Raw genomic sequence first — 67,622 nt, 5'->3', positions numbered from 1 at the left:
AAATGGCGTGAGGAGGTAGGGAAATAAATAGGCCATAGTAGTGACGTAATTACAGTTTAGCAAATTAACACTGGAGTGATAGATGAGCAAATGATGATGTGCAAGTAGAAATACTGGTGTGCAAAAGAGCAGAAAAGTACATCTTAAATTGTATGCCAAATCAATGTTTGCATTTTTTGTGCAACAGTTCTACATTTTAAAGTAGTTACAAGGCACAACAGTCATTTATTTATACGTCTCTAATTTAACAACAAATTGGCCCCTTCCAATCATTTTCTATTTTGGTTTTGTTGAGATATGTACTAATGCTCACTTTGTTAAAGGCTAACCTTGGGTTAATGGCCAATTGTAGACTATCTCCACCTGCTGGACCCTGTTCACTGTTACCTTTTTTATTTTGGTCGGCAGTCTGCATCAGCCAGAATGTCACATTAGCCACTGTACAGTCGTGGCCAAAAGTTTTGAGAATGACACAAATATTAAATCTCACAAAGTCTGCTGCTTCAGTTTGTATGATGGCAATTTGCATATACTCAAGAATGTTATGAAGAGTGATCAGATGAATTGCAATAAATTGCAAGTACCTATTTGCCATGCCAACGAACTGACTCCCCCAAAAAACATTTCCACTGCATTTCAGCCCTGCCACAAAAGGACCAGCTTTACATCATGTCAGTGATTCTCTCGTTAACACAGGTGTGAGTGTTGACGAGGACATGGCTGGAGATCACTCTGTCATGCTGATTGAGTTCGAATAACAGACTGGAAGCTTCAAAAGGAGGGTGGTGCTTGGAATCATTGTTCTTCCTCTGTCAACCATGGTTACCTGCAAGGAAACACGTGCCGTCATCATTGCTTTGGACAAAAAGGGCTTCACAGGCAAGGATATTGCTGCCAGTAAGATTGCACCTAAATCAACCATTTATCGGATCATCAAGAACTTCAAGGAGAGTGGTTCAATTGTTGTGAAGAAGCCCTCAGGGCACCCAAGAAAGACCAGCAAGCGCCAGGACCGTCTCCTAAAGTTGATTCAGATGCGGGATCGGAGTACCACCAGTACAAAACTTGCTCAGGAATGGCAGCAGGCAGGTGTGAGTGCATCTGCACGCACAGTGAGGCGAAGACTTTTGGAGGATGGCCTGGTGTCAAGAAGGGCAGCAAAGAAGCCACTTCTCTCCAGGAAAAACATCAGGGACAGACTGATATTCTGCAAAAGGTAAAGGGATTGAACTGCTGAAGACGGGGGTAAAGTCATTTTCTCTGGTGAATCCCCTTTCCGATTGCTTGGGGCATCCGGAAAAAAGCTTGTCCGGAGAAGACAAGGTGAGCGCTACCGTCAGTTCTGTGTCATGCCAACAGTAAAGCATCCGGAGACCATTCATGTGTGGGGTTGCTTCTCAGCCAAGGGAAGGGGCTCACTCACAATTTTGCCTAAGAACACAGCCATGAATAAAGAATGGTACCAACACATCCTTCGAGAGCAACTTCTCCCAACCATCCAGGAACATTTTGGTGACGAACAATGCCTTTTCCAGCATGATGGAGCACCTTGCCATAAGGCAAAAGTGATAACTAACTAAGTGATACCCCCCAGACCTTAATCCCATTGAGAACTTGTGGTCAATCCTCAAGAGGCGGGTGGACAAACAAAACCCCACAAATTCTGACAAACTCCAAGCATTGATTATGCAAGAATGGGCTGCCATCAGTCAGGATGTGGTCCAGAATTTAATTGACAGCATGCCAGGGCAGATTGCAGAGGTCTTGAAAAAGAAGGGTCAACACTGCAAATATTGACTCTTTGCATCAACTTCATGTAATTGTCAATAAAATCCTTTGACACTTATGAAATGCTTGTAATTATACTTCAGTATTCCATAGTAACATCTGACAAAAACATCTAAAGACACTGAAGCAGCAAACTTTTTGGAAATTAATATTTGTGTCATTCTCAAAACTTTTGGCCACGACTGTACAGTATGGTCATTGGTCACTATCTCAGTCACAGGTATAGGGGGTTTGTTTTTCTGCCTTCTCCAGGCAAGTTGAAGCTGTAATATAAGACCCTTTTATTTTGATTCGGGATCTTGCATACAACCCGACCAGTGGCATCCAAATATTATGTAACAGGTTTTCTGAACCGCAAGTAGTGAACAGCAATTCCTATGTCTGTCTTGGTGTACAAATGAAGTACAAAAGGATCGACTTTCAGGTGCTGTAAATAACCTGGACAAAAGTTATAGGTCTTTTCACATTCATTAATAATCTTTTGTGCAAGCACTATTTCTAATATTACATCATCGTCTAAGCGTGTGCTGCGGTGAACCTCTGAACTGATCACTTTTAAAGAGACTTTTGAGAGACTCCTTGTGATGTTCCCTGCTAGCAACTCATTCACAGGGGTGTTTCTGAGTTTTGAGTAGTACTCATTACTCACTTTTTTGCAGGGCATTAGCAATTTTTCCTCTCTTCAGGTAGGTGACAGGGCGTGATTTGACCTCACTTTTATGTGTGACATTACTAATATGTGTTACATGCAGATTTACCTCATCACATCATTTTGATGTTTTTTTCTTTTTTTTGAAGTGGTAAAAAGCTTTGCAGGCCTTGAAGGAACAGACTGCCTTGACAAATAAATGTGGGCACCGTTTCCTTCGGCTAGGCCTCACCTTCATGTACTGATATCTGAATACCTAAGTGCAACATGGATTTATCTTCCTGAATTGTCTGTAGAATATGTTTGTCCATGGCTTTTTCAGCTGGTGGATTTTCTCCCATATTTTTTTTGTTTGAATGGTGAAGGTTTAAGGTCCCAGTTTTAGAATTTAGTATTTGGGCCTTTTTATTTTTAACATCACGCTCTTCAATTTCTTCTATCTCTTCCTCATTTCCTTCTGTACTGTCCTGAATGTCCTCTCACTCTCTCATCATTGCCTTCTGTACTGTCCCGAGTGTCTTTTCTATCTTTCTCATTTCCTTCTGTCCTGAATGTCCTCTCCACTCTGTCTTCCTGATTTCCTTCTGTGCTGTCCTGAATGTCCTTTCTCTCTTTCTCATTTCCTTCTGTACTGTCCTGAACGTTCTCTCTCCCATCCTCATTTCCTTCTGTACTGTCCTGAACGTCCTCTCTCTCATCCTCATTTCCTTCTGCACTGTCCTGAACGTTCTCTCTCCCATCCTCATTTCCTTCTGTACTGTCCTGAACGTTCTCTCTCCCATCCTCATTTCCTTCTGTACTGTCCTGAACGTTCTCTCTCCCATCCTCATTTCCTTCTGTACTGTCCTGAACGTTCTCTCTCCCATCCTCATTTCCTTCTGTACTGTCCTGAATGTCCTCTCTCCCATCCTCATTTCCTTCTGTACTGTCCTGAATGTCCTCTCTCTCAACCCAGACAGGAAGATCACGTCAGTAACTCAACCCACTCAAGTGACGCACCCCTCCTAGGGACGGCATGAAAGAGCACCAGTAAGCCAGTGACTCAGCCCCTGTAATAGGGTTAGAGGCAGAGAATCCCAATGGAGAGAGGGGAACCGGCCTGGCAGAGACAGCAAGGGCGGTTCGTTGCTCCAGAGCCTTTCCGTTCACCTTCACACTCCTGGGCCAGAGTACACTCAATCATATGACCTACTGAAGAGATAAGTCTTCAGTAAAGACTTAAAGGTTGAGACCTAGTCTGCGTCTCTCACATGGGTAGGCAGACTGTTCCATAAAAATTGAGATCTATAGGAGAAAGCCCTGCCTCCCGCTGTTTGCTTAGAAATTCTAGGGACAATTAGGAGGCCTGCGTCTTGTGACCGTAGCGTACGTATTGGTATGTACGGCAGGACCAACTCGGAAAGATAGGTAGGAGCAAGCCCATGTAACGCTTTATAGGTTAACAGTAAAACCTTGAAATCAGCCCTTGCCTTAACAGGAAGCCAGTGTAGGGAAGCTAGCACTGGAGTAATATGATCAAATTTCTTGGTTCTAGTCAGGATTCTAGCAGCCGTATTTAGCACTAACTGAAGTTTATTTAGTGCTTTATCCGGGTAGCCGGAAAGTAGAGCATTGCAGTAGTCTAACCTAGAAGTAACAAATGCATGGATTAATTTTTCTGCATCATTTTTGGACAGAAAATTTCTGATTTTTGCAATGTTACGTAGATGGAAAAAACTGTCCTTGAAACAGTCTTGATATGTTCGTCAAAAGAGAGATCAGGGTCAAGAGTAACGCCGAGGTCCTTCACAGTTTTATTTGAGACGACTTTACAACCATCAAGATGAATTGTCAGATTTAACAGAAGATCTCTTTGTTTCTTTTGACCTAGAACAAGCATCTCTGTTTTGTCCGAGTTTAAAAGTAGAACGTTTTCAGCCATCCACTTCCTTATGTCTGAAACACAGGCTTCTAGCGAGGGCAATTTTGGGACATCCCCAAGAGGTAAAATATATAGTGAAAACAATAGTGGTCCTAAAACGGAACCTTGAGGAACACCGAAATGTTCAGTTGATTTGTCAGAGAACAGACCATTCACAGAGACAAACTGATATCTTTCCGACAGGTAAGATCTAAACCAGGCCAGAACTTGTAGTCATTGTTTTCCCTCTTTTGTACTACTAGGTCATGATACTGATTTCTTTCATTTCCCCCTTCATTATCCTGAATGTCTTCTATCTCTTCCTCATTTCTCCATACATTATCCTGTATGTCTTCGCTTTCCAACTTATTTTTCCCTTCGTTATCATAAATGTCTGTTCGATGTTCCTCATTTCATTCTCCGTTATCCTGTATTTCTTCTTTGTCTTGCTCAATTCTGCCTACCGTATCCCGAATGTTTTCTCTCTCTTTGTCATTTGCCCTTACATCATGATGAATGTCTTCTCTATCTACCTCATTTCCTTCTCCATTGTCCTGTATTTCTTCTTTGTCTTGCTATTTTCTGCCTACATTATCCTGAATGTTTTCTCTCTCTTTCTCATGTCCTCTGTTGTTCTGTATTTCTTCTCTCTCTTCCTCAAATCCCCCTATACTATCCTGAATATTTTCTCTCTCTTCCTCAAATCCCCCTATACTATCCTGAATATTTTCTCTCTCTTCCTCAAATCCCCCTATACTATCCTGAATATTTTCTCTCTTCCTCAAATCCCCCTATACTATCCTGAATATTTTCTCTCTCTTCCTCAAATCCCCCTATACTATCCTGAATATTTTCTCTCTCTTCCTCAAATCCCCCTATACTATCCTGAATATTTTCTCTCTCTTCCTCAAATCCCCCTATACTATCCTGAATATTTTCTCTCTCTTCCTCAAATCCCCCTATACTATCCTGAATATTTTCTCTCTCTTCCTCAAATCCCCCTATACTATCCTGAATATTTTCTCTCTCTGTGTATAAACGGGTAATCAATAAATGCTTTGTATGGACAGTTCTAACTTAGAGTTGTAAAAAGTACTAAGGAAAAGTACCGTGCTGGGTTCACATGTTTTGGGAAGTTCCTACTTAAGACCTATATCACCTGGTAAAGGGAGTTCATAACTAACCATTGACTTGAATTAATTATGTCATTGATCATTGGTTAGTTATGAACTCCTTTACCCGGTCATTTTTGTCTCAATTAGAAACTTCCCTAAATTTCTGAACACAGCCTAGCCCAGCTGAGTACTTTTACTTTGTACTTTTTACAATTCTACTTAGATCAGGCCTTAAAAAGCTTTAATAATCATTTGTAGTTTTTTATGGTATGCATAGGCTTTACTACCGATGAAGCCCTGAAAAAGCTCAACTTACCACATTCTTTCCTATCATGAATTTCTTCACTCCCCTCTTTTCCTTCTCTACTGTCCTGAATTTATTCTCTGTCTTCCACACATCCTGTTCCTACCTGTGTTACTACTCCTTTTTGGTTGTAACGCTAAACAGTATACAAACAATGCCTGTAAGATTTTTGGTCACTGCCAAAAATGTTTACTGATAATATGGACCAAATCTCAAAATTCCAACTAGCATTTTGTCCTAATTAGTTAAATTCTGAGCAACACATTGTTTTCTTAATACCTCTACTCCTCCAGATGTTCCCCAAAGATCGTCTTTCTGCTTTACACGACCCATTGGAGCCAAAAGTTTACATCGAAAACACCTAGTCAACCTTGTTGTAAGCTACTGTAAGTATGAGAATTTCCCTATTTTTTTCTGTATTTCCTGTTAGCCTAATGCAGAATAAAAATAACACCTCCTTCTAGTGGCCAAGACATAAAAACAGCAAAGTTCCATGAGATCACCATGTGCGATTTTGAAATATATGTAACATTAATTACAATAACTACAGTAGGTACATCAAACCTACATCAAAGTACATTAAACCTCCCAAAATGAATTTTCCAATATCAGTCTTTCCCTTTCAAGATTTTTTCCTGAGGTAATAGATTAAACTGTTCAACACTTACAGCACATTCTGGAAAGTCTATAGAAACAGTGATCAGTGGTCACTTTATTAGGTACAACCCCCTTTGCATCTGGAACAGCGTGAATTCAAAACTGTTGATGAAACTGGGAAAGGAGATAGATTGTTCAAGTTTTTAAGTCCAGTTGGAGTTTATTACAGTCAGTACAAGCTGAGTGTTGGAATTATTAAAAAACAATTTTGGAACTTTTCTGAGTTACAAAAGACCATCACAGACTGTGCTGTCATTTTGCACACTCTAAAGATCAAACAAACAGTAACAGCATACCAGAGTACTTCTCTGCATGCTTTAGTGTCTAGCAAGCCAAGACCAAGGGACTTGGGGTATGTAGGAGCAATTTATTTTAGTGAACAGTGTGGTGAACCTAATAAAGTGGCAACTGAGTGTAGATATCACAAACAACTCCTTTTGAGAGGTGTCTGTCTGTTATACTTTTGATCAATGGGTATAATGGTAAATCTGATCCCCAAAGTCCTCATAGGCTCACTTAGATATATAGAGTTGGAGGTAAAGAAACAAATATGAAACTAGGACATTAAAACACTGGCAGAATTCTTACATCCACATCCATTCACATAAAATATGTATTTTAAAGTATAAATACCCTTCTAAGACCACTGTCTTTCTCAAATCATATCAAGTTTGATCTGCCACATACACATGGTTAGCAGATGTTAATGCTTGTGCCTCTAGTTCCGACAGTGCAGTAATATCTCACAAGTAATCTAACAATTCCCCAACGACTACCTAATACACACATATCTAAAGTGGTGAATGAGAATATGTACATGTAATTATATGGATGGGCGATGGCTGAGTGGCATAGGAAAGGTGCAATAGATGGTATAAAACACAGTATATACATGTGATATGAGTAATGTAAGATATGTAAACATGATTAAAGTGGCATTATTTAGAGTGGCATTGTATAAAGTGACTAGTGATCCATTTATTAAAGTGGCCAGTGATAGCGTCTCAATGTAGGCAGCAGCCTCTCAGAGTTAGTGATGGCTGTTTAACAGTCTGATGGCCTTGAGATTGAAGCTGTTCTTCAGTCTCTCGGTCCCAGCTTTGATGCACCTGTACTGACCTCGCCTTCTGGATGATAGCGGTGTGAACAGGCAGTGGCTCGGGTGGTTGATGTCCTTGATGATCTTTTTGGCCTTCCTGTGACATCGGGTGCTGTAGGTGTCATGGAGAGCAGGTAGTTTGTCCCCGGTGATGCGTTGTGCAGACCACGCCACCCTCTGAAGAGCCCAACGGTTGAGGGCGGTCCAGTAGCCGTACCAGGCTGTGATACAGGCCGACAGGATCCTCTCGATTGTGCATCTTTTAAAATTTGTCAGGGTTTTGGGTGACAAGCCAAATTTCTTCAGCCTCCTGATGTTGAAGAGGTGCTGTTGCGCCTTCTTCACTACACTGTCTGTGTAGAACTTAAAACTTTCCACCTTCTCCACTACTGTCCCTTCGATGTGGATAGGGGGGGGTGCTCCCTCTGCTGTTTCCTGAAGTCCATGATCATCTCCTTTGTTTTGTTGACGTTGAGTGAGAGGTTGTTTTCCTGACACCACACTCCGAGGGCCCTCACCTCCTCCCTGTAGGCTGTCTCGTCGTTGTTGGTAATCAAGCCCATTACTGTAGTGTCGTCTGCAAACTTGATGATTTAGTTGGAGGCGTGCATGGCCACGCAGTCATGGGTGAACAGGGAGTACAGGAGGGGGCTGAGCACACACCCTTGTGGGGCCCCAGTGTTGAGGGTCAGCGAAGTGGAGATGTTGTTTCCTACCTTCACCACCTGGGGACGGCCCGTCAGAAAGACCAGGACCCAATTTCACATTAGGGATGAGACCCAGGGCCTCCAGCTTGATGGTGAGCTTGGAGGGTACTATGGTGTTGAATGCTGAGCTGTAGTAAATGAACAGCATTCTTACATAGGTATTCCTTTTGTCCAGATGGAATAGGGCAGTGTGCAGTGTGATGTCGATTGCGTAGTGTGTAGACATGTTGGGGCAATATGCAAACTGAAGTGGGTCTAGGGTGGCCGGTAAGGTGGAGGTGATTTGATCCTTGACTAGTCTCTCAAAGCACTTCATGATGACAGAAGTGAGTGCTACGGCGCGGTAGTAATTTAGTTCAGTTATCCTTACCTTCTTTGGTACAGGAACAATGGTAGCCATCTTGAAGCATGTGGGAACCACAAACTGGGATAGGGAGCGATTCAATATATCCATAAACACACCAGCCAGCTGGTCTGCACATGCTCTGAGGACACGGATAGGGATGCCGTCTGGGCCAGCAGCCTTTACTCACGTCAGCCACAGAGAAGGAAAGAGGGGGGGGGGGGGGGGATCGCACAGTCCTTGTTAGCGGGCCGCGACGATGACACTGTATTATCCTCAAAGCGGACAAAGAAGGTGTTTAGTTTGTCTGGAAGCGTGACGTCGGTGTCTGTGACGTGGCTGGTTTTATTTTTGTAGTCCGTAATTTCCTGTAGACCCTGCCACATACGTCTTGTGTCTGAGCCGTTGAATTGTGACTCCACCTTGTCCCTGTACTGGCATTTTGATTGTTTGATTGCCTTGCGGAGTGAATAACTACACTGTTTACATTCAGTCATATTCCCAGACCTCTTCCATGGTTAAATGCGGTGGATCGCGCTTTCAGTTTTGCGCGAATGCCGCCATCCATCCACGGTTTCTTGTTAGGGTTGGTTTTAATAGTCACAGTGGGTACAACATCTCCAATGCACTTCTTTATAAACACACTCACTGAGTCAGCGTATAGGTTGATGTTGTTCTCTGAGGCTGACTGGAACATATTGCAGTCCGCGTGATCAAAACAATTTTAAAGCTTGGCTTTCGATTGGTCGGACCAGTGTTGAATGGTTCTTGTCACTGGTACATCCTGTTTGAGTTTCTGCCTATAAGACGGTACGAGCAAAATGGCATCGTGGTCGGATTTGCGGAAGGGAGGGCGGGGGAGGGGAGCTTTGTATGCATTGCGGAAGTTAGCGTAGCAGTGGCCGAGGGTATTGCCCATGCGCGTAGCACACTCAATATGCTGGTAGAATATAGGTAGCCTTGTTCTCAAATTTGCTTTGTTAAAATCCCCAGCTACAATAAATGCATCTTCAGGATATATGGTTTGCAGTTTGCATGTGGCCGTCTTGGTGTCTGCTTGAGGGGGAATGTACACAGCTGTGACTATAACTGACAAGAATTCTCTTGGTAGGTTAAATGGCCGGCATTTGATTGTAAGGAACTCTAGGTCGGGTGAGCAGAAGGACTTGAGTTCCTGTTTATTGTTATGATTACATCACGAGTCGTTAATCATGAAGCATATACCCCCGCCCGTCCTCTTCCCAGACAGGTGTTTATCTCTGTCGGCGCAATGCACGGAGAAGCCCCGTGGCTGAACCGATTCCGACAACATATCCCGAGAGAGCCATGTTTCCGTGATACAGAGAATGAATGAATGAATGAAATCCAAGATGGCGTAGCAGTCAGATGTCCATTGTCCTCGTCTTGTCCCGTGTATATATATTTTTCTTCGCATATCTTTTTTATATATATATTATTTTCTTCTTAAAAACTCAACTTCAAAACACTCTCCTGCAACCCACCTCACCAAATGTGGTGCGGATCTGTTTTTTTTCTTCCTCAAAATTATTATTCACCTCGTATCCGAAATCTACAACAGAAGCTAACAAGCTAACCAGAAGTTAGCCAGCTCACAAGCTAACGTTAGTAGCTAACGTTAATAGTTCAGCTAACCACAGCTAGCGCTCATCAGCTATTATTTAGCTCTGAAAACTATTGCCAGTTTTGTACAACGCGACTCAGACCAGAGCATACCAGACCTATTTTTCTCTCCATATCCCCGGATTTTTACCTCAAGCTCTGGACATTTACACCTGGATCTTGCAGCTAACTAGCTGCTATCCGAGTGACTATCGGCTAACACCAATTCCGGAGCAAACACCAATTATCCCGGAGCTAGCCAGCTGAAGAGTGCCGTCAGCCACTCCTGGGCTACAATCACCTATCCCGACCCGTTTTACTGCCGATGCGGAGCCCCACCGGGCCTTCACGACTGGGATACCGACGTTATCTGCCCGAGGGAGTATTTCAACCGGCCCCTCCATCGCGACGTAACCTGAACGTCCATATACTAACTGCGGCCCGCTAATCGTTAGCTGTCTTGAGCATATCGGCTGCTATCTGAACAGGTCTATCGAACAATCTTCTTAGGCCACTATAACTATTTTGACAACTGGATTGGTCCCCTCTACCACACGGAACCCCACTAATCTACCGACGGAATTGCACGGCGTGGCTGAAAACAGACCTCCATCTTCTGCTAGCTTGCTACCCATGACTAGCTGTCTGAATCACGAAGCTAGCACCAGTTAGCAAACACAATTCTACAACTCACAACCTCTCTTTCGCCACCGCCATCCGGCTTGGATTCTCTGTCGACACGACCACGTCTGGTCTGCAGACAAATACCCCATCCGCTGTGCCCTCAACCGGCCTCCGTCTGAGCAGACCCCCTCCGTCTGAGCAGACCACCCCCCCGGGCTACTAACTTTAAACGCCGCGGGCTAGCTTAGTGGAGGCCTCACTACTTCATCTACGGCTGGCCCCTGGACACTATGATCACTTGGCTACATAGCTTATGCCTGCTTGACTGTCCATTAATTCACGGTACTCCATTCTGTTTATTTGTGTTTTATCTGTTGGCTCTGTGCCTTAACTCAGGATCTGTGTGTAGTTAATCCGACCCTCTCTGCCCAGTCGTCGCCATTTTTACCTTCTGTTGCTGTGTTAGCCGACTAGCTGCTGTTATCTGACCTGCTGTTTTAGCTAGCTCTCCCAATCATGACCTGCAATCACTTTATGCCTTATTGTATGTCTCTCTCAAATATCAAAATGCCTTGCAGACTGTTGTTCAGGCTAGTTATCATTGTTTTGGTTTGCAATGGACCCCGTAGTTCCACTCTCCGTACCTCTGATACCTCCTTTGTCCCACCCCCCACACATGCGGTGACCTCACCCATTGAGACCAGCATGTCCAGAGATACAACCTCTCTTATCATCACCCAGTGCCTGGGCTTGCCTCCACTGTACCCGTGCCCCACCATACCCTGGTCTGCACATTATGCCCAGAATCTATTCTACCACGCCCATAAATCTGCTCCTTTTATTCCTTGTCCCCAACGCTCTAGGCGACCAGTTTTGATAGCCTTTAGCCGCACCCTCATCCTACTGCTCCTCTGTTTCTCGGGTGATGTGGAGGTAAACCCAGGCCCTGCATGTCCCCAGTCACCCTCATTTGTTGACTTCTGTGATCGAAAAAGCCTTGGCCTCATGCATGTCAACATCAGAAGCCTCCTGCCTAAGTTTGCCTTACTCACCGCTTTAGCACACTCTGCCAACCCTGATGTCCTTGCCGTGTCTGAATCCTGGCTTAGGAAGACCACCAAAAACTCGGAGATTTCCATACCCAACTATAACACTTTCCGTCAAGATAGAACTGCCAAAGGGGGAGGAGTTGCAATCTACTGCAGAGATAGCCTGCAAAGTTCTGTCATACTTTCCAAGTCTATGCCCAAACAGTTTGAACTTCTAATTTTAAAAATTAATCTCTCCAGAAATAAGTCTCTCACTGTTGCCGCCTGTTACCGACCCCCCTCAGCTCCCAGCTGTGCCCTGGACACCATCTGTGAATTGATCGCTCCCCATCTAGCTTCAGAGTTTGTTCTGTTAGGTGACCTAAACTGGGATATGCTTAACACCCCGGCAGTCCTACAATCTAAGCTTGATGCCCTCAATCTCACACAAATCATCAAGGAACCCACCAGGTACAACCCCAAATCCGTAAACATGGGCACCCTAATAGACATTATCCTGACCAACTTGCCCTCCAAATACACCTCTGCTGTCTTCAATCAAGATCTCAGCGATCACTGCCTCATTGCCTGTATCCGCCACGGGTCCACGGTCAAACGACCACCCCTCATCACTGTCAAACGCTCCCTGAAACACTTCTGCGAGCACGCCTTTCTAATCGACCTGGCCCGGGTACCCTGGAAGGATATTGACCTCATCCCGTCAGTTGAGGATGCCTGGTCATTCTTTAAAAGTTACTTCCTCACCATATTAGACAAGCATGCTCCGTTCAAAAAATGCAGAACCAAGAACAGATATAGCCCTTGGTTCACTCCAGACCTGACTGCCCTCGACCAGCACAAAAACATCCTGTGGCGAACTGCGATAGCATCGAAGAGCCCCCGTGATATGCAACTGTTCAGGGAAGTCAGGAACCAATACACGCAGTCAGTCAGGAAAGCAAAGGCCAGCTTTTTCAAGCAGAAATTTGCATCCTGTAGCTCTAACTCCAAAAAGTTCTGGGATACTGTAAAGTCCATGGAAAACAAGAGCACCTCCTCCCAGCTGCCCACTGCACTGAGGCTAGATAACACGGTCACCACTGATAAGTCCGCGATAATCGAAAACTTCAACAAACATTTCTCAATGGCTGGCCATGCCTTCCACCTGGCGCCTCCAACCTTGGCCAGCAGCCCCGTCCGGCCCGCTGCTACTCGCCCAAGCGTCCCCAGCTTCTCCTTTACCCATATCCAGATAGCAGATGTTCTGAAAGAGCTGGAAAACCTGGACCCATACAAATCAGCTGGGCTTGACAATCTGGACCCCCTATTTCTGAAACTGTCCGCCGCCATTGTCGCACCCCCTATTACCAGCCTGTTCAACCTCTCCTTCGTATCATCTGAGATCCCCAAGGATTGGAAAGCTACCGCTGTCATTCCCCTCTTCAAAGGGGGAGACACCCTGGACCCAAACTGTTACAGACCTATATCCATCCTGCCCTGCCCAGCTAAGGTCTTCGAAAGCCAAGTCAACAAACAGATCACTGACCATCTCGAATCCCACCGTACCTTCTCCGCTGTGCAATCCGGTTTCCGAGCCGGTCACGGGTGCACCCCAGCCACGCTCAAGGTACTAAACGATATCATAACCGCCATCGATAAAAGACATTACTGTGCAGCCGTCTTCATCGACCTGGCCAAGGCTTTCGACTCTGTCAATCACCATATTCTTATCGGCAGACTCAATAGCCTCGGTTTTTCTAATGACTGCCTTGTCTGGTTCACCAACTACTTTGCAGACAGAGTTCAGTGTGTCAAATCGGAGGGCATGTTGTCCGGTCCTCTGGCAGTCTCTATGGGGGTACCACAGGGTTCAATTCTCGGGCCGACTCTTTTCTCACACTGCTATGCTTTATCTTGGCCAGGTCGCAGTTGCAAATGAGAACTTGTTCTCAACTAGCCTACCTGGTTAAATAAAGGTGAAATAAATAAAAATAAAATAAAAATGTTACAATCTCTGATGTTTCTTTGGAAGGCAACCCTTGCTCGAATTTCATCTTCCTTGTTGTCAAGTGACTGAACATTGACTAGTAGTATACTCGGGAGCGGTGGACGATGTGCACGTCTACGGAACCTGACCAGTTGGCCGCTTCGTCTGCCCCTTCTGCGGCGCTGTTGTTTTGGGTCGACTACTGGAATTAGATCCATTGTCCTGGGTGGTGGTCCGAACAGAGGATCCACTTCGGGAAAGTCGTATTCCTGGTCGTAATGTTGGTAAATTGACATGCTCTCATATCTAATAGTGCTTCCCGGCTGTATGTAATAAGACTTAAGATTTCCTGGGGTAACAATGTAAGAAATCATACATAAAATAAAATACTGCATTGTTTTCTAAGAACTCGAAGCGAGGCGACCATCTCCGTCGGCGCCATCACGTTTTAAAAGGTTTGCAAATAGTTATTTCTGCAAGGAATGTGAATTGAAAAGGATATGGTAATACCAATGTCGGTGAGGTAGTTTCTCCACTGGTATAATGGGTATAATGTTTTGCACACCTCCCTGCTGAATTATGTAGAGCTGATTTGGGCAAGTTTATATTTTTTTCAAGATCTTTTGTGAACAAACACATTTTCACATAGGCTTTGGCTACCAATTTAAGGGCACGGTGATGATAGTTTGTAGAGTGATTTCCCTCATGGTTCATTGAGGTACTTAACACTGTGTTATAGTCTCTACCATAATGATTTCATCAGTTTTTGCCTGTAAATTCAGTAAATTGGTATAAATATTTTTGAAGAAATCTGGAACATCCTGATTTGGACCATATAGATTAATGAGCCAAATCCCCTTTTCATCCACTTTCATATTCAAAAAGTTCCACCTTCCTTGCGAATTATTCCTGACTTTTTGCACATTCAGATCAACATTTTTGTTAATATCATCACACCCTTTGAGTTCCTTTGTCCATGACAGAAAAGTATTTCACCACCTCATTCCTTTTTCCACGTAACTTCATCTAAGGATGTAGAGTGAGTTTCCTGTAAACAGTATATGTCATATTCCTTTTCTTTTAATAGTGTAAAGACTAATCTTCTTTTTTTATAATCTGCTTGTCACGATCGTCTTGAGGACAATGAGTGGACCAAGGTGCAGCGTGTGAAAAATACATCTTCTTTTATTTGGAAGACGAAAACGAACGAAAACAAAACAACAAACGTGAAGCAATAAAAGACTAAGTGCTAACATGCAACATAGACATAGACAATTACCCACAAAAGCCTACTGCCTATGGCTGCCTTAAATATGGCTCCCAATCAGAGACAATGAATGACAGCTGTCTCTGATTGAGAACCATTCAGGCAACCATAGACATACCTAGACACCTACACTCAAACACAAACCCAACTACTCTACCTAAACCCCCTATACCATACAACCACCCAAGACGAGACAAAAACACACAAACATCCCCCCTGTCACACCCTGACCTAACCAAACTATTACAGAAAACAAAGATAACAAAGGCCATGGCGTGACACTGCTAAACTGTTACAATTATAACTGGCTCTACTTATTTCACCCCTTACTATCATTAGATACTAATCTCAGTATAAATTGGCCATAATTAGTGCTTGTAAAGGTACTGCCATTAGAGGTATTATGACGGTCACAATTAAAGATTTCAAATGTCTGATATTTAGAATTCAAGAAACAGGTCCTAGCAATATTTGTTTTATTCCCTTGCCTGTTCGCCTGTGAGACAATGCCACAGATGTTAGATTATTGAGTCAAGATATGTGTGTAGTAAATCGGAATAGGTTGATGTGTATGATATTAGATGTGATTTAGTGAGAGTATGTATGATGTAAGACTATAATGTGTGATGTCCAAATAAATAATAACCCAGCCAATTTGCATGGTTGAGTGTCTGTGTGTAACATGAAGTGAGTATAGCCTCAATATTCAGGATGATAATTGTAATACATATCGTATCACCATTATAGTGTAACGACGGGTGAGTGAAATGAATGAGGAGTCAACTGCAGAGAGCGAAATGTACGGGAAAACGCTTTAATGTCCTTCGAAAACGTAACAGGTCCAAACATGGGTGAATGCCCAAAACACTGGCGCTACACAAACCCCAAACCTTGTTACAAACACTGGACAGCGAAAAACCCAAAAACAGACACGCAACATCACCACACGTAACAACTAATAAGCCCGCACAAACACTAGCGGGCAAAACGAACCTAAATAGTACCCATCCCAAAAGCCCAGCAAGGAACAGGTGAAAACAATTAGACAGACATAAACGAAAAGGAAAAAGGGATCGGAGGCAGCTAGTAGACCGGCGACGACGACCGCAGAGCGCCACCCGAACAGGAAGGGGAGCCACCTTCGGTAGTATTCGTGACATATAGTTTCATCATAATTACTTTTAACATCATTTTCATCGAAAAACACATCCCAGAATTTCCATTGTCATTTCACATGATTATGAAAGAGACCTTGCATTACTATAGAGACATTTTCACTACAGTACAAATGTATCCCGTACAATTTCTTATTGTTCCCCAATGTCCCTGTCCTGATATATTCTCATTGTGTCACGCCCTGGCCTTAGTATTATTGGTTTTCTTTATTATTTTAGTTAGGTCAGGGTGTGACATGGGGAATGTTTTTGTTTTGTTGGTTTTGGGTGTTGTTTATGGTAAAGGGGTTGTGTATAGTATATGGGTTTGTGTGGAGTACAGGTTTCTAGTATTGTCTATGTATGTTTAGTTGTCTAGGAGAGTCTATGGTTACCTGAATGAGTTCCCAATTAGAGACAGCTGATTTCGGTTGTCTCTGATTGGGAGCCTTATTTAGGGTAGCCATAGGCTCTCATTGGTTGTGGGTAATTGTCTATGTAAGAACGTTAGTAGCCTGTATGTTTGTGCACAACGTTTGTAGCTTCACGGTCGTTTTTGTTATTTTGTTGTTTTGTTAAAGTGTTTTTGTGTCGTGTTCATCTTCGTGTTAAAATAAAAGAAGATGGCATATTTTCCAACTGCTGCATTTTGGTCCGTTAATCCGCCACACGATCGTGATAGAATTACCCACCATAGGACCAAGCGGCATGACCAGCGGCAACAGGAGCAATACAAGGATTTATGGACATGGGAGGAAATTTTAGACCGGGAGGTACCAGGAGAATATAACCGCCCCAAAGCTGAGCTGGAGGCAGCGAAAGCAGAGAGGCGGCGATATGAGGAGCTAGCTCGGAGGCAGGAAAAGGAACCTACAAAGGATCTGGGTTACACTACGTGGGAGGAGATCGACAGGTGGGCGATCAACCCAGGGAGAGTGCCGGAGCCCGCCTGGGATTCTCTGGCGCAGTGCGAGGAGGGATACCGGCGAATGGAGGCAGCACGACGAAGCGGTAGGAAGCCTGTGGGAAAACCCAAAAAATTTCTTTGGGGGGGGGGCTTAAAGGGAGAGTGGCGAAGTCAGGTAGGAAACCTGCGCCTACTCCCTGTAATTACCGTGGAGAGCGAGAGTACGGGCAGACACCGTGTTACGCAGTAGAGCGCACGGTGTCTCCTGTACGTGTGCATAGCCCGGTGCGGGTTATTCCACCTCCCCGCACTGGCAGGGCTAGATTGAGTATTGAGCCGGATGTCATGAAGCCGGCCCTACATATCTGGCCACCAGTGCGTCTCCTCGGGCCGGTTTACATGGCACCAGCCTTACGCATGGTGTCCCCGGTTCGCCTACATAGCCCGGTGCGGGTTATTCCACCTCCCCGCACTGGTCGGGCAACGGGGAGCATTCAACCAGGTAAGGTTGGTCAGGCTCAATGCTCAAGGGAGCCAATACGCCTGCACGGTCCGGTATTTCCGGCGCCACCTCCCCGCCCCAGTTCAGTGCCACCAGTGCCTACACCACGTAACAGGCTTCCAGTGTGTCTCCAGAGCCCTGTTCCTCCTCCACGCACTCGTCCTATGGTGCGTGTCCCCAGTCCGGTACCACCAGTTCCGGCCCCACGCACTAGGCCTAATGTGCGTCCCCAGGGTCCAGTATGCCCTGTTCCTGCTCCCCGCACTAGCCCTGAGATGCGTGTCCCCAGCCCGGTGCCACCAGTCCCGGCACCACGCACCAGGCCTACAGTGCGCCTCAGCCGGCAGGAGTCTGCCGTCTGCACAGCGATGACTGAACTGCTCGTCTCCCCAGCGCCATCTGAGCCATCCGTCTCCCCAGCGCCATCTGAGCCATCCGTCTCCCCAGCGCCATCTGAGCCATCCGTCTGCAATGAGCCTGCAAAGCCGCCCGTCTGCCATGAGCCTGCAAAGCCGCCCGTCTGCCATGAGCCCACTGAGCCGTCCGCCAGACAGGAGCCGCTAGAGCCGCCAGCCAGACAGGAGCCGCTAGAGCCGTCCGTCAGACAGGATCTGCCAGAGCCGCCAACCAGACAGGATCTGCCAGAGCCGCCAACCAGACAGGATCTGCCAGAGCCGCCAACCAGACAGGAGCAGCCAGATCCGTCAGCTAGCCATGAGCAGCCAGATCCGTCAGCTAGCCATGAGCAGCCAGATCCGTCAGCCAGCCATGAGCAGCCAGATCCGTCAGCTAGCCATGAGCAGCCAGATCCGTCAGCTAGCCATGAGCAGCCAGATCCGTCAGCCAGCCATGAGCAGCCAGATCCGTCAGCTAGCCATGAGCAGCCAGATCCGTCAGCTAGCCATGAGCAGCCAGATCCGTCAGCTAGCCATGAGCAGCCAGATCCGTCAGCTAGCCATGAGCAGCCAGATCCGTCAGCTAGCCATGAGCAGCCAGATCCGTCAGCTAGCCATGAGCAGCCAGATCCGTCAGCCAGCCATGGGCCATCCCTCAGTCCGGAGCTGCAGTCCCTCAGTCCGGAGCTGCAGTCCCTCAGTCCGGAGCTGCCATTCTTCAGTCCGGAGCTGCCCCTTATCCTGGTGCTGCCCCTTATCCTGGTGCTGCCCCTTACCCTGGTGCTGCCCCTTACCCTGGTGCTGCCCCTTACCCTGGTACTGCCCCTGACCCTGGTACTGTCCCTGACCCTAGTACTGCCCCTGACCCTGGTACTGCCTCTTACCCTGGTACTGCCCCTTAGTCCGGAACTGCCCCTGAATGCAATGGGGTTAAGGTGGAGGGGGGTCGTTTGGAGGAAGCCTAGGAGGTGTTTAGGTACTGTGGTGACGTGGGGACCGCGACCAGAGCCGGAGCCGCCACCGTGGATGGAAGCCCACCCAGACCCTCCCCTAGACTGTGTATGGTGCGCCCGGAGTTCGCGCCTCAAGGGGGGGGTTATGTCACGCCCTGGCCTTAGTATTATTGGTTTTCTTTATTATTTTAGTTAGGTCAGGGTGTGACATGGGGAATGTTTTTGTTTTGTTGGTTTTGGGTGTTGTTTATGGTAAAGGGGTTGTGTATAGTATATGGGTTTGTGTGGAGTACAGGTTTCTAGTATTGTCTATGTATGTTTAGTTGTCTAGGAGAGTCTATGGTTACCTGAATGAGTTCCCAATTAGAGACAGCTGATTTCGGTTGTCTCTGATTGGGAGCCTTATTTAGGGTAGCCATAGGCTCTCATTGGTTGTGGGTAATTGTCTATGTAAGAACGTTAGTAGCCTGTATGTTTGTGCACAACGTTTGTAGCTTCACGGTCGTTTTTGTTATTTTGTTGTTTTGTTAAAGTGTTTTTGTGTCGTGTTCATCTTCGTGTTAAAATAAAAGAAGATGGCATATTTTCCAACTGCTGCATTTTGGTCCGTTAATCCGCCACACGATCGTGATACATTGATTGTTGTAAACATAGATAAACATGTAGACAAAGACATAGAAAATATGGATAAACAAAAAACAAGTTAAATTATAGCAAAGTTCTCGACAATAGAGAGAGAGAAGAGAAGAGAAGAGAGAGAAAGCAAGAGTGAGAGAAGAGAAGAGAGAGAAAGCAAGAGTGAGAGAAGAAAGGGAAGAGAGAGCGATCAAGTGTGTGTGTGTGTGTGTGTGTGTGTGTGTGTGTGTGTGTGTGTGTGTGTGTGTGTGTGTGTGTGTGTGTGTGTGTGTGTGTGTGTGTGTGTGTGTGTGTGTGTGTGGATACCACAGGAAATTTGGGACAGAGTTGAGACCATGCAGAGTTGAGGCATATGCAGACCAAAAAGCCAAAGAGAATAAACACAAAAATATGTATTTCCAGTGGGGTAATTGAGGTGAAGATTATGTGGTGGGTTCTTCACTGTCAGTCCTCAAAGATGAAGTTGCATTGAAACAAAAGTATTATTTCAGATTATTTAACGCCCATAAGGGCAGGGTGCGACAGACAAAACACATGTTGTTTATTCAAGATAGGATTATCAGCTGATGTGCTGCAGTAAGGTTTGCTGGGCAGTGAGGGTCCCTAGGGCAAGGCCAAACAGAAAGAGTCAACAATAGAAGAATGTCCTGTTAGAGTGAATTATATTTTATTAATTTTAGAGGCATTCCTCTGGTTTTAAGGAATGGTCCCATTAAGGAAGTGAGCAGTGGGAAGGAGGATACAGTATTAGTGTGTATTGCTTTGTGGCTCATTATCATTTAAGCTGTGAACTATAATACATAGTCGGTCTATATTTATTATTAATAATATTAATACATTCAACTTCTATAGCGCTTTTCATAAAAAACAAATGTATATAATTTCAAGTCATTCTTTAGTGAGATTGCCAGTAGGATACTACCTTGTATTACTGTCTATGTTGACCGATATGAGGTGAATGTAATGTAGTTACCAAGGCCCTTTGGTTAATGATCATTTATAATATGACTCATGTAATGTATTACAGTTTGATTTGCTTTGTAAGGTTTCCCATTTAATGCCGAAAATGACTCTATGTGGAATTATCTTTAAGTCATCTCAGGAATACAATGTGACGACATCATTAAATTGCACGTCCCATTTCGCTCACCGCTACACAGTCAGATAATTATTGGAATTAGGTCAGACCAGCCCACATTCAACCGTTAGTGATTGAAACCATATATATATATATATATATTGATTGTACCATTACTGATGATAGAGAGTACTTAAGATGAGAGTACATTGAACTTAAACATCATAACTATTGAATTGTTCTGTAATTTGGTTTGTAGTATTGATGGCTCTCTCAGGTTGTGTATTTTTTTTTTTGGAGGACGCCCTGGTGTGAAACATGAAAATGGATGTTTCTTGCAGCAAAAATGTTGAAACATATGGCAAAGCAGCCACGTAGTAAACAGTACTAAGAACAAAACTCAAGAAAACACTTTTGGTTACTTGTTAACAATGTTTGAAATGATTGTAAACTTCCTTCTTCTCTGTAGTTCCACAAACATTATTGTACCAGGTGACGATTCAGCTATCGATGTCCAGCAACAGGACACTGAAATCCGTAAGTTGTTCCAAACTACTTCTCCTTCCTTATCTTATGAACCAACAGCCAAGTTTGACATAGGCCTAGCTAACTGATTGTAACTCACAAGACTTTTGCAGAGACATCCGTATGTGTTTCTCACAGCTTTGACTTTCAGAAAAAGAAATATATAAAAACATAACCACTGTCATAGCTGTCGCTTTCCTCATCCTCGGATGAGGTGAGGAGAGAAGGATCTTCGGACCAAAATGCGGAGTCAGGGAAATAAGCCATCTTTATTTTATAAACGACAAACTGAAATAATGATGGCAACACGAAAAAACAAACACTTTCAAAACTTACAAAATAACAAAACGACGTAGAACGAAAACCTGAACATAAACTTACATAACTGAAACGTAAACTCACGAACAGGCAACAGACGACATCGAAACAAAACGAACAGCCAAACAGTCCCGTTTGTGAATATACATCGACAACACGAAAACATCACAGGAGACAATCACCCACTAACAAGCAGTGAAAATGCCCTACCTAAATATGACTCTTGATTAGAGGAAAATGCAAACCACCTGCCTCTAATCAAGAGCCATACCAGGCAAACCGAAACCAACATAGAAACAGATAACATAGACTGCCCACCCAAAACACATGCCCTGACCATAAACACATAAAAAACAACATAAAACAGGTCAGGACTGTTACAGTACCCCCCCCTCAAGATGCGCACGCCGGGCGCACAAGCACAAAGTCCAGGGGAGGGTCCGGGTGGGCAGTTGACCACGGTGGTGGTTCCGGCTCAGGACGCTGTCCCCATACCACCATAGTCACTCCCCTCTTCTGTCTACCCCCTCTAATGACCCCCCTAACACTACCCTCCCCTAAATAAACAGCTAGCACCGGGACAAGGGGCAGCACCGGGACAAGGGGTAGCACCGGGACAAGGGGCAGCACTAGAACAAGGGGCAGCACCTGGATAAGGGGCAGCACCGGGACAAGGGGCAGCACCGGGACAAGGGGCAGCACCGGGACAAGGGGCAGCACCGGGACAAGGGGCAACACCGGGACAAGGGGCAGATCCCAGCTGAAGGACTCTGGCAGGTCCTGTTTGGACGGCTCTGGCAGGTCCATGCAGGCTGACGGCTCTCGACGCTCATGGCAGACTGACGGCTCTCTACGCTCATGGCAGGCTGACGGCTCTCGACGCTCATGGCAGGCTGACGGCTCTCGACGCTCATGGCAGGCTGACGGCTCTCGACGCTCATGGCAGGCTGACGGCTCTGGCTGCTCATGGCTCTCTGACGGCTCTGGCTGCTCATGGCTCTCTGACGGCTCTGGCTGCTCATGGCTCTCTGACGGCTCTGGCTGCTCATGGCTCTCTGACGGCTCTGGCTGCTCATGGCTCTCTGACGGCTCTGGCTGCTCATGGCTCTCTGACGGCTCTGGCTGCTCATGGCTCTCTGACGGCTCTGGCTGCTCATGGCTCTCTGACGGCTCTGGCTGCTCATGGCTCTCTGACGGCTCTGGCTGCTCATGGCTCTCTGGCGGCTCTGGCTGCTCATGGCTCTCTGGCGGCTCTGGCAGATCCTGTCTGGTTGGCGGCTCTGGCAGATCCTGTCTGGTTGGCGGCTCTGGCAGATCCTGTCTGGTTGGCGGCTCTGGCAGATCCTGTCTGGTTGGCGGCTCTGGCAGATCCTGTCTGGTTGGCGGCTCTGGCAGATCCTGTCTGGTTGGCGGCTCTGGCAGATCCTGTCTGGCGGGCGGCTCTAGCGGCTCCTGTCTGGCTGACGGCTCTAGCGGCTCCTGTCTGGCGGATGGCTCTGTAGGCTCATGGCAGACGGGCAGCTTTGCAGGCTCATGGCAGACGGGCGGCTTTGCAGGCTCATGGCAGACGGATGGCTCAGATGGCGCTGGGGAGACGGATGGCTCAGATGGCGCTGGGGAGACGGATGGCTCAGATGGCGCTGGGGAGACGGATGGCTCAGATGGCGCTGGGGAGACGGATGGCTCAGATGGCGCTGGGGAGACGGATGGCTCAGATGGCGCTGGGGAGACGGATGGCTCTGTAGGGAGGAGAAGGAGAGACAGCCTGGTGCGTGGTCTAGGCACCGGCTGCGCTGGAGAGGAGGAAACAGCAGGAGAGAGAACCCGGAGAGACAGCCTGGTACGGGGGGCTGCCACCGGAGGACTGGTACATGGAGGTGGCACCGGATATACCGGACCGTGAAGGAGGACACGTGCTCTTGAGCACCGAGCCTCCCCAACCCTACCAGGTTGAATGAACCCCGTAGCCCTGCCAGTGCGGCGAGGTGGAATAGCCCGCACTGGGCTATGCAGGCGAACCGGGGACACCACCTGTAAGGCTGGTGCCATGTACACCGGCCCGAGGAGACGTACTGGAGACCAGCTACGTTGGGCCGGCTTCATGGCACCCGGCTCGATGCCCAACCTAGCCCTCCCAGTGCGGCAAGGTGGAATAGCCCGCACTGGGCTAAGCACGCGTACTGGGGACACCGTGCGCTTTACCGCATAACACGGTGTCTTACCAGTACGACGCCTTCTACCTCCACGGTAAGCACGGGGAGTTTGATCGGGTATCCTACCCGGCTTTGCCACACTCCTCGTGTGCCCCCCCCCCAAGAAATTTTTGGGTCTTACTCACGGGCTCCCAACCGCGTCGTCGCGCTGCCTCCTCATACCAGCGCTCCTGGGCTGTGGCTGCCTTCTTCTCCTCCTTTGGACGGCGATATTCCCCTGGTTGAGCCCAAGGTCCTCTACCGTCCAATATCTCCTCCCAAGTCCAGAAATCCTTATTGCTCCGTCGAGCATTCCCATACCGCTTGGTCTCTGTATTTTGGTGGGTGATTCTGTAATAACTGTCGCTCTCCTCATCCTCGGATGAGGTGAGGAGAGAAGGATCTTCGGACCAAAATGCGGAGTCAGGGAAATAAGCCATCTTTATTTTATAAACGACAAACTGAAATAATGATGGCAACACGAAAAAACAAACACTTTCAAAACTTACAAAATAACAAAACGACGTAGAACGAAAACCTGAACATAAACTTACATAACTGAAACGTAAACTCACGAACAGGCAACAGACGACATCGAAACAAAACGAACAGCCAAACAGTCCCGTTTGTGAATATACATCGACAACACGAAAACATCACAGGAGACAATCACCCACTAACAAGCAGTGAAAATGCCCTACCTAAATATGACTCTTGATTAGAGGAAAATGCAAACCACCTGCCTCTAATCAAGAGCCATACCAGGCAAACCGAAACCAACATAGAAACAGATAACATAGACTGCCCACCCAAAACACATGCCCTGACCATAAACACATAAAAAACAACATAAAACAGGTCAGGACTGTTACAACCACAATGATTGCGCATAATCCTTTGCCAGTACAATTTGTTTTGACGACGTTACATTACTTGTTTAATAATCTCTCTCTTTTGAATAATTTATATTAACAGATGATACTAAAAACATTTAAATTAATCACATGATTAGTTGTGGGTTATCACAATGAAAGTCAAAATGAGGATATATTAAAAACATTTCAAATAAATCACATGCTTTAGCCTAACGCATATGATTAATTTTTAACCCACTGTTATCTATTAACCCCATGTTGTTCTAACATAGGCCTGAAAGTATTTTTTCTCTCTCTAGGATCACAAACAAAATGCCGTCCTGGTTTGCACACCTCAGTACCAGCTGGATTCTACCTCCAGGATCACTGGACGTCTTTGGTGTGTGACTCAAAATCCTTTCCCTCAGCTAAACTGATATCTGGATGCCTGAAGGACAAACAGATCCTTATGATGGGTTACTCCACTCTCCGTCAGTGGTTCGACTACCTGGAGGAAACTGTGCCAAGTATGATATAGTTTGTAATCAGTTTATTATGTCAAAATGTTTGTCGTCAAGTCTATGTGTTCAAATGGGTTTACATTAATAAAGCTTTGGCCAGGCAATTATGTAACTAGCATTGTTGAATGAAAAGACACCCAAGTAAGTCATGGTATACGGCAAAACAGTAAAAATAACTTTTATAACTTCTTTCTTTAATGCATATCCCAGCGCATTGTTTGTCTGAATTCGTATATTTGCATTAAACTTATGATCCTTCTGTAGCATTGAAACGCCTGAACCTTCACACATCAAGCAAATCGGCCCCTTTGAGGCAGTCGACACCCAGTCCAACACCCGTATCATCTGGCGGGCCCATGGGATACCTATATGGACAAGCAAGACCCCCTGGGCTGACCTCCACTACATCGCCAGGGAGGTGGAGGGTTTGGCAGGGGGTGCACACTCTGTAGTCGTCTTCACCATCTGGGCTCATTTCACCACGTACCCACTGGCTATGTACGCACACCGTCTGGTCGTCATCCGTAAGGCTGTGGCGTCGCTCCTAAGCCGATCTCCCACTACTCTGGTAGTGATCAAGTCAGCCAACACGGGCTACAAGGATGTGTACGGCAGCGACTGGCTCTCCTGGCAGCTCGACATGGCACTCAGGGAAATATTCAAGGACTTGCCTCTGGTCCTCATTGACGTTTGGCAGATGACTTCCTGCCACTATTCTCCGGACAACATTCACCCGCCCTCTGTGGTGATCCATACCCTGTGATGTCATGGATACCTTTATTCTTATATTTTTATCCACAAATTATAGAAAAGCAAGTGACACAATCTATTGCTAGACTGTTGTTTACTCAGTACTTTGTTGAAGCACATTTGGCAGAGATTACAGCCTCGTGTCTTGTTGGGTATGATGCTACAAGCTTGGCACACCTGTATTTGGGGGGTTTCTCCCATTCTTCTCTGCAGATCCTCTCAAGCTCTTGTCAGGTTGAATGGGGACCAGTTCTTTTCTCTAATAAGAGTCCCTCAATTTAAACGTTGAACAGGATGGACAAACCTTACAGGTTTGGCTTATATATTTTGAAATAACTTTTATTAAAAACAAGAACAGTTTCATAACTTTTTTAAATAAATAACATTGTTTTAGCTTGTCTTTCTCAATCATTTTGTTCTTCTAAAGAACCACGCATGGACAACACAATATGGACTTCGTTGAGTTAAAATAAAGGCAGTTCCTTAGAAGTTTGGCTACAACCATTTTTTATGTTTTTTTTTCTCAGCAGACCACTTCCTCTGTATGCTAAAGAGAATGTGTTTGTTTAAAGGCCTAATATATTTGGTACAATTCATTCCCTAAGTTCTAGACCTCAGCTGAATCTGGTAATGAATGGTGTGGCTGTTGAACAAGTTGGGGAGAATAAAATACTTGGCGTTACCTTAGATTGTAAACTGTCATGGTCAAAACATATAGATTCAATGGATGTAAAGACAGGGATGCTCTGCTTTTTTGACACTACTTAAGTCATTTTTGGGGGTATCTGTACTTTACTTTACAATTAATATGTGTGACTACTTTTACTTCACTACATTCCTAAAGATACAGTAATTATGTACTTTTTACTCCATTTTTTTCCCTGACACCCTAAAGTACTTGTTACATTTTGAATGCTTAGCAGGACCGGAAAATGGTCTAATTCACACACTTATAAAGAGAACATCCCTGGTCATCCCTACTGCCTCTGATCTGGCGGACTCACTAAACACATGCTTCCTTTGTAAATTATGTCTGAGAGTTGGAGCGTGCCCCTGGCTAGCCGTAAAATAAATAAAACACTAGAAAATGTGGCCGTTTGTTTTGAAATTATTTATATTCTTACATTTACTTTTGATACTTTCAGACTTTTACTCAAGTACTATTTTACTGGGTGACTTTCACTTTTACTTGAGTCATTTTCTATTAAGGTACCTTTACTTTTACTCAAGTATGACAATTGCGTACTTTTTCCAACACGGCCAAAAAGCAAGTCCTGCAGGCTCTAGTTTTGTTTTATCTTTATTATTGTCCAGTCGTGTGGTGGAGTGCTGCAAGGGGCAGTAGGTAGCCTAGTGGTTAGAGTGCTGGAATAGTAACAGCAAAGTTGTTAGATCGGATCCCTGAGCTGACAAGGTAAAATTCAGTCATTCTGCTCCTGAACAAGGTCATTCACACACTGTTCCTAAGCGATCATTGTAAATAAGAATATGTTCTTCACTGACTTGCTTAGTTAACAAAAATAAATAAGGAAATACATAGTTAACCTGTCTAGGATGAGGGTGCCGCTAGCGGCACTCCCCCCCCACCCCCACTGAAAAGGCAGAGCCGCGAAATTCAAAAAAAATATTTTTTTAAAATATTTAACTTTCACACATTAAAGTCCAATACAGCTAATGAAAGACACAGATCTTGTGAATCCAGCCAACATGTCCGATTTTTAAAATGTTTTACAGGGAAGACACAATATGTAAAGATGTAAATCTATTACCTAAAAACACATTAGCATAATCCATCATCTTTTATTTGTCCACCAACACCAGTAGCTATCACCAATTCGGCTAAACTAAGATATTTATAGCCCCTAACCAAGAAAAAAACTCATCAGATGACAGTCTGATAACATATTTATGGTATGGGATAGGTTTTGTTCGAAAAATGTGCATATTTCAGGTAGATGGCATAGGTTACAATTGCACCCACCGTCACAAATGGACTAGAATAACTACATAGAGCAACGTGTTTACCTACTTACTAATCATCAAACATTTCGTAAAAATACACAGCATACACTAATCGAAAGACACAGATCCTGTGAATACAGACAATATTTCAGATTTTCTAAGTGTCTTACAACGAAAACACAATAAATCGTTATATTAGCATAGCACATAGCACATAGCAGCCCAGCATTGATTCTAGCCAAAGTGAGCGATAACGTCAACATCGCCAAAATATATTATTTTTTTCACTAACCTTCTCAGAATTCTTCAGATGACACCCCTGTAACATCACATTACAACATGCATATACAGTTTGTTCGAAAATGTGCATATTTAGCCACCAAAATCATGGTTAGACAATGTGAAATGTAGCCCAGCTGGTGAGAAAATGTCCGTGCGCCATATTAGACAGTGATCTACTCTTATACATAAATACTCATAAACGTGACTAAAAAATATAGGGTGGACAGGGATTGATAGACAATTTAATTCTTAATACAATCGCGGAATTACATTTTTTAAATTATCCTTACTTTTCAATACAGTTTGCGCCAAGCGAAGCTACGTCAAAAAACATGGCGTCCTAAGCCACTAACATTTTTCGACAGAAACACGATTTATCATAATAAATTGTTCCTACTTTGAGCTGTTCTTCCATCAGTATCTTGGGCAAAGGATCCTTTCTTGGGTCTAATCGTCTTTTGGTGGAAAGCTGTCCTCTTGCCATGTGGAAATGCCAACTGCGTTCGGGATGAACTGGAAGCGTGCCCAGCTATTCACAGCGTTTCAGAAATAAATGTCCCAAAATCGCACTAAACGGATATAAATTGCTATAAAACGCTTTAAATTAACTACCTTATGATGTTTTTAACTCCTATAACGAGTCTTAACATGACCGGAGAAAGATTACTCCCAACACTAATGCTTGGAACAGGTGCGGGTCGGTGTCCTCCACGCGCATGACGCACCAAGAAAAGACTTGCTAGCTACAGGGTTTTTTAATTTATAGTGCCTGTGAACGCGCAATCGACCCCATTCAAATCGTCATCACGTAAAGGCATCCAGGGGAAGACGTAAGCAGTGTCCGTATACTCATAGCAATAACTGTGGCCTTTTAACTGACTCCAGATCAGGGGCCAACATTTCTGAAATCTGACTCCATGTCAGGGAAATTAATGTAGAATGGGTTCTGTTCCACTTAGAGACAAAATTTCAACTCCTATAGAAACTATAGACTGTTTTCTATCCAATAATAATAATAATATGCATATTGTACGATCAAGAATTTTGTGGGAAGCCGTTTCAAAAATTACACGATTAGCATAAATAGTGACAACAGCGCCCCCAGCCTCAACAGGTTAAGCTAAAGCTGGCCCAGAACAGAGTGGCACATCTTGCTCTTCATTATATACAGAGGGCTGATGTAAATACTATGCCAGTCTTCCTTGGTTAAGAGTTTAGGAGAGACTGACTGCATCACTTCTTCTTTTAATAAGAAAGATTAATGTGTTGAAAATCACAAATTGTTTGCATAGTCAACTTACACACAGCTCTGACACACACACTTAACCCACCAGACATGCCCCCAGGGGTCGTTTTACAGTTCCCAGGTCGAGAACAAATTCAATAAAGCGTTTGACCTAGATAGTCTGCGTGTATATATTGATATGTAGCTACGTGTGCCTTTGGGATAAATGAATTATGTAGTTCTGTCCTTGAGCTGTTCTTGTCTATTAACGTTCTGTATTTTTATTTATTTTTTATCCCATTTTCTCCCCAATTTTCGTGGTATCCAATCGCTAGTAATTACTATCTTGTCTCATCGCTACAACTCCCGTACGGGCTCGGGAGAGACGAAGGTTGAAAGCCATGCGTCCTCCGAAGCACAACCCAACCAAGCCGCACTGCTTCTTAACACAGCGCGCCTCCAACCCGGAAGCCAGCCGCACCAATGTGTCGGAGGAAACACCGTGTACCTGGCCCCCTTGGTTAGCGCGCACTGCGCCCGGCCCGCCACAGGAGTCGCTGGAGCCCGATGAGACAAGGATATCCCTACCGGCCAAACCCTCCCTAACCCGGACGACGCTATGCCAATTGTGTGTCGCCCCACGGACCTCCCGGTCGCGGCTGGCTGCGACAGAGCCTGGGCGCGAACCCAGAGACTCTGGTGGCGCAGTTAGCACTGCGATGCAGTGCCCTAGACCACTGCACCACCCGGGAGGCCCATGTTGTCTTTGTTTAACCATGTTTTAAAATGTGTCGTTGTATGCCTATATGTACTGTTTTAGACTTGCTGAACAGAATTTTTGAGAAAAGACGCACATTTACGTGCGACTTAATTCGTGGGAAATATTGTTTTATTAATGCCAATGCTGTTTTCTGTTCTTGATTTCGCTTAATACTTTGGATACTGGTGCACTTGTAATCAGAATGCCTTTTTGTCATGTAGGCAACCATACACGATTTTCTTCATAACCCATTTCATATTTCGTGGAGCCTAAATTACACAATTTTCTTCATAATGCATGTATTACATGTTAAACAGGTTATTGTAAAATAATGAATTATGTTGGCTTACACTTATGGCCTTTCCAAGGCCTTTCCATACCTTAAGGGAACATTTTAGCACTCGCCATATGGTTAGTGAGAAACGCCACATTGCAAATGTACGGTCCCTTACTAGACGTCCGGCGACGTTTCTAAAATTCGCGGACGGCGTCGGGCTGTGCGCGGGGGAGAGATCTTTCAGGAAGTCATCAAACGAAATCTCTCGGACGTTCGGTTTCCGTTTTATAAAAATAACCAATTTTGGTAATTTTTACGCAGTCTCGGAAATTCCCACCAGAGGGAAAATAAATCATATTGCAAATGCACAAGCACATTGCAAATGCACGTGGCCTTTACTCCTAAACTTATTTCGAAGACGAAACTTGGTGAGCGTAGGTTTGGCGTAATGGACAGTTGGCCCCGAACAAGATGGCGTCGAGACCTCAACGCTTTTTGAGTTATGGCCATTTATATGGGATTAAAGGTCAACAACGCAAAGTAGGGTGCTAATTTGACCGCTTCACGTCAAAGTACATAAGCATACGGTGTCAGGAAAAAATGTGTTGACCTTTTATGTGATTTTATGAAATAACACACACTCATTTAACCCTCTGTAAATAAGTCAGTTCTTAACATAAAGACTTAAAACTCAATATTATATAAGAGCCTACCCCAAGGAGGATATGTGTTCACTTTCAGCTTCCTATGTCAACCGGAAGTACCTTAAAATGGTGCCATAGGGTCAGTTTCGAAGGGTTAAAAAGGTCAGATCTTTTCAAAACTTCACTTGTGTGATTAGGCAACCCTCATGAACTGTAAATCAGTCATTTCTCCCAACAGATGTCAAAGAAAAGCTCTCTCACACACACACACACACACACACACACACACACACACACACACACACACACACACACACACACACACACACACACACACACAGCAAGGATGGAGTGAAAAAGTACGGTGCTTAAAGACACACAAAGCCTGCAATGGCATTACCATTATCTCCAGGTCGTGCCGAGTTCAACGAGATGCCCCGCTTGACCGTAGCTCGCTCGGTCTGAGTGCAGCGACAAGAAGAAGGACCCAAATGACCCTTTGACCTCAATTTCATATTTTTTTGCTTTTGGGAGACAGAGAGAGAACCATTAAGGTTAGAAGCACAATTTGACCTCCGGAACGTTCCTAAGGTCCTCCCGAGCTGTGCAAGCCTAACATTGACCGTGTGGCATTAACCCTTAACAGTTAAAAGAAGGTGTTTACATCAACAGTTTACAATGACTGTTTGAATACATTGCCTGCTCCCCTAAATTCAACCTGAAGCCTATGTGGGTTAACAATGCCTTATGAACCTGTCTTCGAAGACAATCCATCAAGCCACTATGAGGTCTACCTGTGTCGATTCTAAGCTTCCTGGGGCAACCGGAAGTGGTTAAATCACCCTAAAAGTGTTTGCCATACCCAACCTGCAGTTTGAGAGAAATAGTGCATTCAACCCTATGTAAATCAGTGAGTTCTTAACGTATAGACTTAAAACTCAGGATTCTGTAAAAGCCCACTCCAATGAGGATATGTGTTTACTTTCAGCTTCCTGTGCCAACCGGAAGTGCCATAATTGGTGTCAAAAGTGCTGTTTCGAAGGGTTAAAAAAGTCAAATCTTTCCAAAACTTAATATATGTGAATAGGCAACCCTCATGAACTGTAAATCAGTCATTCGTCCCATCAGATTTCAAGGAAAAATTTACACACCCACACAGAAAGGATGAAGTGACACACTGAGGGGCTTAGAGGCAGACAGTGCCTGCAATAGTTACTTTTGTTCGAACTTTTAAAGAACCGTCAGACCTAGAGTTCTGAAACTTTATAAACCTGTTCTAGAGCTCAGGTCGATTAAGCACGGTGAGTTATGTGGCTCTAGAAGGTTCTCGGACCGATATACAGCATCGCGCATTTGCAATGACTTCAATTAATTTTGAGCATTATAAAAATGCCGACATTTAGAAAAGTCCCAGAGTTGCAAGACTAGGTGCATTGAAACCGGCTCGGCCCATAGAGACGGACCCCGACATTTCTGTCCGATAGCTCATTCAAGGACCCCGTAGCAAGGCATGGAAAAAAGTGGAATTTCAGCACCAATTAAGGTTTTGCTCGGGCACGGAATGACCTATCGAGCCGAAACTTGGGATTCGAGGTTGCCTCACATAGGGCTAAACATAATGTGAGAACTGTACCCGCAGCTAGAACATAACTACGTATTATTTGTTTTATTATGGTTTAAATGGAAGGCGCTGTGAATTTTGGGCCTGCTCTGAAATATGTGATAGTTGGCTTCTAAACGAGTTGGAAAAAGTGAGTTTGGAGTCAGATGGTATCAGTTTGGTGTCTGAAAATATCTAATTGACTGATGGACACTGACTTGCTAGTTGACTTTTGTGCATTTGCAATATGTTTCAACAGTGAGGTACCATCACCAAAATCAACATGATGAAATTTGTTCTACTTCCGGCGCCGACCGAGATGGCCGCCTCGCTTCGCGTTCCTAGGAAAATATGCAGTATTTTGTTTTTTTATGTGTTATTCCTTACATTGGTACCCCAGGTAATCTTAGGTTTCATTACATACAGTCGGGAGGAACTACTGAATATAAGAGCAACGTCAACTCACCATCGTTACAACCAGGAATATGACTTTCCCGAAGCGGATCCAGTGTTTTGCCTTCCACCCAATACAATGGATCTGATCCCAGCCGGCGACCCTAAGCGACGCCGTAAAAGGGGAAAACGAGGCGGTCTCCTGGTCAGGCTTCGGAGACGGGCAAATCGCGCTCCACTCCCTAGCATACTACTCGCCAATGTCCAGTCTCTTGACAATAAGGTTGATGAAATCCAAGCAAGGGTAACATTTCAGAGACATCAGAGATTGTAACGTTCTCTGCTTCACGGAAACATGGCTCACTCAAGAGACGCTAACGGAGTCGGTGCAGCCAGCTGGTTTCTTCACGCATCGCGCCGACAGAAACAAACATCTTTCTGGTAAGAAGAGGGGCGGGGGTGTATGCCTTATGATCAACGAGACGTGGTGTGATCATAACAACATACAGGAACTCAAGTCATTCTGTTCACCAGATTTAGAATTCCTCACAGTCAAATGTCGATCGCATTATCTACCAAGGGAATTCTCTTCGTTTATAATCACAGCCGTATATATTCCCCCCCAAGCAGACACATCGATGGCCCTGAACGAACTTTATCTGACTCTTTGTAAACTGGAAACCACACACCCTGAGGCTGCATTCATCGTAGCTGGGGATTTTAACAAGGCTAATCTGAAAACAAAACTCCCTAAATTCTATCAGCATTTTGATTGTGCTACCAGGGCTGGTAAAACCTTGGATCATTGTTATACTAACTTCTGCGACGCATATAAGGCCCTCCCCCGCCCTCCTTTCGGAAAAGCTGACCACGACTCCATTTTGTTGCTTCCAGCCTACAAACAGAAACTAAAACAACAAGCTCCCTCTCTCAGGTCTGTTCAACGCTGGTCCGACCAATCTGATTCCACGCTTCAAGACTGCTTCGATCACGTGGATTGGGATATGTTCCGCATTACGTCCAACAACAATATTGACGAATACGCTGATTCGGTGAGCGAGTTCATTAGAAAGTGCATTGGCGATGTTGTACCCACAGCAACGATTAAAACATTCCCAAACCAGAAACCGTGGATTGATGGCAGCATTCGCGTGAAACTGAAAGCGCGAACCACTGCTTTTAACCAGGGCAAGGTGACCGGAAACATGACCGAATACAAACAGTGTAGCTATTCTCTCCGCAATGCAATCAAACAAGCTAAGTCCCAGTATAGAGACAAAGTAGAGTCGCAATTCAACAGCTCAGACACAAGAGGTATGTGGCAGGGTCTACAGTCAATCACGGATTACAAAAAGAAAACCAGCCCCGTCGCGGACCAGGATGTCTTGCTCCCAGACAGGCTAAATAACTTTTTTGCTCGCTTTGAGGACAATACAGTGCCACTGACACGGCCCGCTACCAAAACCTGTGGGCTCTCCTTCACTGCAGCCGAGGTGAGTAAAACATTTAAACGTGTTAACGCTCGCAAGGCTGCAGGCCCAGACGGCATTCCCAGCCGCGTCCTCAGAGCATGCGCAGAGCAGCTGGCTGGTGTGTTTAAGGACATGTTCAATCAATCCTTATCCCAGTCTGCTGTTCCCACATGCTTCAAGAGGGCCACCATTGTTCCTGTTCCCAAGAAAGCTAAGGTAACTGAGCTAAACGACTACCGCCCCATAGCACTCACTTCCATCATCATGAAGTGCTTTGAGAGACTAGTCAAGGACCATATCACCTCCACCCTACCTGACACCCTAGACCCACTCCAATTTGCTTACCGACCCAATAGGTCCACAGACGACGCAATCGCAACCACACTGCACACTGCCCTAACCCATCTGGACAAGAGGAATACCTATGTGAGAATGCTGTTCATCGACTACAGCTCAGCATTTAACACCATAGTACCCTCCAAACTCGAGAGCCTGGGTCTTGACCCCGCCCATGTGCAACTGGGTCCTGGACTTCCTGACGGGCCGCCCCCAGGTGGTGAGGGTAGGTAACAACATCTCCACCCCGCTGATCCTCAACACCGGGGCCCCACAAGGGTGCGTTCTGAGCCCTCTCCTGTACTCCCTGTTCACCCACGACTGCGTGGCCATGCACGCCTCCAACTCAATCATCAAGTTTGCGGACGACGCTACAGTGGTAGGCTTGATTACCAACAACGACGAGACGGCCTACAGGGAGGAGGTGAGGGCCCTCGGAGTGTGGTGTCAGGAAAATAACCTTACACTCAACGTCAACAAAACAAAGGAGATGATTGTGGACTTCAGGAAACAGCAGAGGGAGCACCCCCTTATCCACATCGACGGGACAGTAGTGGAGAAGGTGGAAAGTTTTAAGTTCCTCGGTGTACACATCACGGACAAACTGAATTGGTCCACCCACACAGACAGCGTTGTGAAGAAGGCGCAGCAGCGCCTCTTCAACCTCAGGAGGCTGAAGAAATTCGGCTTGTCACCAAAGGCACTCACAAACTTCTACAGATGCACAATCGAGAGCATCCTGTCGGGCTGTATCGCCGCCTGGTACGGCAACTGCTCTGCCCAAAACCGTAAGGATCTCCAGAGGGTAGTGAGGTCAACACAACGCATCACCGGGGGCAAACTACCTGCCCTCCAGGACACCTACACCACCCGGTGTCACAGGAAGGCCATAAAGATCATCAAGGATAACAACCACCCAAGCCACTGCCTGTTCACCCCGCTATCATCCAGAAGGGGAGTCAGTACAGGTGCATCAAAGCAGGGACCGAGAGACTGAAAAACAGCTTCTATCTCAAGGCCATCAGACTGTTTAACAGCCACCACTAACATTTAGTGGCCGCTGCCAACATACTGACTCAACTCCAGCCACTTTAATAATGGGAATTGATGGAAATTATGTAAAAATGTACCACTAGCCACTTTAAACAATGCCACTTAATATAATGTTTACATACCCTACATTACTCATCTCATATGTATATGTATATACTGTACTCTATATCATCTACTGCATCTTGCCATCCTTATGTAATACAAGTATCACTAGCCACTTTAACTTCTTGCGACTACAGGGGGTGCTGTTTTCTCATTAGCATAATTGCATTACAGATTAAATGGCTTCCTACTAAATTCTTGCTCGTACAATATGCATATTATTACTATTATTGGATAGAAAACACTCTCTAGTTTCTATAGGCGTTGGAATTTTGTCTCTGAGTGGAACAGAACTCATTCTACAGCAATTTCCCTGACATGGAGTCAGATTTCACACATTTTGGCCCCTGATCTGGAGTCAGTTTAAAGGCCACTGTGAATGCTATCAGGATACGGACACTGCTTACGTCTTCCCCTGGATGCCTTTACGTGATGACGATTTGAATGGTATCGATTGCGCAATCACAGCCACTATAAATGAAAAAAACCTGTAGGTAGGAACTCTTTTCCAGCTGCTTCGGGCGCGCGGTGGACACCGACCTGCTCTTTTTCCAAGCATTAGTGTAGCCAGTAATATTTCTCAGGTCATGTTTTTACTCGTTATAGGAGTTAAAATCATCATAAGGTAGTTAATTTAAACCGTTTTATAGCAATTTATATCCGTTTAATGCGCATTTTGGGACATTTATTTCTGAGACACTTTGAAGCGCCGGGCAGGTTTCCAGTTCATGCCGAACGCAGTTGGCATTTCCACATGGCAAGAGGACAGCTTTCGACCAAAAGACGATTAGACCCAAGAAAGGATTCTTTGCCCAAGATTCTGATGGAAGAACAGCTCAAAGTAGGAACAATTTATTATGCTAAATCGTGTTTCTGCCGAAAAATGTTAATCGCTTATGACGCCATCTTGTTAGACGTAGCTTCGCTTGGCGCAAACTGTATTGAAAAGTAAGGATAATTAAAAAAATGTAAATCAGCGATTGTATTAAGAATTAAATTGTCTATCAATCGCTGTCCACCCTATATTTTTTAGTCACGTTTATGAGTATTTATGTATACGACTAGATCACTGTCTAATATGGCGCACGACATTGTCTGACCAGCTGGGCAACTTTTGTCATTGTCTAACCATGATTTTGGTGGCTAAATATGCACATTTTCGAACAAACTGTATATGTATGTTGTAATGTGATGTTACAGGAGTGTCATCTGAAGAATTCTGAGAAGGTTAGTGAAAAAATTAATATATTTTGGCGATGTTTACGTTATCGCTCTCTTTGGCTAGAATCAATGCTCTGGTAACGTTTGCATATGTGGTATGCTAACATAACGATTTATTGTGTTTTCGCTGTAAGACACTTAGAAAATCTGAAATATTGTCTGTATTCACAGGAGCTGTGTCTTTCGATTAGTGTATGCTGTGTATTTTTACGAAATGTTTGATGATTAGTAATTAGGTAAACACGTTGCTCTATGTATTTATTCTAGTCCATTTGTGACGGTGGGTGCAATTGTAAACTATGATATCTACCTGAAATATGCACATTTTTCTAACAAAACCTATCCTATACCATAAATATGTTATCAGACTGTCATCTGATGAGGTTTTTTCTTGGTTAGTGGCTATCAATATCTTAGTTTAGCCGAATTGGTGATAGCACCTGATGGAGTAAGAAACTGATGGAGTTAGAAAAGTGGTGTATTTTGCTAACGTGTTTAGCTAATCGATTTACATAGTGTCTTCCCTGTAAAACATTTTAAAAATCTGAAATGGTGGCTTTATTCACAAGATCTGTATCTTTCATTAGGTGTCTTGGACTTGTGATTTAATGATATTTAGATGCTACTATCTACTTGTGAAGCTATGCTAATCAGTGTGTGGGGGGGTGGGGGGAAACCCAGATCCGGGTTTCAGAGGCAGTAGAAGTTAACCAAGAGAGACTGGAATGCATAGTATTTATATCAGCCCTCAGACTACAATTAAGAGCAAGACGTGCCGCGCTGTTCTGGGCCAGCTGCAGCTTAACTATGTATTTCCTTGCAGGACTCAACCACAAGACTGCACAATAATCAAGATAAGACAAAACTAGAGCCTGCAGGACTTGCTTTTCGGCAATGTTGGAAAAAGTACCCAATTGTCATACTTGAGTAATGATACCTTAATAGAAAATGACTCAAGTAAAAGTGAAAGTCACCCAGTAAAATACTTCTTGAGTAAAAGTCTGAAAGTGTTTGTTTTAAATATACTTAACTATCAAAAGTAAATGTAAGAGTATAAATAATTTCAAAGAAAGGACAAACATTACAGGTTTGGCATATATATATATTTATATATTTTGAAAGAACTTTTATTGAAAACAAGAACAGTTTATGACTTTTTACAATAATACCATTGTCTTAGAAGAAAAAAATGACTGAGAAAAACAAGCTAAGGAACCACGCATTGACAACACAATATGAACTTGGTTGAGTTAAAATAAAGGCAGTTCCTTGGAAGTTTGGCTACAACTGTTTTTGACGGTTATCTTTCTCAGCAGACCACTTCCTCTGTATGCTAAAGAGAGTGTTACTTTCATTGCCCAATATCTTTGGTACAAATAAATCATTTCTCCTTTAAGTACTTTACACTACTGCTTTTTGGAGTTTTTGTACCAAATATATTGGGCCTTTAAACAAACACATTCTCTTTAGCATACAGAGGAAGTGGTCTGCTGAGAAAAAAAACATCAAAAATGGTTGTAGCCAAACTAAGGAACTGCCTTTATTTTAACTCAACGAAGTCCATATTGTGTTGTCCATGCGTGGTTCTTTAGAAGAACAAAATGATTGAGAAAGACAAGCTAAAACAATGTTATTTATTTAAAAAAGTTATGAAACTGTTCTTGTTTTTAATAAAAATTCTTTCAAAATATATAAGCCAAACCTGTAAGGTTTGTCCTTCCTGTTCAATGTTTAAATTGAGGGACTCTTATTAGAGAAAAGAACTGGTCCCCATTCAACCTGACAAGAGCTTGAGAGGATCTGCAGAGAAGAATGGGAGAAACCCCCCAAATACAGGTGGGCCAAGCTTGTAGCGTCATACCCAAGAATATTTAAGACTGTAATCAGTGCCAAAGGTGCTTCAACAAAGTACTGAATAAACAACAATCTAACAATAGATTGTGTCACTTGCTTTTCTATAATCTGTGGATAAAAATAAAGGTATCTGTGACATCACAGGGTAAGATTAAAAGTAAAACACTATTTTCAAAACCTGCAACGAGTTTCTTACCGCAAATCTCATGTGTCCTTCTCAATTGCACATAATGTATCTAAAAGTAAATTCACATAATCTGTAGTAAATGCCAATAATAATCTATCAAATTATATTTAAATGAAAATCTAATGAAGTGCTTAAATTACAACCAGGAGCACTGAGTATCAGCACTTCTCTTGAATTGATTTTCTGTGGATATTAATAGTTATGCTATTCTCAGAAATGTGTGAGAAACAGAAATGATTAAGGTTGAGGGGATTTTGGTTGTAAACAAAACATTGAGCTCTGTGGTTTGCCATAGTTTTGACAAGTGTTCATAGTTAAAGTAGTTTTTATTTTAAAATAAGGCCAGTTAGAAAAGCTATACATTCATTTTGAAGAAGGCAAACCGTTTTTAAAGGACTTATCGTCTTAACATTACAATCCCTTTTCCCATATACTGTAGATTCCTTTGGGAGAGCATTTTGTATACAGTAAGGCACAATGTTTTTACAGGCATGACTTCAAATTTTTTCACTGCGGACAAACAAAGGACAGGAAGAGATCCACTTCATTTTGGATCACCACAGAGGGCGGGTGAATGTTGTCAGGAGAATAGTGGCAGGAAGTCATCTGCCAAACGTCAATGAGGACCAGAGGCAAGTCCCTGAATATTTCCCTGAGTGCCATGTCGAGCTGCCAGGAGAGCCAGTCGCTGCCATACACATCCTTGTAGCCCGTGTTGGCTGACTTGATCACCACCAGAGTAGTGGGAGATCGTCTTAGGAGCGACGCCACAGCCTTACGGATGACAACCAGACGGTGTGCGTACATAGCCAGTGGGTACGTGGTGAAATGAGCCCAGATGGTGAAGACGACTACAGAGTGTGCACCCCCTGCCAAACCCTCCACCTCCCTGGCGATGTAGTGGAGGTCAGCCCAGGGGGTCTTGCTTGTCCGTATAGGTATCCCATGGGCCCGCCAGATGATACGGGTGTTGGACTGGGTGTCGACTGCCTCAAAGGGGCCCGATTTGCTTGATGTGTGAAGGTTCAGGCGTTTCAATGCTGCAGAAGGATCATAAGTTTAATGCAAATATATGAATTCAGACAAAGAATGCGCTGGGATATGTATTTCAAAAAAAGAGGTTATAAAAGTTATTACTGTTTTGCCGTATACCATGACTTACTTGGGTGTCTTTTCATTCAACAATGCTAGTTACATAATTGCCAAAGCTTTATTAACCCATATAAACCCATTTGACCGCATAGACTTGACTACAAACATATTGACATAATAAACTGATTACAAACTATGTCATACTTGGCACAGTTTCCTCCAGGTAGTCGAACCACTGACGGAGAGTGGAGTCACCCATCATAAGGATCTGTTTGTCCTTCAGGCATCCAGATATCAGTTTAGCTGAGGGAAAGGATTTTGAGTCACACACCAGGGACGTCCAGTGATCCTGGAGGTAGAATCCAGCTGGTACTGAGGTGTGCAAACCAGGACGGCATTTTGTTTGTGATCCTAGAGAGACAAAAAATACTTTCAGGCCTATGTTAGAACAACATGGGGTTAATAGATAACAGTGGGTTAATAATGAATCATATGCGTTAGGCTAAAGCATGTGATTTATTTGACATTTTTTAATATATCCTCATTTTGACTTTCATTGTGATAACCCACAACTAATCATGTGATTAATTTAAATGTTTCTAGTATCATCTATGAATATAAATTATTCAAAAGAGAGAGATTATTAAACAAGTAATGTAACGTCGTCAAAACAAATTGTACTGGCAAAGGACTTGCATCACCTTGAAGCAACCATTATGTGCAATCATTGTGATTCTGAAAAAAAAATAATAATCATGAAAGTCAAAGCTGTGAGAAACACATACGGATGTCTCTGCAAAAGTCTTGTGAGTTACAATCAGTTAGCTAGGCCTATGTCAGACTTGGCAGTTGGTTCATAAGATAAGGGAAGGAGAAGTAGTTTGGAACAACTTACGGATTTCAGTGTCCTGTTGCTGGACATCGATAGCTGAATCGTCACCTGGTACAATAATGTTTGTGGAACTACAGAGAAGAAGGAAGTTTACAGTCATTTCAAACATTGTTAACAAGTAACCAAAAGTGTTTTGAGTTTTTGTTCTTAGTACTGTTTACTACGTGGCTGCTGTGCCATATGTTTCAACATCTTTGCTGCAAGAAACGTTTCATGTTAACACCAGGGCCTCTTCCAAATAAAAGAGTTCCACATGCAATACTCAACCTGACAGCCATCAATATTACAAACCGAATTACAAAACAATTCAATAGTTATGATGTTTAAGTTCAATGTACTCTCACCTGAAGTCCTCTCTATCATCAGTAATGGTTCTATATATATATATATATATATATATATATATATATATATATAATGGTTTCAATCACTAACGGTTGAATGTGGGCTGGTCTGACCTAATTCACATAAGAGAAATTTTCCCCAATATTTACATTTTGTCTTGTTACTAAAAGTATTGAGATATTTTCCAACATTCCCAGCCTCATTTTATGTCATGCTTATATGACTGTATAGCAGTGAGCAAAATGGGACGTGCAATTTAATGACATCACATTGTATTCCTGAGATGATTAAAAGATAATTCTACATAGAGTCATTTTCAGCATCAAATGGGAAACCGTCCAAGCAAATCAGACTCAATACATTACAGATTACAAATGATCATTAAAACCTCTACATGATTGATGGAGAGGCGAATGCGAACGTAGGCGAATGCGAATAGCATGAGGTTGTAAGTAACAAGAATATTTCCCAGGACATTGACATATCTGATACTGGCAGAAAGCTTAAATTCTTGTTAATCTAACTGCACTGTCCAATTTACAGTAGCTATTACAGTGAAATAATACCATGCTATTGTTTGAGGAGAGTGCAGTTAGGAACTTTAAAAGTTATTAATAAACCAATTAGGCACATCTCGGCAGTATTGATACCACATTTTGAACATAAATGCAATGGTTCATTGGATCAGTCTAAAACGTTGCACATATACTGCTGCCATCTAGTGGCCAAAGTCCAAATTGCTCCTAGGCTGGAATAATACATTTAGGCTTTTCTCTTGCATTTCAAAGATGTTAAAAAAGAAAATACAAAAAGCGCATGGTCTTTTCTTTGTATTATCTTTTACCGAATCTAATGTGGTATATTCTCTTACATTCATTTCAAATTTCCACAAATTTCCAAATGATGTCAAGAATATGCATATCCTTGCTTCAGGTCCTGAGCTACAAGGCAGTTAGATTTGGGTGTCATTTTAGGCGAAAATTGAAAAAAAGGGTCCGATCCTTAAGAGGTTTTTAAGCAAAGGGCCTTGGTAACTACATTCCATTCACCTCATCAGTCCACATACAGTAATACACTACCGTTCAAAAGTTAGGGGTCACTTAGAAATGTCCTTGTTTTTGAAAGTTTTTTAATGTATTATTATCAATAATAAATAGACCTACTATGCATTGTAGTTCACAGCTCAATTGAAAATGACCCACAAAGCAATACACACTAGTACTGTATACTGTATCGTTCCCACTGCTCACTTCCTTAGTGGGACCACTCCTTAAAACAGAAGAATGCCTCTAAAATTAAAAAAAAACATAGTTCACTCTAACAGGACATTCACCCATTGTTGACTCTTTCCGGTTTGGTCTTGCCCTAGGGACCCTCACTGCCCAGCAAATCTTACTGCAGTACATTCGTTGATAATCCAATCTTGAATAAGTGTTTAAGTGTTTTGTCTGTCACGCAATAAAAAACAATTCCCCGAATCTTCTAAATGAAAACCAATAACGTTTTCTTTGTATACATAGTTTAGTTAGTTATTCTTCATCATGCAATACACACTTTTTTTGTCATTTGGGGGGGATTTTGTTTGGGTTTATCATAAACTTCTGTAGTTTTGTCATACTGTTCTAATTTAGAGGATTAATCCAAACTAGCTGCACCCTGCCCTTATGGGCAATAAATCATCTGAAATAATACATTTGACTCAATGCAACTTCATCTTTGAGGACGGACAGTGAAGAACCCACCACAGAATGTTCACCTCAATAACCCCACTGCAAATATATATTTTTGTGTTTATTTAGCTTTTTGGTCTGCATATGCCTCAACTCTGCATGGTCTCAACTCTGTCCCAAATTTCCTGTAGTATCATGGCTTGCGTTCCATGTTATGCAATAGGACACCTAAGGCCAGCTAATTGTTTTTGGTCCTGGATGTGCATTGCACAAAACTAAGCTTGGAGTGAAGGCTATATTTTGCCCTCTACGTGTAGACCGACTAATCTACCAGCTCAGTTTGTGGATAACATAATTATTATATGGATTGTATTGTGTATATTTGCATATAAACCCTGTGAGTTGTAGAAATTTGCACATACATTGCCTTTAGAAAGAATTCACAACCTTTGACCTTTCCATATTTTGTTTAACAGCTTGAATTTATAATGGATTAAATTCAGATTTTGTCGTCACTGGCCTACACACAATTCCCCATAATAGCAAAGTGGAATCATGTTTTTCAAATTAAGTATTCAGCCCCTTTGTTTTGGCAAGTCTTAAATTCAGGAGCAAAAATCAAAAATCTGTACCCATCCCGGATCCGGGAGCATCCTCATCAAAAAAGCTGACTAGCATAGCCTAGCGGGACAGGGATATCATATAATATAATTTCATGAAATCACAAGTCCAATACAGCAAATGAAAGATATACATCTTGTGAATCCAGCAATCATTTCCGATTTTTTATGTTTTACAGCGAAAACACAATATGTATTTATATTAGCTAACCACAATAGCCAAACACACAACGCCATGTTTCCACCATGTTTCCACCGCATAGGTAGCTTTCACAAACCCCAGAAATAGAGATAAAATGGATCACTAACCTTGAACAACTTCATCAGATGACAGTCTTATAACATCATGTTATACATTTATGTTTTGTTCGAAAATGTGCATATTTGAGGTATAAATTGTAGTTATACATTGCAGCCACCATCAAATAGCACCAAAACAACCAGAATAATTACAGAGAGCAACGTGAAATACATAAATACTCATCATAAAACATTTATGAAAAATACATGGTGTACAGCAAATGAAAGATAAACATCTTGTGAATCCAGCCAATATTCGCAATTTTTTAAGTGTTTTACAGCGAAAACACAATATAGAATTATATTAGCTTACCACAATAGCCAAACACACAAAGCCATTTATTCACCGCCAACATAGCTTTCACAAAAAACAGCAATAGAGATAAAATTAATCACTAACCTTTGGACAACTTCATCAGATGACAGTCTTATAACATCATGTTATACAATACATTTATGTTTTGTTCGAAAATGTGCATATTTAGAGCTGCAAATCGTGGTTATACATTGTGAATACGTAGCAACAATTCACCAAAATGTCCGGAGATATTTTGGACAGTCACCTAATCTAACCAAAGAACTCATCATAAACTTTACTAAAACATACATGTTGTACAGAAAATGAAAGATACACTGGTTCTTAATGCAACCGCTGTGTTAGATTTTTTAAAATAACTTTACTACAACATACAGCATGCATTATTGTGAGACAGCGCTCACCTATTCTCCGCCGTGTTGGAGCCAACATATTACACAAAAATACAAAATAACATCATAAATATTCTCTTACTTTTGCTGAGCTTCCATCAGAATGTTGTGCAAGGAGTCCTATTTCCAGAATAAATCGTTGTTTGGTTTTAGAATGTCCATTTCTTCTGTCGAATTAGCAACTTTGGCTAGCATTGTGGCGCGAACATGCCCATCAACTCTTGGCGCCTGGAACGAAAAATTCCAAAATTCCCAATAAACTCGGTTGAAAATCCTACTTTATGATGTTCTTCTCATATGTATCCAATAAAATCAGAGCCGGAGCAATTCGTTGTGTATACCGAACGCTTTTCAGAAGATAATGTGAGGTTCCCCGGCGCGCAGTTGAAAACTGACAAAAGAGCGGACCTGTCACTCCAAAAGCTCTTATTCGGCCTCACATCAAGCTAGACACCCCATTCAACGTTCTACTGCCTGTTGAGATCTAGTGGAATGTGTATGAAGTGCATACAGATCCATAAATAAAAGCCAGTTGAATAGGCAAGCCCAGACAGAGCCTCATTTTCAGAATTTTCACTTCCTGTATGGAAGTTTGCTGCCAAATGAGTTCTGTTTTACTCACAGATATAATTCAAACAGTTTTAGAAACTTGAGTGTTTTCTATCCAATAGTAATAATAATATGCATATTGTATGATCTAGAACAGAGTACGAGGCCGTTTAATTTGGGCACGATTTTTTCCAAAGTGAAAACAGCGCCCCCCTATTAAGAAGAAGTTTTAACAAGCCACATAATAAGTTGCATGGACTCACTCTGTATGCAATAATAGTGTTTAACATGATTTTTTGATTGACTACCTCATCTCTGTACCCCACACATACAATTATCTTTAAGGTCCCTCAGTCAAGCAGTGAATTTCAAACACAGATTCAACCACAAAGACCAGGGAGGTTTTCCAATGCCTCTTAAAGTAGGGCACCTAATGGTAGATGGGTAATAAAAAAATGCATGGTCCATGGTGAAGTTAATAGTCACACTTTGGATGGTGTATCAAAACACCCAGTCACTACAAAGATACAGTTGTCCTTCATGCCAATGGTGACTTTAAAACAGTTGTAATGGCTGTGATAGGACAAAACTGAGGATGGATCAACAACATTGTAGTTACTCCACAATACCAACCTAATTGACAGAGTGAAAATAAGGAAGCCTGTACATTATTAAATATTCCAAAACATTCATCCTGTTTGCAACAAGGCACTAAAGTAATACTGCAAAGCAATTACATTTTGTCCTGAATACAAAGTGTTATGTTTCGGGAAAATCATTAATAACACATTACTGAGTACCACTCTCCATATTTTCAAGCATAGCGGTGGCTGCATCATGTTATGGGTTTGTTCGTAATCATTAAGCCCTGGTGAGCAGTGGTGAAAAAAGTACCTAAATGTCATACTTGAGTAAAAGTAAAGTTGCCTTAATAGAAAATGACTCAAGTAAAAGTAATATTCAACAAGTAAAACCCTAATTGATTAAAAGTCTAAAAGTATTTTGTTTCGAATATACTTAAATATCAAAACTATATGTAATTGCTCAAATGTATTTAAGTATCAAAAGGTAAAGTATATATCATTTAAATTAACTTATATTAAGCAAACCAGACGGCACCGTTTTCTTGTTTAAAAAAAATTACGGATAGCCAGGGGCACACTCCAACACTCAGATATAACTTATAAATGAACATTTGTGTTTATTGAGTCCGCCAGATCAGAGGCAATAGGGATGACCAGGGATGTTCTCTTGAGAAGTGCATGAATTGGACCATTTTTTTTACTTTTGGGTGTCAGGGAAAATGTCTGGAGTAAAAAGCACATTATTTTCTTCAGGAATGTAGTGAAGTTAAAGTAACAGTTGTCTAAAACATATCGTAAAAATAACTGTTGGAGAGTCCTGAACAAAACAGAATAATCCTAGAGGAAAACCTGCTTCAGTCTGCTTTCCAACAGACACTGGGAAATTCACCTTTCAGCAGGACAATAACGTAAAAATCAAGGCCAAATATATACTGGAGTTGCTTACCAAGAAGACAGTGAATGTTCCTGAGTGGCCGAGTTACAGTTTTGACTTAAATCTGCTTGAAAATATATGGCAAGACTTTTAAAGGGTTATCTATGATAAACAACCATTAACAGAGCTTGAAGAATTCTGAAAATAATAATGGGCAAATGTTGCACAATGCAGGTGTGGAAAGCTTACCCAGAACGGGTGTGAATCCTACATAAATTACATTTCATGTTTCACTTTGTCATTATGGGGTATTGTGTGTAGACAGGTCAGAAAACAAATCAATTTCATCCATTTTGAATTTAGATAAAATTGGAATAAGTCAAGGGGTATGAATATTTTCTGAAGGTACTGTATCTACCTCTTAAGAAGGGTTGTCTCCATCTTGGAGAGTACTGCCTGGTAACCGCCCATGCTGTGGTAGGTCAAAGCATGGCAAGGCAGGGAAGATGGCCGACGACAGAACCAGGTCTCCCCAGTGACTGGCTCTCTGTACTCACAGCAACACTGTGCATCATTCCCCACCAGCCTAGGACTTCTCTGGGCATTGCACATCACCGTTTCCTGCTCGCCACCCTCCTCAAAGTAGCCTTGGAAGTAGACCTTATCTGGGTCCTGTTCTCTTTGCCTACACAGTACCTGCACGGCCTCGCTGGAGTGCACTAGGCGGATGGACACCTTGGCAGGTCCGGACCAAAGCAGGGCCAAGCGGGCAGTGTAGGTGCCATTAAAGTGGTCTGTTACAGCTCCATAAGTACTGGCCTTAAGTTCTGAGTTAAACAACTTGGCCTGAAAAAAGTCCCCTCCATAGGTTTTGATCCTGTTTTTAGTATCTCTAGCTGTCAAAATCACATCTATAAACCCTCCAACTCTGTGGTTTGAATTGGGGTTGACAACAGAGAATGAGCACTTAGTGGGGTTTGTGGCCTCATCTGTGGATAAGAAGACAACAGGCGGTAATGACCATTGTAGCTCTGTGAGCAGAGATTCCCATTCCTCTTTACTCATTAAGGAGTCATTGGTTGGTGTAAATGTCCTGTTGGTGATTCCACTACAACGACTTGGGAAGCTAGTGTGGTTGTATTTGAGATGATTGGATGGTGACACATTCAGTAGGCACTGGTTGAATTGACATACCTACAGTGAGACAAAGAGACAAAGAGACAATCTGTTTATCACCAAACAAACTATTGGCCTAAACATTATGTTGACTAAAGCCATAAGGCACATAGAAAGTGTACCTTAATACCTCTTGAGCTTAGTATAGCTGTCTTACCCCATCAAAAGCCCAAACACAGTACATTCGGAAAGTATTCAGACGCCTTGACCTTTTCCACATTTTGACAAGTCACAGCCTTCTTCTAAAATTGATTAAATTGTTTTTTTCCCTCAATCTACACACACAATAGCCCATATTGACAAAGCAAAAACAGGTTTAGAAATTTTAGCAAATGTATTAAAATTAAAAACTGAAATATCACATTTACATAAGTATTCAGACACTTTATACTCAGTACTTTTGTTGGAGCACCTTTGGCAGGGATTACAGCCTCAAGTCTTCTTGGGTATGACGCTAGAAGCTTGGCACACCTGTATTTGGGGAGTTTATCCCATTCTTCTCTGCAGATCCTCTCAAGCTCTTGTCAGGTTGCATGGGGAGCGTTGCTGCACAGGTATTTTCAGGTCTCTCCAGAGATGTTCGATCGGGTTCAAGTCTGGGCTCTGGCTGGGCTACTCAAGGACACTCAGAGACTTGTCCCAAAGCCACTCCTGTGTTGTCTTGGCTGTGTGCTTACGGTCATTGTCCTGTTGGAAGGTGAACCTTCACCCCAGTCTGAGGTCCTGAGTGCTCTAGAGCAGGTTTTCATCAAGGATCTCGCTTTACTTTGCTCCGTTCATCTTTCCCTTGATCCTGACTAGTCTCCCAGTCCCTGCAGCTGAAAAACATCCCCACACCATGATGCTGCCACCACGCTTTAATTTAACCTTTATTTAGCTAGACAAGTCAGTTAAGAACAAATTCTTATTTACAATGACGGCCTACCAGGGAACAGTGGATTAACTGCCTTGTTAAGGGGCAGAATGACAGATTTTTACCTTGTCAGCTCAGGGATTCAATCCAGAAACCTTTCGGTTACTGGCCCAACACTAACCACTAGGCTACCTGCCACCGTAGGGATGGTACCAAGTTACCTCCAGATGTGATGCTTGGCATTCAGGCCAAAGAGTTCAATCTTGGTTTCATCAGACCAGAGAATCTTTTTTCTCATGGTCTGAGTCTCTTTAGGTGCCTTTTGGCCAACTCCAAGCGGGCTGTCGTGCCTTTTACTGAGGAGTGGCTTCCGTCTGGCCACTTTCTCATAAGGGCCTGAATGGTGGTGTGCTGCAGAACTGGAGCAGAACTGGAGCTCTGTCAGAGTGACCATTGGGTTGTTGGTCACCTCCCTGACCAAGGCTCTTCTCCCCTGATTGTTCAGTTTGGCCGGGCTGACAGCTCTAGGAAGTCTTGGTGGTTCCAAACTTCTTCCATTTAAGAATGAAGGAGGCCACTGTGCTCTTGGGGACCTTCAATGCTGCAGATATTTTTTTGTAAGCTTCCCCAGATCTTTGCCTCGATACAATCCTGTTTCGGAGCTCTACGGACAATTCCTTCGACCTCATGGCTTGGTTTTTGCTCTGACATACACTGTCAACTGTGGGACCTTATATAGACAGGTGTGTGCCTTTCAAAATCATGTCCAATCAATTGAATTTACCACAGGTGGACGCCAATCAAGTTGTAGAAACACCTGAAGGATGATCGACGGAAACAGGATGCACCTGAGCTCAATTTCGAGTGTCAAAGCAAAGGGTTAAGGTATTTGTGTTTTATTTTTTATAAATTTTCTAAAATGTTATGAGGCATTGTGTGTAGATTGATGAGGATTTTTTTTATTTAATCCATTTTAGAATAAGGCTGTAACATAACAACATGTGGAAAAGGGGAAAGGATCTGAATGCACTGTATAATCTTGTATCAATAATGCTGTCGTAAACAATGTATAGCTTCAAAATGGTTAAAACAAAATAAATGTTTAAAATGATCCTGTGGCTGGCATGCCAGTCTTAACATCTGAAGCTCTGTCTATACATTTGGCTTGGGTTCCATTTCAGAACTTACAAATAAAAGATAAATGCAGATCAATAGTATCAAAGCCAATATCAGTAGCTGAAGCAGTCTTCCCATCCTCCATATATCTGTTGGTAAATTAAAGGAGAACATCAAAGTGAACTTCAGCACAGTAATAATAAACAGTCACAATTATACAAATATGAATGAAAATGTGTAAATTAATAGAATGACCTATAATGTAGGTCTGGTTTATTCTCAGAGGGGAAGCTGAATTTATCAAGTTCTCAGCAGGTTTGATGGGGCAAATCAACAATATGCTTTGCTTTGTACTCGGACTCTGGAGAGAACATCTCTGGAGAGATGCTAAAGTTAGCTATCTAGCTGACTGCATGCATTGTTTTGTTAACTTGCTGCTTGTCTGGTCACATTTTCACCTCTGTTTGGTAAAGCCTACCACTCTTGTTCTTGATAAAAATAGAGAGCAGCTAATTCAACAGTTGCTGCTAGCCTGCATGAAGCTATATACTGCAGCTCGTGCTCACACTGGAGGAGACGCAGATGGGCACTGTCTGGAGGCTCAATAGAGAGCAATAGCAATGGCATCTTTTTGTAGGCACTAACTCCTCCATGGCCAAAAATAAGGTCTGTGGTAAACACAGGTTTAGGAGATCTTCATCAGCTAACGTAAGTTTTTGTAAATCTTGACGCATTTATGTAATCCAAAAATCACTTAAAGCAGAACGGTTTCATATTTCATAAAGGTCAGGTTAACTGACTGATATTATTGTTGTTCATTTTCTCAAAATCTAAAGGCAAAACCTAAATTTGAGACAATGTCATAATAGCTGAAACTTTAATTACTACAACCTTGTGAAAAAGACAAAGTGGGCCTCCCGAGTGGTGCAGCGGTACTTAGTCACTGCATCGCAGTGCTTGAGGCATCACTAGACCCTTCTTGTGGCCTGCTGGAGGTCATTTTGCAGGGCTCTGGCAGTGCACCTCCTTGCACTAAGGCGGAGGTAGCGGTCCTGCTGCTGGGTTGTTGCCCTCCTACGGCCGCCTCCACGTCTCCTGATGTACTGGCCTGTCTCCTGGTAGCGCCTGCATGCTCTGGACACTACGCTGACAGACACAGCAAACCTTTTTGCCACAGTTCGCATTGATGTGCCATCCTGGATGAACTGCACTACCTGAGCCACTTGTGTGGGTTGTAGACTCCGTCTCATGCTACCACTAGAGTGAGAACACCGCCAGCATTCAAAAGTGACCAAAACATCAGCCAGGAAGCATAGGAACTGAGAAGTGGTCTGTGGTCACCACCTGCAGAATCACTCCTGTTTTGGGGGGTGTCTTGCTAATTGCCTATAATTTCCACCTTTTGTCTATTCCATTTGCACAACAGCATGTGACATTTATTGTCAATCAGTGTTGCTTACTAAGTGGACAGTTTGATTTCACAGAAGTGTGATTGACTTGGAGTTACATTGTGTTGTTTAAGTGTTCCCTTTATTTTTTTGAGCAGTATATATATATATACCATATATATATATATATATATATATATATATATATATATATATATATATATATATATATATATATATATATATATATATATATATATATATATACAGTATATATATATATATATATATTGTATATATATATATACTGCTCAAAAAAATAAAGGGAACACTTAAACAACACAATGTAACTCCAAGTCAATCACACTTCTGTGAAATCAAACTGTCCACTTAGTAAGCAACACTGATTGACAATAAATGTCACATGCTGTTGTGCAAATGGAATAGACAAAAGGTGGAAATTATAGGCAATTAGCAAGACACCCCCCAAAACAGGAGTGATTCTATTATATATACAGTATATATATATATATATATATATATATATATATATATATATATATATATATATATATATATATATATATATATATATATATATATATATATATATATATATAGAAGGATACTATTTGTTTTGTAACAGAGGGGGTTAATATAAGCCTTGCTGTCTGCCTGTCAGACCTCTTCAACATCATTATGGATATATCCAAGTAAATACCAATAGAACAAAGCTCAAACAAACAAAAATACAGCTAGTGTGTCAATCCAGGTGCAATATTTGACATGACTGTGGTAGCTGAAGTTTGCTATCTAGCTTGCTAGCAAGTGACAAGAACATTAGCAAAGATACTGGTAACTAACCCAAGATATCTCAACAGTGTCATTTCCAATGGGAGCAAAGGAAGCATAGTGTGCAGAACAAGCAAGGAGGTGTGCAGAGCCACGCAAGAGAGCGAGATCCTATTGGCACATTTTAGCATGTTTTGCATATTTTCGTCAGGGAACGCCTTCTCTGTGAAGTGCACGAGTGCAATAAATAAATTTGCCCATGTACTCCTTTAAAACAAAAACAAAAAGTCCACAAAACTTAGTTCACTCTGTTCGTAACAGATTATAGTTCTGGAAAAGAAAACTGAATCGAAATTGAGATTTAATGTTTCATTGACGAAAAAATGTGTAGACCTTTGGCCAAGTTTCATCTACCTCCACCTTCTCCCTCCTCCCCTTCCCTTTCCTCTTATTACCCTATTTGGTGGTGAGTTCTAAAGGGACATTTCTGATTTATACATCCTGTGAGATATCGCGCTCCTAGCAAAGACTTATAGATGACCTGGAGCCAGTGGGGTTGACGACGAATATGAAGCAAGGGCCAGCCAATGAGAGCATACAGGTCGCAGTGGTGGGTACTATATGGGGATTTGGTGACAAAATGGATGGCACTGGAATAGACTGCATCCAATTTGCTGTGTAGAGTGTTGGAGGCTATTTTGTAAATGACATCGCCAAAGTCAAGGATCGGTAGGATCGTCAGTTTTACGAGGGTATGTTTGGCAACATGAGTGAAGGATGCTTTGTTGCGAAATAGGAAGCCGATTCTAGATTTAATTTTGGATTGGAGATGCTTAATGTGAGGCTGTAAGGAGAGTTTACAGTCGAGCCAGACACCTAGGTATTTATAGTTGTCCACATATTCTAAGTCAAAACCATCCAGAGTAGTGATGCTGGACGGGCCGGTGGGCAGGGATCGGTTGAAGTGCATGCATTTAGTTTTACTTGCATTTAAGAGCAGTTGGAGGCCACAGGAGAGTTGTATGGCATTGAAGCTTGTCTCGAGGATAGTTAACAGTGTCCAAAGAAGGGCCAGAAGTATACAGAATGGTGCCAGGTCGATGAATACAGCTGCACTGTATTGTCTCTTATCGATGGCGGTTATGATATCGTTTAGGCCCTTGAGCGTGGCTGAGGTGCACACATGACCAAACCAGATTGCATTGCGGAGACGGTGCGGCTGGATTCTAAATGGTCGGTGATCTGTTTGTTAACTTGGCTTTCGAAGACCTTAGAAAGGCAGGGTATGATAGATATAGGTCTGTAGCAGTTTGGGTCTAGAGTGTCTCCCCCTTTGAAGAGGGGGATGACTACGGTAGCTTTCCAATCTTTGGGGATCTCAGACGATACGAAAGAGGTTGAACAGGCTAGTAATAGGGGTTGCAACAATTTCGGCAGATAATTTTAGGTTCCAGATTCTCTAGCCCGGCTGATTTGTAGGGATCCAGATTTTGCAGCTCTTTCAGAACATCAGCTATCTGGATTTGGGTGAAGGAATAATGGGGGAGGCTTGGGCAAGTTGCTGTGGGGAGTGCAGGGCTGTTGACGAGGTAGGGGTAGCCAGGTGGAAAGCATGGCCAGCCGTAGAAAAATGCTTATTGAAATTCTCAATTATCGCAGATTTATCGGTGGTGACAGTTTTTCCTATCCTCAGTGCAGTGGGCTGCTGGGAGGAGGTGCTCTTATTCTCCATGGACTTTACAGTGTCGCAGAACTTTTTAGAGTTTGTGCTACAGGATGAAAATTTCTGTTTGAAAAAGCTAGCCTTTGCTTTCCTGACTGCCTGTGTATATTGGTTCCTAACTTCCCTATAAAGTTGCATATCGCAGGGGCAATTCGATGCTAATGCATTATGCCACAGGATTTTTTTGTGCTGGTCAAGGGCAGTCAGGTCTGGAGTTTATCTGTTCCTGGTTCTAATTTTTTTTGAATGGGGCATGCTTATTTAAGATGGTGAGGAAAGCACTTTTAAAAGAATAAGCAGGCGTCCTCTACTGACAGAATGAGGTCAATATCCTTCCAGCATACCCGGGCCAGGTCGATTAGAAAGGCCTCCTCGCTGAAGTGTTTTAGGGAGCGTTCGACTGTGATGAGTGGTGGTCGTTTGACCGCAGACCCATTACAGACGCAGGCAATGGGGCAGTGATTGCTGAGATCCTGGTTGAAGACAGCAGAGGTGTATTTGGAGGGCAGGTTGGTTGGGATGATATCTATGAGGGTGCCCGTGTTTACGGATTTGGGGTTGTACCTGGTAGGTTCATTGATAATTTGTGTGAGATTGGGGGCATCAAGCTTAGATTGTAGGATGGTCGGGGTGTTAAATGTCCCAGTTCAGGTCAACTAACAGCACGAGCTCTGAAGATAGATGGGGGGGCAATCAATTCACATAGTGTCCAGGGCACAGCTGGGGGCAGAAGCTGGTCTATAGCAAGCGGCAACGGTGAGAGACTTGTTTCTGGAAAGGTGGATTTTTAAAAGTAGAATCTCAAATTGTTTGGGCACAGACCTGGATATTAAGACAGAACTCTGCAGGCTTTGTCTGCAGTAGATTGCAACTCCGCCTTCTTTGGCAGGTCTATCTGGAAATGTCAGTTTTTTAGTGGTCTTTCTAAACCAGGATTCAACACGGCTAGGACACCCGGATTGGCAGTGTGTGCTAAGGCAGTGAATAAACAAACTTAGGGAGGAGGCTTCTAATGTTAACATTCATGAAACCAAGGCTTTTACGGCTACATAGATCAACAAATGAGAGCGCCTGGGGAATGGGAGTGGAGCTAGGCACTGCAGGGTCTGGATTAACCTCTACATCACCAGAGGAACAGAGGAGGAGTAGGATAAGGGTACGACTAAAGGCTATAAGAACTGGTCATCTAGTACGTTCGGAACAGAGAGTAAAAGGAGCAGGTTTCTGGGTATGGTAGAATAGATTCAAGGCATAATGTACAGACAAAGGTATGGTAGGATGTGAATACAGTGGAGGTAAACCTATGCATTGAGTGACGATGAGAGAGATATTGTCTCTAGAAACATCATTTACACCAGGTGAGGTCAACCCATGTGTGGGAGGTGGAACTAAAGGGTTAATTAACTAAGGTGTATTGAGCAGGGCTAGGGGCTCTACAGTCAAATAAGGCAATAATTACTAACCAAAACAGCAATGGACAAGGCATATTGACATTAGGGAGATGCATGCGTAGCCGAGTGATCATAGGGGTCCAGTGAGTGGCTCGGCGGGCCGGGGCTAGCAAGCTAGCAGAAGGGCTTTAGAGGGACATAGTAGGCCATCTCAAAATTATGAGATATGCAAGTCATAATTATGAGAAACTAAATAATCATATCATGATACTCTAGTGGCCGTTCTAACAAGGAAAATAAACGTCTTCAAAAATAGAAGGCAGTCAGGAGGACCCAAGATCAGGTGGGACAATTCTAGCCAATGAGAGGGCAGATACGCATGTGAACAACAGGCACAACCGTTTCCACTAGTTACCACAGACAAAGTCAAAATTGGCTATATAATAAAAATTCTGGATAGAAATGATATCCAGGTGGAGCAGTCGGCAGTGCTCGTGCCAATGGAAGCTGCTCAGTTGAGGCGGAGAAAATAGGATTCTGCTCTATTTTTGAAGTGATGCTGTCGTTGTTGACCAATCACAGGTGACAGTAGGAGTGAAGTTTTTGGAAAAAGTGGACCCTTGCCTTTTGGCTGATCTGTGTGTGGTTTAAGGGTGGGTGAAAACAGAGTTGGGTGGTGTGGAATCGGTGAGGGTAACCAGAAGTGGTCTTGTGATAATTAGTTGTGTTTCTGCTGGTCTGAGGGAGAAGGTTAAACGAATGGAGGCAAGAAATGTGAATTGTTTTGCTCTCAGGAAAAGGACGCCATTGAAAGGAGTGAATAATGGGGTAGCAGTAAATGTAAAAGTTGACCAACTGAAGGGGACGATTCCCGGTGTTTGTGATACTCATCGTTTGGTGCAACGCAGACAGGGTGGCGTGAGTGGTGAAACAGAAGAGTCATTGTCCGTTCTTTTTTAGTTTTAATGTTGAGTCTTTGCCCGAAAAAGTGATGTTAGGATATGTAAGTTATCCTGTACAAGCTTTAGTGCCAAATACATTAAGTTGTTACAGGTGTCAAGCTTATGTGCATGTGGCAGCAGTGTGTAGGAGGGAGGTTCTTAGGTGTGAGAAGTGTGCAGAAGGGCATAAGACAAAGGAATGTGTAGCATTGGGGAAAGTAGTGGTATGTGTCAATTGTAGGGGTGGCCAAGGGGGAGGGATCCTGAGAGGAGTGATGGGAGTAGTAGATCTGTACCAGTACAGAGGGATAGGCCAACAACTGATATATGTTTCAGTAAGATTGGATTTTTAGCATTTATAGCAATGGTACTGCAGGGATAGAACATAAGGCGCAGAAAATTGTTGTGGTGGCAGCTGCAGAGAGATATCTGGGTGTGTGTGTCACGTTCCTGACCGGTTTTCTGTTATTTTGTATGTGTTTGACGGTCAGGGCGTGAGTTTGGGTGGGTAGTCTATGTTATGTGTTTCTATGTTGGTTAAAGGGTGACCTGATATGGCTCTCAATTAGAGGCAGGTGGTTTTCATTTCCTCTGATTGAGAGCCATATTAAGGTAGGTGTTTTCACATTGATTGTGGTGGGTGGTTGTCTCCTGTGTCTATGTTTGTCTCACCATACGGGACTGTTTCGGTTTGCTTGTCAGTTCGTTCGTTCGTTCGTTTGTTTTGTAGTCTGTACCTGTTTCGTGCGTTCTTCGTTGTACGTAAGTTCTCATGTCCAGGTCTGTCTACGTCGTTTTGTTATTTTGTTAATTATTCAAGTGTATTTCGTTTCGTCTTCGTCTTGTTAAACAAATTCATTATGTCTAACTACCACGCTGCATATTGGTCATCTGATCCGTCTCGCCTCTCTTCGTCTGAGGAGGAGGACGAAGTAGACAATCGTTACAGTGTGAGACATGATATCAGAAGATTTACAGGATGTGTTAAGTGGTGGTGTCCAATCCTTTCCAGTTGTTGGCCTGAAATAGGACTAAATAGATTTAGATAATGGAGTAGGGTAGGTTTTCTTTCATTTGTGAGTGTACTGTTAGATGTAGGGTATTTGCTTTTTTATTTTTTTATTTTTTCAAGCAAAGTATAAGGGAGTTGTGTTCCAGTCTTGTAGGTGGCGGTATTGCAAAATTTAGTATGCCAACCACGTTAAACCTCAACGAAGAAGACTAATCACAGTCGAAAACGTTGAATGGGTGGTGATACGTCAGCACCTATGTCCATCAGCAGGACCAGCTAACTTGCCCACTCTAGCTAGCTGGCTAACACTATCAGTTTACATTGTCACGTTTAACAATAAAAATCTATGTTTTGGATTAGTCATTTTGTTGCAGTTAAATACCTTTTTATGCATGCGTATGGTGTTAAAGTAATATTTTTTTTGCATGTTGATTTGTTTGTTAATTTCGTGGCTTTGGTCACCTAGACCTGGGAGATATTCCGCTGACTGTCTGAAAAGGTTTACATTAAAAGGGCATTATCATAATTTTGACAATTTCACAGTAGGCTATTATTCCAAACTCAAAGTGTGGAAATACATTTGAAGTCGGAAGTTTACATACACTTAGGTTGGAGTCATAAAAACTTGTTTTTCAACCACTCCACAAATTTCTTGTTAACAAACTATAGTTTGGGCAAGTCGGTTAGGACAACTACTTTGTGCATGACACAAGTCATTTTTCCAACAATTGTTTACAGACAGATTATTTCACTTATAATTCACGGTATCACAATTCCAGTGGGTCAGAAGTTTACATACACTAAGTTGACTGTGCTTTTAAACAGCTTGGAAAATTCCAGAAAATTACGTCATGGCTTTAGAAGCTTCTGATAGGCTAATTGGCCTAATTTGAGTCAATTGGAGGTGTACCTGTGGATGTATTTCAAGGCCTACCTTCAAACTCAGTGCCTCTTTGCTTGACATCATGGGAAAATCAAAAGATATCAGCAAAGATCTCAGAAAAAAAGTGTAGACCTCCACAAGTCTGTTTCATCCTTGGGAGCAATTTCCAAAAGCCTGAAGGTACCACGTTCATCTGTACAAACAATAGTACGCAAGTATAAACACCATGGAACCACACAGCCGTCATTCCACTCAGGAAGGAGACACGTTCTGTCTCCTAAAGATGAACGTACTTTGGTGCGAAAAGTGCAAATCAATCCCAGAACAACAGCAAAGGACCTTGTGAAGATGCTGGAGGAAACAGGTACAAAAGTATCCATATCCACAGTAAAACGAGTCCTATATCTACATAATCTGAAAGGTCGCGCAGCAAGGAAGAAGCCACTGCTCCAAAACGACCAGAAAAAAGCCAGACTACAATTTGCTGCACATGGGGACAAAGATCATACTTTTTAGAGAAATGTCCTCTGGTCTGATGAAACACAAATAGAACTGTTTGGTCATAATGACAATCGTTATGTTTGGAGGAAAAAGGGGGAGGCTTGCTACCCAAAGAACACCATCCCAACCATGAAGCACGGGGGTGGCAGCATGTTGTGGGGGTGCTTTGCTGAAGGAGGTACTGGTACATTTCACAAAATAGATGGCATCATGAGGTAGGAAAAATATGTGGATATATTGAAGCAACATCTCAAGACATCATTCAGGAAGTTAAAGCTTGGTCGCAAATGGGTCTTCCAAATTGTCAAAGGTTGCGTCAATCAAATCTGGTATCAGGATAAAATGTGATTCAAAGTCACCGAATATACTTTAAGTATTTTTTATTTAACATAAGCCCAGAATGGTAAATGCAATTTTTGTATATACGGGTTCACTGTATCACCACGCAGAGTAAAGCAGAGAACTGACTGAAATTCTGCAGGCATCTTTTATACTGTGACAGAGGTAGTTCCAACTTTAGAGTTGGCCTGTCACAGTAGAGGCTTAGCGTGGTTAAACTTGCTAGCTTATCGGTGGTGCCCAGACACAGCACTCAAATGTCCGGAATGGTGTTTGTGAAGATTGAGCTGATTTGTTGGTTTCTACACATTCCTCAGTTCCTGTTTTCTTGTTATTCAGCATTTTTCCATCTTGTCTCAACCTTGTGGTTTGCACAGTCGACACCCTAGATTAACAACAGCTTTTCTGCAGTCAAGCTATGTTTTGTGATTAACATGTCCTTTTTCTATAAGGCATATATTTCTGTTAAGATAACAAAACCATCCTTCACAAAATGGACAATGACCCCAAGCATACTTCCAAAGTTGTGGCAAAATGGCTTAAGGACAACAAAGTCAAGGTATTGGCCATCACAAAGCCCTGACCTCAAGCCTGTAGAAATTTTGTGGGCAGAACTGAAAAAGCATGTGCGAGCAAGGAGGCCTACAAACCTGATTCAGTTACACCAGCTCTGTCAGGAGGAATGGGCCAAAATTCACCCAACTGATTGTGGGAAGCTTGTGGAAGGCTACCCGAAACGTTTGACCCAAGTTAAACAATTTAAAATGCAATGCTACCAAATACTAATTGAGTGTAGGCAAACTTCTGACCCACTGGGAATGTGATGAAAGAAGTAAGAGCTGAAAAATAATTCTCTCCGCGACTATTCTGACATTTCACATTCTTAAAATAAAGTGGTGATCCTAACTGACCTAGGACAGGGAGTTTAAATGTATTTGGCTAAGATGTATGTAAACGTCCGACTTCAACTGTATACACTACCTTTCAAAAGTTTGCTATCACTTAGAAATGTCCTTGTTTTTGAAAGAAAAGCAAACATTTTTGTCCATTTTAAAATAACATCAAATTGATCAGAAATACAGTGTAGACATTGTTAATGTTGTAAATGACTATTGTTGGTGGAAACTGCTGATTTCTTATGGAATATCTACATAGGCGTACAGAGGCCCATTATCAGCAACCATCACTCCTGTGTTCCAATGGCACGTTGTGTTAGCTAATCCAAGTTTATCATTGTAAAAGGCAAATTTCTCATTAGAAAACCATTTTGCAATTATGTTAGCACAGCTGAAAACTGTTGTCCTGATTTAAAGAAGCAATATAACTGGCCTTCTTTAGACTAGTTGAGTATCTAGAGCATCAGCATTTGTGGGTTCGATTATAGGCTCAAAATAGCCAGAAACGTCAACAGTGAAGAGGCGACTCCATGATGCTGGCCTTCTAGGCAGCATAAAACACAGAAAAATCGAGTTTGACTGCACTGATCCTTTAAAGTAATCCAAGAAGTAATCATCTATTTTTTTCAAAAGTATCTGTCAACTGATTACAATCTTTTTGCTGGTTAACTAATTGATTAGTTTTAGGATTTTTGATATTAAATTATATGTATATGTAATCAGTAACTCACCAACCCTGTTGACAGGAATAAATACTCAGTCACCTCTACCTGAAGCAAGGAATGAGGTCTCTGTAAATGTAGCCTATTGGGCAGGCTGTGCTGCAGCTGGTGCATGTTGGGATATGTCCCTGCCACTCCAGCATTGCTGTAATGCATTTGCACTTCAAAAAGAGTTGTTCAAACTTGCTTTCTAGTAGGCAACCACCATGTCATAATGACAGATGATGTTCAAACACTTTATGCTGGATTTGCTTGAAAACAGGCTATATGGATTATATCTAAACATAATTAAACTTTCCTGTAAAATACAGTAAACAGAGCAGTAGGTCCCTCTGAAGACTGCAATCTTGCAACAACTATGGGGCTTTACCAACAGCATGAATAGCACATGACGCTTTGACATTTGTTACAGCCAATGCTTCCTACTTCTGACAGTCAAAAGCTGTCCTTAAATCAAACTAGAGTATCATAAATAGTCAGCAAATAATCAAAAGGTGTTTAGGACGATCAGAGAGTTTGTTCTTATTAAAATATGTTTTCAATCCAATAGTAATATTTTGCCTTATTGATCAACAAAATGCAAAGTGTACGAAATAACTTCAAAACTGTCACTGTAGGCTCTTATGCTCTTTTGTATATGGGCTGAACAACTATGATTGATAATCCATATAGGCCTACTAAAGTAAATAATAATAATAATGAAAAAGGAAAGTCATTTGCTAAGTTTCCATGAACTTGTCCAGTGATTTGTTTTGACGACATTTAGAAAAGCAGCATATATAAAATAAATTCGACAATCGCCAGCCAGCTATGGTACATTTCCGTTTAAACATCGTGTGTCGCAATAGCTATCTTTTATCGTTGCAATAAAATACAGATAATTCATTCATCAATTAAATTGCAGGTGAACATATAGGCCTATGTAGGACCAAAGTGACAAATACGGTGATTGAAAATAATTGAAATGTTAGCTAGGCGGCTATTTCAGTGGCTGATTGACTGGTGGGCTCTGTACAGCTCTGATATCATTACAGGCGAGACAGTTCTTTCAAGGTAGGATTTCAACGCTCTTGATTGATTACAATTGTAACACTTTCAGAGCCCTTATATTAGCAAAAAACTATAGCGTCGAAAAATAATGAGGTGATTGAAGTGTTTCCGTTACCCATTTAGGCCAATTGCGCAGTTTCATGTCTCAGGTAGCCCGTAAAAGCCCGAACGGATATAATGCAAGAATTTAGTAATGTTTGCCATATTCTAATAATTATAATATGCCAACGTATCGCCACTGTCCGTGCCATGGTGAAACGTGCACTCCTGTAGATCGGAAACAATTGGATGGTTAAACTTGCCAGCCAACCACAAATGTAAGGCGAAGCAATTCAGGCATTATTGAAAGTTATGACAATCCTTGTCCTGCAAATAAACATTATTTGTATAGTTGAATGTTTATTTTGCAAGCAGTAGGCGTTTAAAATTAAATGTGAAGTGGAACGTTAGTTACACGGTGACATAACATGCCAAACGTAGCTACCTTCAAAATGATTCGGCAATCACCATTTATTCGAAAAAACAGTTTCCATCATCATTTGTCGCAATAAAGAAAGTTCTACAAAACAAATATTCACCCCTGTGGAACGAATAAAAAGGTTTCCGATCTTTAGAAGGTTTCTCCTGTATCTGCCGCTTCAATTAGACGTCGTAATAATTTTTGGGCGACTTTGCTTTTGTCGATTAAACCTGTGTCAATGGAAACATGTCTAATGTAGGCTACATTCACTTTTTAGGTTAACCACACCAACAAATAAAGACAATTGTAGGTATCAAAAATGAGGTAGGCCTACTGATTTCTATAACTCCATGCAAAATTAGGCTATGGCGTATTTTGATAATTGATTAATCTGGGTGGCTAATAACAAGCCGAAACAGTTACAATACCTTATTCAATGGATAAGCAGAATGTAAATAATCAAACTAACCTTAGGAAAACGCTCCAGATCATACGTTAAATGTTACCATTTTTCATTAAGTCTAGTAGCCTAACCTACAAAACGGATGTGAAATAATATTCTCCATACACTCTCCAGTCTCATTTACTCACCAGGTATTATTTTGAAAAGATATTGTACTTACTGACGTAAAGGTCATAGGCTACCTTACAACAAGCGCAACTTCACAGAAATACCCTCTTGACGCACTCGTGAACGGTGCTGAATGGTCAGACATTTATGATTATCTCCTATAATGGCTTTCGACCATCTCTCCCCACCCAAAAAGAGTGTACCAGCCTACAGCTATCCACCCTATGACTGTAGCTGAATTTAATAAGGTCCAATGCAGCCGTTTTAATCTCATTATCAAATAATTTCTGGGTAACAATTAAGTACCTTACTGTGATTATTTTCAATTAAAATCGTGAAAAAAAATACAAAAATAGCTTCTTAGCAAAGACCAATTTCTCAAGTTAGAATTTTTCATGGACTGTCTGGGAGTGGTCTGAGTGGGGAATTATTGGCAGAGAGGTTTGGAGCGCTCTTTCTTTTTGCCTGGTGACGTCACCAGGCAGACCTACACCCCATTCCACAACAACAGGCTGACATTTCAGGTGGTCCTTTCAAACAGCTCTTACACTAAATGGGTATTATACTTTTCACAATATTATTCCAACCTCATATTGTGGAAGTAGATAAAACACAGGAAATCACGTTGACTGCATTGGTCCTTTAGAATAATCCAATAAGTAATCATCTCGTTTTTCAAAAGTATGTGTAATCTAATTTCAATATTTTTGCTAACATAACAGATTACAGTTTCAGGTTTTTTGCAATAAAATTATATGTACGTGTAATCAGTTACTCCCCAACACTGTTGACAGGAATACATACTCAGTCACTTCCACCTGAAGCACGGAATGAAGTCTCTGTAAATGTAGCCTATTGGGCAGGCTGTGCTGCAGCTGGTGCATGTTGGGATATGTCCTTCCCACTCCAGCATTGCTGTAATGCATTTGCACTTCAAAAAGACTCGTTCAAACTTGCTTTCTAGTAGGCAACCACCATGTCATAATGACAGATGATGTTCAAACACTTTATGCTGGATTTGCTTGAAAACCGGCTATATGGATTATATCTAAACATAATTAAACTTTCCTGTAAAATACAGTAAACAGAGCAGTAGGTCCCTCTGAAGACTGCAATCTATGGGACGTTTAACAGCTGTATGAATAGCACGTGACGCTTTGAAGTTTGTTAGAGCCAATGCTTCCTACTTCTGACAGTCAAAAGCTGTCCTTAAATCAAACTAGAGTATCATAAATAGTCAGCAAATAATCAAAAGGTGTTTAGGGCGATCAGAGAGTTTGTTCTTATTAAAATATGTTTTCAATCCAATAGTAATATTTTGCCTTATTGATCAACAAAATGCAAAGTGTACGAAATAACTTCAAAACTGTCACTGTAGGCTCTTATGCTCTTTTGTATATGGGCTGAACAACTATGATTGATAATCGATATTGGCCTACTAAAGTAAATAATAATGAAAACATAATGATGCATTAGATACATTATTTTTTTTAATTTTTTTTCACCTTTATTTAACCAGGTAGGCTAGTTGAGAACAAGTTCTCATTTGCAACTGCGACCTGGCCAAGATAAAGCATAGCAGTGTGAACAGACAACAACACAGAGTTACACATGGAGTAAACAATAAACAAGTCAATAACATGGTAGAAATAACATGGTAGAAAAAACATGGTAGAAAACCTAATATTCATACAGGTCTGATAATGACACTGCTTTAGTGAAGACTAAACCACCGTAATTGTTATTTTACAATAATGTACTTAAATTACTCAAAACATACTATTTCCTGCATGGGAAACAAGATGAGGGGAACACATCTCGACAATCTGGTACATAAAAAGTAAAGGACTGAGTAGTCTATATACTCGGAAAAGGATAGTCATTTGCTAAGTTTCCATGAACTTGTCCAGTGATTTGTTTTGACGACATTTAGAAAAGCAGCATATATAAAATAAATTCGACAATTGCCAGCCAGCTATGGTACATTTCCGTTTAACCATCGTGTGTCGCAATAGCTATCTTTTATCGGTGCAATAAAATACAGATAATTCATTCATCAATTAAATTGCAGGTGAACATATAGGCCTATGTAGGACCAAAGTGACAAATACGGTGATTGAAAATAATTAAAATGTTAGCTAGGCGGCTATTTCAGTGGCTGATTGACTGGTGGGCTCTGTACAGCTCTGATATCATTACAGGCGAGACAGTTCTTTCAAGGTAGGATTTCAACGCTCTTGATTGATTACAATTGTAACACTTTGAGCCCTTAATTAGAAAAAAACTATAGTGTCGAATAATAATGAGGTGATTGAAGTGTTTCCATTACCCATTTAGGCCAATTGCGCAGTTTCACTTCTCCAGACAGCCCAGCCTCACATTCAATTCGCGCATATATGTACAAAATGTATTTCAGCAGATTTCGTGCGTTTTTGTGTGGTTCAATTCTTTCGAAAATACACGAATTTATGTGCTACTTAATTCGTGCGAAAAGACACGAATTTAACCAGTAGGCGACACACAAGCCTTTGCAACAACCATAGACGCGATCGCCTGTATTTCATTATTTATTTATTTTACGTTATGAATATATATATATTTTGTCGTTTTTTAATCCCTATTAAAACATTGTGGTTGTATGCCTATATGTACTGTTTTCGATATTTCTGAACAGACTTTTCAGTATAGAATGAATGTAAGCAATGCATGATGGCTAATGGTGTTTTATTCGGTTGTAGTTCCATGTATTTCTTAAAAAACAAACGTGTAAACCCTTTTTATTGACCAGAATGTAACTGAAAATACAATGGCAGCCTTGCCATTGTCCATCAATAGCAAAACATATTTTTTTCGTATAACATTTGGGGAAACGTATGCAGTCATTGTAGTCTTACATTTTGTTGGCCAACCGTTAGTCTAACGGGCCCACTGTGATAGAGAAAACAACTATATTACAGAAACACTACAGACAAGACAGAACTGTCCGATCTGAACAGCCATTCAGTGGTCCTGGTAGTCTGGGTAGAATAATTATATTATATAGTTACCACTTATACCAACCTAATCTGTATATTTCTCAGAAGAATGTATCTTATTCAGGATTGCTCTGTCTTTGGCCAGCTTCTCCATGAACTCCTGGCAGGTGAGGTTGAAGTTTGTCCTCACAATAAGCATGGCCTTGATGGCAGGAACAGTGAACCTATTTCTTGCTGCTGTCCATAAATCATTCATTTGGGAGAACACTCTCGACTGGTGCATTACTTCCAGGTAAGCACATGACAACAGACGCTAATCTAGCCAGGTTAGTGTGTGGGATATCGTTCTCTTTGAAGTGGGAAACTCCATCTCTGACTAAGCGGTGTCTCCAATGTTTTACATTCTTCAAGCGATCCCCCCCTTTAGGAACTCTTGCAGGCCAGTAACCTCGTCAAACAATGCATCCTCATTGATTGTCACATGGGGGCATTTTTCCTGCAGTGTGGCTGCTACCTTCTGGATCTCTTCACGCTTAGGTTGCCTTTTTAAAAGGAGACAATGTAAAAACAATTGATTATCTGTGTGCTTTCCCAATGCCTGCAAGTAGTTCACAGCCGTAATGAAGAATGATTGGGATGTTTTGAGAAAGCTCTCTTTAGACATTGCACCATTTCCCTCTAGCTCTCTCAGAAGTCCTCTGACCAAAACTGGAATGAAGTTGTCATCACGTCATGCAGTCAATTTTGCCTCAATGTTTCTCAGAATAGCAGCTGACTCCACAGCACAGTGGTCCTGGCCTTCAAGCATCTTGATCGTGTCACTGAATACGGTCAAGTTTCCATGGACAAAGTCCAGCCAAAGTACAGTCAGTGGATCTTTGAACATTGTTCGCAGGACAACAGGGCATTTGTCTTCAGAAAATAAAAAAGGATTTCAATGGCACATACCTTTTCAGCACTCTTTCTAGAGCAGGGAGCATGGACATCCAGCGAACATTGCTGTGTCCTAAAATGTTATGGTACTCCTGGCCAACAAAATCACAAAAGCTCTTCAGTCTTTCTACTCTGACGGTGAAAATATCCTTGTGAGCAGGTACTCAACATCAAGGGGAATCATATCCAAAGCTGTTCTGGCCGTGTTATGAATGTGGGCAGGACAACCTAAGCCAATCACCTCCCGCTGCAGAGCATTTTTAACTTTGGTATGGCCATTGACCCTCCCCAGCCTATTCAGTCCTCCAAAGTTGGTATTTGTGTTGTCGGCAGAGAAAGCCACGACTTTGTTTTGCATGTTACATTTTTGGATGACCACCAGGACCTCGGCTGCAATCTCCTCTGCTGTTTCTCCTTTCAATTCAACAAAATCAAGCAGTTTTGTTTCCACATATATCTGACTACTATTGGCAGCAGCTTTACATGTCCATGATTGGAAGCATCAATGGCCAGGGACACAAATTCAACCTGGTCTAGGTCCTGTGTTACCAAAGTAGTTGCCCATGGTGCTAACACGTTACTCACTGTGGCGTCACATTTTGTCCTAGCACATGTAAACTTCGGCTCATAAAGCTTTCGTGTCAGTTATGCTGTGCAGTCCATAGATCTGTAACTATGATTGTGTCGCATAGTGTGGTATGCAAAGACACCCTCCTGCACAGCTAAATCATATTCTTCTTGGGAAGGCTCTACCTTCTTGAAGAATGTGGTGACAGAGGGCATACCAACATGGGCAATCAGAGGCTTTATGCTTTTTTTGTCTGTTGATGTTCTACCACTGCCGTTCTTCCCCAGCTGCCATTTGAAAAAGAGGAATTACAAAGGGTGCAGTTAACCATTCTATCGTCTTGACCTGAGCGTATAAATGGAAATTCTCTCGTCATGTCATTAAAATGGCATTTCCGTTTCTTAGAAAGAGCCATTGTACCTCCTCTGTCTGTTCTTCTTCACTCTCCTTGTGTCAC

The 67,622-nt window shown here is 42.5% G+C and overlaps 2 protein-coding genes across 8 annotated transcripts; one reads left to right on the top strand and one right to left on the bottom strand.

Annotated features, from left to right (window-relative positions):
• The first annotated feature begins 21,084 nt into the window (after positions 1 to 21,084).
• Positions 21,085 to 26,266, top strand: LOC129856806 (NXPE family member 3-like). The gene is made up of 3 exons (XM_055924517.1): positions 21,085 to 21,250; positions 24,923 to 25,139; positions 25,388 to 26,266. Exons 1-3 carry the CDS (start codon positions 21,145 to 21,147, stop codon positions 25,884 to 25,886), a joined length of 822 nt encoding a protein of 273 aa, XP_055780492.1. The 5' UTR covers positions 21,085 to 21,144; the 3' UTR covers positions 25,887 to 26,266.
• A 13,282-nt stretch (positions 26,267 to 39,548) lies between these two features.
• LOC129857166 (NXPE family member 3-like) lies at positions 39,549 to 66,816 on the bottom strand. 7 transcript variants are annotated; one of them, XM_055925150.1, is made up of 6 exons: positions 65,750 to 66,816; positions 50,093 to 50,169; positions 47,294 to 48,069; positions 41,229 to 41,296; positions 40,538 to 40,744; positions 39,549 to 40,281 (listed from the first exon to the last, which is right to left on the bottom strand). In XM_055925150.1, the coding sequence occupies exons 2-6, from the start codon at positions 50,156 to 50,158 to the stop codon at positions 39,749 to 39,751; spliced, it is 1,650 nt and encodes a 549-aa protein (XP_055781125.1). In that variant the 5' UTR covers positions 50,159 to 50,169; positions 65,750 to 66,816; the 3' UTR covers positions 39,549 to 39,748. The 7 variants fall into 7 exon arrangements, with proteins under 7 accessions (XP_055781125.1, XP_055781120.1, XP_055781124.1 ...); XM_055925145.1 differs by lacking the exon at positions 65,750 to 66,816 and adding an exon at positions 62,742 to 63,125; XM_055925149.1 differs by lacking the exon at positions 65,750 to 66,816 and adding an exon at positions 62,996 to 63,125.
• Positions 66,817 to 67,622: the final 806 nt, after the last annotated feature.

This window comes from Salvelinus fontinalis, chromosome 6 (assembly GCF_029448725.1).
Source record: "Salvelinus fontinalis isolate EN_2023a chromosome 6, ASM2944872v1, whole genome shotgun sequence".
NCBI lineage: Eukaryota > Metazoa > Chordata > Actinopteri > Salmoniformes > Salmonidae > Salvelinus > Salvelinus fontinalis.
The sequence above is the reverse complement of the archived record's forward strand: the minus strand, read 5'-3'. Positions and strand labels throughout refer to the sequence as shown.

Bases quoted from the DNA above. Each gene is read 5' to 3' on its own strand.
- LOC129856806 (XM_055924517.1), top strand. From the start codon at position 21,145: ATGTTTGAAATGATTGTAAACTTCCTTCTTCTCTGTAGTTCCACAAAC. The intron at 21,251-24,922 runs GTAAGTTGTTCC...TTCTCTCTCTAG, and splicing joins GCAACAGGACACTGAAATCC to GATCACAAACAAAATGCCGT. The intron at 25,140-25,387 runs GTTTGTAATCAG...ATCCTTCTGTAG, and splicing joins ACTGTGCCAAGTATGATATA to CATTGAAACGCCTGAACCTT.
- LOC129857166 (XM_055925150.1), bottom strand. From the start codon at position 50,158: ATGGGAAGACTGCTTCAGCTACTGATATTGGCTTTGATACTATTGATC. The intron at 40,745-41,228 runs GTAAGTTGTTCC...TTGTCTCTCTAG, and splicing joins GCAACAGGACACTGAAATCC to GATCACAAACAAAATGCCGT. The intron at 40,282-40,537 runs GTATGACATAGT...ATCCTTCTGCAG, and splicing joins CCTGGAGGAAACTGTGCCAA to CATTGAAACGCCTGAACCTT.